Raw genomic sequence first — 71712 nt, 5'->3', positions numbered from 1 at the left:
GTCAAGGGGACAATGAGGAAGCACTGAACAATGGAACCAGGGATGAAGCTTCAGTTAGTTGTCTTCGATAAAGTAGTAACAGCCTTGTACTTTTGGCCATAACCTACTGGGACACTGGGAGGCTTATAGGGACCCTGATCTACAAGGATAAATGCCAGAAGCATGTGACTAGGTGAGGGAAAAGGGAGGAGATGGAAAGAAAGGGGTTAGTTGGGTTCCTGGTGGGGCCCTGACCCTACCATCCGTCTGCCCCAGCTGCAATGGGGAGAACATACATGTTGCATGCACCCTGTGGCCCACACTTCCTTTATGCTCCCAGAGAAACAGAGTCTGCCTGAGACACAGTGCCTCCAAGACTCCTGCTGGGGCAATGTGCCTCTGCTCTGTCCTCGACATTACCACAGCACTGTGCCTCAGAGTGTCTTAATGGACCCTTAATGGACCATTTTAAAAGAAGAGAGAGAAATCATTGACCTTACCCTGTGGTAATCCTAAATAATCTCCATTATAGGTAGAGTTGAACTGTGCTCTGATTGCTTCCCTGACCTCTTGTTTAGAAATAGGCTGTGTCCAGCGTGAAAGGCTGTTGGAGGGCTGCGGTTTTTCTTCTCGAGGCATCTTCCAAATCATGAAACTCTAATAACACAAAGAGTGGGATTTTGTAGATCTGCAGGTCTACAATCAGAGCATCACATGTACAGTAAATTAGATTGTATTCAGCCAGCTCCCACACAGTAAGATATAATTTGAAGTTCAGTAATAATAATGCCTGTTTCTTATATAGCACTTTTCATCAGTAGATCTTGAAATTATTCATAATCTTTAACCTATTTCTCCTCCTTCAAACACCCCTATTAGGGGTTATTCCCATTCTACAGATGGGAAACTGAGGAACAGAAAGGCTAAGTGATTTGCCCAAGGTTACACAGGAAGTCCATGGCAGAGCAGGAAATTGAACCACATCCTAGGCCAATGCCATAGTCACTGGACCAGCCTTTCTCTTTTATTGTATATTAACCACAATAATTCTACTATATGAGGAGTTTCAAGTAGTATTCATAGTAAGCACCAGTTATATGCTGCCAGTTTTGAAAAGGGACGTATCAACTTGAAAGCTAGTCAGCCAATTACAAAATAAAAATGAATTTACAATCGTTTCAGGTACTTCTTCTTCTCCCAAAACCCCTAACCAATTTTTGTGGGCTTATAATCATATTTTCCTATTTTTAGAATGCTTCTCTCTCCCTAGTTGCTGTGTAAGAGAGACACACAAACAGCAGAGGAAACTAACAAAAAAGAGGAAACAGTGAAATTGACTATAAGCTAAGAGCCTGATCCAAAATGTTGTCAAATGCCCAATGTAAACAAGCTGAAAATGGAGAAAAAGAGCCCCTGGCTCTTAACACAAAAGCAGGGATGTTAACCTCAGGCCAAATTCCAGTCTGGCTAATAATTACATTCTGCTCCTCAAATACTCAGCAGCTGAATACTTTGCCCCTTCCTGTCATAAACATTGGGTAATAGCACTGTGCACTGCTGTATATCACAGGTGGATGAAGTGATTAGTGTGGGTATGTGCTTATGGTCTGTAAAATGCTTTGGGATCCTTTGAGATGGGCAGTATTTAAATATGAGTCTTTATTTTTCTTTTCAGACCATTGTGGAAATGGTCTGAAAAAAAGGATGGAAATGATGAAAAGATGTAAATGCTAAGGGCTGAATATTCTGGACATACATGAGGAAATGGAGACCACCTACAGAAGATGGTGATACACAGAAGAGTTTACTGAATGGAAGGAATACTATGGTTAGTCTGCTATGGAGTGGCTGCAGCCCAAAACGGAGCAGAGACTGCACATTTCAGAATGGGAATATTCGTGCATCACCATAGAAGAGCCACCAAACCTCCCAAATAATATCTGCCCAAGATAGTACTTAAAGAAGAGACCTGACATTGTTCTTTTACACTGTAAACATATTAGTGAATGATGTTGTTTTCTTCAACTACCAGATCCCAGAGTCAGAATAATACCCACCGCTTCAAAGTTTCTTGTTGCTAAGTGCTTCTACTGGCACCCCATACAGTGGTGTGCTCCAAAACTACAGCGCCATAAACTTTGTATCGGAAACAAAATATTAAGCCCTACCATAGTACCTTTCCAGCAACCATAAATGAGGGAGAACGCTATAGCATTCCTTACTTGACTGGGATGAGGATTGTTTCTCCTTGTTCCTGATGACGAGCCAGTCATTATAGGTTCTGCCTTGGAATATGGTTTCCAACAGAACTCTTCTCTGTAAGTATTAAAGCCAATAGGATCACTAAGTTGGTATGGATTCACATGTCCTTTTGCTGTTCTGGGACTATAAGAAATAAATTAGAAATTGCAGTTAGAAATAGGGACACAAAGTATAAAAGCACATCTATCATTTACCACCTGTAATACTGCAAATATTGTGGTAAATGTCAGGTTTCAGAGTAGCAGCCGTGTTAGTCTGTATCGACAAAAAGAAAAGGAGTACTTGTGGCACCTTAGAGACTAACCAATTTATTTGAGCATGAGCTTTCGTGAGCTACAGCTCACTTCATCGGATGCATTCAGTGGAAAATACAGTAGGGGGATTTTATATACACAGAGAACATGAAACAATGGGTGTTACCATACACGCTGTAACGAGAGTGATCAGGTAAGGTGAGCTATTACCAGCAGGAGAAGAAAAAAAATCTTTTGTAATGATAATCAAGGTGGGCCATTTCCAGCAGTTGACAAGACCATGTGAGGAACAGTTGGTGGGGGGGGGGAAATAAACATGGGGAAATAGTTTTACTTTGTGTAATGACACATCCACTCCCAGTCTTTATTCAAGCCTAAGTTAATGGTGTCCAGTTTGCAAATTAATTCCAATTCAGCAGTCTTTCATTGGAGTCTGTTTTTGAAGTTTTTTTGTTGTAATATTGTCACTTTTAGGTCTGTAGTCGAGTGACCAGAGAGATTGAAGTGTTCTCCAACTGGTTTTTGAATGTTATAATTCTTGACATCTGATTTGTGTCCATTTATTCTTTTACATAGAGACTGTCCGATTTGGCCAATGTATGTGGCAGAGGGGCATTGCTGGCACATGATGGCATATATCACATTGGTAGATGTGCAGGTGAACGAGCCTCTGATAGCGTGGCTGATGTGACTAGGCCCTGTGATGATGTCCCCGAATAGATATGTGGACACAGTTGGCAATGGGCTTTGTTGCAAGGATAGGTTCCTGGGTTAGTATTTTTGTTGTGTGGTGTGTGGTTGCTGGTGAGTATTTGCTTCAGGTTGGGGGCTGTCTGTAAGCAAGGATTGGCCTGTCTCCCAAGACATTTGAGAGTGATAGGTCGTCCTTCAGGATAGGTTGTAGATCCCTGATGATGCACTGGAGAGGTTTTAGTTGGGGGCTGAAGGTGATGGCTAGTGGCGTTCTGTTATTTTCTTTGTTGGGCCTGTCCTGTAGTAAGTAACTTCTGGGTACTCTTCTGGCTCTGTCAATCTGTTTCTTCATTTCAGCAGGTGGGTATTGTAGTTGTCAGAACGCTTGATAGAGATCTTGTAGGTGTTTGTCTCTGTCTGAGGGGTTGGAGCAAATGCGGTTGTATTGTAGAGCTTGGCTGTAGACAATGGATTGTGTGGTGTGGTCTGGATGAAAGTTGGAGGCACGTAGGTAAGTATAGCAGTCAGCAGGTTTCTGGTATAGGGTAGTGTTTATGTGACCATCGCTTATTAGCTCTGTTGTGTCCAGGAAGTGGATATCTTGTGTGGACTGGTCCAGGCTGAGGTTGATGGTGGGATGGAAATTGTTGAAATCATGGTGGAATTCCTCAAGAGCTTCTTTTCCATGGGTACTGATAATGAAGATGTCATCAATGTAGTGCAAGTAGAGTAGGAACATTAGGGGACGAGAGCTAGCTAGTAAAAAAACTTCAAAAACAGACTCCAGCGAGAGACTGATGAATTGGAATTAATTTGCAAACTGGACACCATTAAATTTGGCTTGAATAAAGACTGGGAGTGGATGTGTCATTACACAAAGTAAAACTATTTCCCCACGTTTATTTTTCCCAGCTACTGTTCCTCACATGTTCTTGTCAACTGCTGGAAGTGGCCCAGCTTGATTATCGCTACAAAAGGTTTTTTTTTTTTCCTCTCCTGCTGGTAATAGCTCATCTTACCTGATCACTCTCGTTACAGTGTGTTTGGTAACAAGCACTGTTTCATGTTCTCTGTGTATATAAAACCCCCTACTGTATTTTCCACTGCATGCATCCGATGAAGTGAACTGTAGCTCATGAAAGCTTATGCTCAAATAAATTTGTTTGTCTCTAAGGCGCCACAAGTACTCCTTTTCTTTTTGTGGTAAATGTATTTCCTATTATAAGTATTGCAAACACTGGGGTAAAGTCACATACTATCATGCATTAAATCTGTTGTTTTTTTTTTTTGCCAAGTGCTACTGTAACTCAACAGTTACTCATCTGGAAATGAACACAGGTTTTCAATACATCACAAAAACAAAACTAACAGAAGTGTTAGCATTAATCTAACCAATATTGTCTTACCGTACTGCTTCAGTCTCTACTGGTGCTCTATGTGGGTATTCATGTTTCATTGTAGTTTCATACGGATCCCACATTATTTTGTCTCCTAAAAACATATTGTACCAGTTATAAATGTGATAAATACACAATGCTGTCTATCCTATCTTTGTGACTATTCAAATAAATCATTCAGATGTAAGAAACTATGGATAAGCAATTTCATAAAGCTATACACACAAAATAACTCAGGACCATTTGTGGCCACAAAGAATTCCCTCTCAGTTGAATCAGCTGGAGTCAACCGCAGCAACTGATGTGCTGTCCTTGCCTTGCCTTTGTATCTGTATGCTATTTCATCTGCCTTTCTAAGCATCATGTTAGTTGGGAGTAGTTAATCCAAACAGGGCTGAGTATATGTTGGCAGAAATAGGTAAATTCTTTACTTAGATTGAAATTCTTTAGAGCAGGAACCATCTTTTTACACATTTGTAAAATCTGTATTTGCACATCATCTAGAACAGGGGTCGGCAACCTTTCAGAAGTGGTGTGCCGAGTCTTCATTTATTCACTCTAATTTAAGGTTTCGCGTGCCACTAGTACATTTTAACGTTTTTAGAAGGTCTCTTTCTATAAGTCCATAATATATAACTAAACTATTGTTGTATGTAAAGTAAATAAGGTTTTTAAAATGTTTAAGAAACTTCATTTAAAATTCAATTAAAATGCAGAGCCCCCCGGACCGGTGAGCAGGACCCGGGCAGCGAGAGTGCCACTGAAAATCAGCTCGCGTGCTGCCTTTGGCACCCGTGCCATAGGTTGACTCCCCCTGCTCTAGTATAATGGTGTTAGGGCCTCTAGCTGCTACCATAAGAAAACAGCATGCTTAAAGTAGGGTCTGGTGACACTGATGGTAAAAAAGCCTGAGCCCTAGCTACAGTACTGCTTCCACTGTTGCTACCATTGGACTGCGCCGGGGAGAATTACAGGTCCCATTTCTGGCATAGTATACATGGCCATGGGAAACAATCAGGAGAAAAGCAGAGGGGTTTGGAGAGGGAAGGCATAAAAATTGAGAACAGTATTAGGAAGAGGGGAGAGCAGAGATTTGAACTAGAGTGTGAATATACAGTGCTATGAGGGTAGTGATATTGACAACATTTTCAAAGAAGAGGGAGACAGATGAGAATGAGGGAAACCAAAAAAGGAGAAGTTGAACAGTTTTGGAAATAATAAAATGTGAATGGATTAGAACTTTCAAGCAATGGTTCTCAAACTGGGGTTGGTGCCCCAAAGTGGGTTGTAACCCCATTTTAATGGGGTTGCTAGGGCTGGCATTAGACTTGCTGGGGCCTGGGGCCAAAGCCGGAGCCCTATCCCCCAGGGCCGAAGCTGAAGCCCAAGTCCCACTGCCTGGGGCCAAAGCTGAAGCCTGAGCCCCTCCACCCAGGGCCAAAGCCCAAGGGCTTCAGCCCCTGGGTGGCAGGGCTCTGGCTTTGGCTCCCCTGCCTGGGGTAGTGGGGCTTAGGTTTTGGTCCCCGACCTGGGGTGGCAGGGCTCAGGCAGACTCAGGCTTTGGTCCCCCGTCCAGAAGTTTTGTGGATCACAGTGGAACCTACTACTGGGGTTTAGGTGCCTACGTACCATAGGCACCGAATTCCCCTCTTTCCCATGGGCACTCGACCCCCGCTCTGCCCCTGGCCCCACCCCCACTCTTCCATGAACCCTGACCCCGCCCCGCCTCTTTCCACCCCTTCTCCAAAGTCCCCGCCCCAACTCCGTCCCCTCCCGGCCAATATTCCAACTACTTTCCCAAATCCCTGCCCTGGCCCCGCCTCTTCCCCGCCTCCTCCCCTGAGTGTACGTTCCTGCTCTTCCTCCTCTTGGAGCGTGCTAACACTGCCAAACAGCTGTTTGGCGGCAGCCAGGCGGGAAACGCTGGGAGGTAGGAGGAGGAGCGGGGACGCAGCGTGCTTGGGGGGAGGTGGGGCGAGGGGGAGGGGGAGCTTGGGTGCCGGTGGGTGCAGAGCACCCATTAATTTTTCCCCATGGGTGCTTCAGCCCCGGAGCACCCACAAAGTCAGCGCCTATGCTAAGTACCATTGTGGATCTGGGTCTTAGATTACTCATATACATAAAGTTAAGCATGTGTAAAGGTGTAAAGGTTTTTGTGGGATTTGGGGTAATAGTCACTTGCTATTTCTGTGCAGAAACCCTAACCAAACTCAGCATTCCATACCTCAAAGGAGTTAATTAAGACCACAGCACTGACAAAAAATAATTTAAACAAGTGAATATGTGGAAGTTCACTTCTATGGAAAGTAAGTTGTAAACACTAAACAAAACTAGTTCTAAAGTGACAGGGCCTTGCAGTGTTCGGTTTGTGTTACAAGATCACCTTATTTTGTATCTGCTCCTTTGATGACACTTGTAGAACTTGATGTGACAATAGAGAATTCTGAATTTGTGGTTAGGGACTGAATTTGTGGTTAGAGACTAAAAGGGGCAGGGCTATTCCTTTTGTAAATGCCAGACATTACATTACATTTCCAAAGCCAGACATTACATTATAGATAATTTAACACTCCCCCTACAAAAAATGCAGCCCGATGAAACTATTCTGTATAAGGGCTTATACCATGCTCATCATCATAGTATCTGAGCACTTTCCAGTAGTGCATTAAGTGATGTGACTAACATTTGCCATGGTTAGTGTAGTGTCTTTGTTTTGGTAGAGTTTTCTTTGTTATGGGAGGATCTATGAATGTGTTGCTATGTGCTTATATTTGAGAAGACAGGTAGAAGGCATGTGCTTGGAAGGGAAGGTGATGCGATGCATGATGGACTTTGGTTCCTGGGGGACTTTGAGCTCTTCCAATTGAGGCAGCAGAAAAGTGCTAATCTGCCCTGTGCGGTGTTACTGTAACTATCTTGGTCCAAATATATGAGAAAGATAAGATGGGGGAGGTAACAGCTTTTATTGAACAAGCTTCTGGTGGCACCAGGTTCAAGCTTTTGAGCCACATAGAACTCTTCCTTAGGTCAGCACAGGGAGGAATTGTGTGGAGGGGCCAGCTGCACCAGCACAGATTGCTACCCACAGCCCAGCCCAACTAACCAGGGCGTATTTGCTGATGGCAGCATTTCCATGGGGCTGCCTCACATTCCTTCTGCCTGGCCCTCAGTTCCCCCACCCCACCACCCTGCAACCTACGCTCCTCTGGTTGCCCCACTGCTAAGGTTGCCAACTTTCTATTTGCAGAAAACCAAACACCCTTGCCCTGCCCCCTGCCCTGCCCACACCATCCCCGCTCCCTCTGTCGCTCACTCTTCTCCACCCTTGCTCACTCACTCGTTTTCACTGTGCTGGGTCCAAGGAATTTGGAGTGTGGAAGGGGGCTCAGGGCAGGGGGTTGGGATGCAGGAGGGGGTGTGGGATGCAGGCTCCAGAGGGAGTTTGGATGTGGGAGAGGGCTCAGGGCTGGGGCAGGATGTTGGGGTCCGGAGGGGGTTTGGGCTCTGGGAGGGAGTTTGGGTGTGGGAGGGGGCTCAGGGCTGGGGCACGGGAAGGAGTTTGGGATGTGGGCTCCAGCCGGGTACCGCGTACCTCAGGCAGCTCCTGGAAGCAGCCAGCATATCTGGCTCCTAGGGAGCAGAGGTGCGGCCAGGCGGCTCTGCGTGCTCCCCCCGGCCACGGGCGCCTCCCCCACAGCTTCCATTGGCCACGCTCGCAGCCAATGGGTGCTGTGGAGGAGGCGCTCGGGGCAGGGGCAGCACGTGGAGCCCTCTGGCCGGCCCTGTGCCTAGGGGCTGCAGGAACATGCCAGCCGCTTCACGGCACCTGCCTGCGCCACAACCAAACTTTTAACGGCCCGGTCAGCAGTACTGATCAGAGCTGCCCAGGGCTCCCACCATAGTACCTTCGGCCCTCTCTGGCCGGCCACGCCCCCTGGCCACGCCCCTTCCCCGTCTCCCTGCTCCCAGCCCCTGCCGGGGACTCTGGCAACCGCCGAGGACCTGCAACAGACGCGTCTTTATTGCTAAGGCGCATGCGCACCTCACTGGCGCCTGGGCTCCGCTCCCAGCGCCCGCGGGGCGGGTCTCACCTGGCGGAGGGGGGGCCGGCGAGCCGGGGCGGGGTCTCCCGCGGGGGTCCTGGGCGGCCGTGGCCCCGTTGATGGGGGGAAGGGCGGGTCTCCGCCGCCCGCCCCGCGGCGCCGTGTGGGGTCGGCAAGAGGCGCTTCCCCCCGGCGGCTCCAGCCCGTTCGGCGGCGGGGGCCGAGGCCCAGAGTCAGCGGGGGCCAGGGGGCGCCGCTCCGTGCCGCGGGCAAGGGCTGGGCCTGCAGGCGGCCGGGCCGCGGGGAGCCGTTGGCGCGGGACGCCGCCCGGTTGCCCCTGGCGCCCGTCTGGTGATTGTGACCGGGGGCGGGGCGGGGCGTCGTGTCCCCCTTGGCGGGCCCGGGTCTAGCCCACAGAGCCCGGCCTGGGGTAGCTACGGCGCGAGCCCCTCGGACGTTTTCCGCTGCCGCTGCCCGGCTGGCGGGGCAGCCTGGCTTTCGCGGGGGGCGGGGAGCCGCGGCCCCTGAGCGGGCTGCGGGGGTGGGAAGGGGCGAGCGGTACCGGGGGAAATGTTCCCACCCACCCGACTCTGCCCCGCCCTTGCCTCGCGCCCCTCCGGTGCCTGGGCTTCCCTGGCCTGAGCCAAAGCTGGCAGCGCAGCTGTAGCAGCCTTTCTGCCGTTCCCATTTTCACCCTGGCTTGACAGTAACGCCCCCATAGGTGCCGGCTCTGTGGGTGCTCCAGCAGTCGTGGTAAAAAATTAGGGGGTGCTTAGCACCCACCGGCAGCCAGCTCCCCCCTTCCCCCCTGTCTCCAGCCTGCCAAAATCAGCTGTTCCACTGCCTGCAGGAGGCGCTGGGAGCGAGGAGCCAGGAGGGGGCTGAACTGTGCAGGAAGAGGCAGGGCTGGGGGCGGGGCAGGGGTGTGAAGAGGGTTTTTGCAGGCGTGGGGGTTTGAGCACCCCCGGGAAGAGGGCACCTGTTAGGTCTACACTTAAGAGCTATAGCAACACTGCTGAAGTGTTTTAAGTGAAGACAGGCCTATGCCAATGGGAGGGTGTCTTCCAGCAGCATAGTTAATCCAGCTCCCCAGAGCAATGCGGAAGCTCTCCCACTGACATAGCACTGTCTCCACCAAGGCTTAGGTCGGTATAACTACATTGCTCAAGGGTGTGGATTTTTTGCACCCCTCAGTGATGTAGTTATACTGATATAAATCTAGTGTAGCCCTGGCCTGAATCACAGTGTTTCCTTATTGGTTCTGCTTTGTTAATATGTCTGATTAAAGTGGCCTTTTCTGTAAATTCTGTAGGAGATGGGTGCCCTGAACTGTTAAGTTTTTTGTAGGATAGTTGTGGAAGAAACATAGGAGAAATTACAATAACATCTGCACTGAATGTGTATTACAGCCAAGTCTCTTTCAGTAGCTTGAACTTTAAAAGGTCAGCTTATGTGAAGCTATTAACTGATATAGTCTAATGGACTCCATTGTGGAGCAGACTTCAGTTGTTTTACTGCCCCATAAGCTTTACTTGTTACTGCCTGCAGTTGTATTACACAGCAAGTAGTTAAGGAAAATGAAATGGAAATAAAATTGTTATATTTAAAAGGAAATGTGGAAAATGAATTGCTGAATAGCATGCTTATCTACTTGTTCTGATTTTGTTCATTGCAGATTTGTTTCTCATTTGTTTAGGTTGACTTGACATATTTAAAAACAAATCAGCAAGATTTGGGGCTGGGGACTTGGGATATTTGCTGGTGTTTCCCTGTGTATAGTTCATAAATGGCTTGCAAAGTATTCATGCAACTTAGCTGGATGTGCCTCTGCATGCTGGTGGCTGAGTGACCATAGCACTGAGACAGGTTTGCTGCTTGTCACTGGCAATATATTGAGATAGTGCAGGCTGGAGATTTAAGGAGATACAGTGTTCTCACAGTTCCAGGTTATACCCCATGAACCCATCACAGAGTGATAATTTGGAATTGTTTAAGAACACTTTACTAGATGTCCAAAAAATTGCAATCCTACAATCAAGGAAGGTCGGAGCTGATTTTAAAAGAAACTGTTTTAGAGAGGAAGGGAACGCAGTTATTATATATAATAAAAATAAACAAATGGAAGAAGGGGGAAGTTGATAGTAAATAATATAAATCAGAAGCTAGGAATTATAGAAAATTGATAAGGGAAGCAAGGAGATACCTATAACCAGCAGAGTTAAGGACAATAAGGAGTTTGTTCCTAATATATTTTTTAAAAAGAACAACAACAATAGTATTGGTCCATTACTAGATGGAAATGGTAGAATGATCAATAATCAGAGTTTAAATTCAACCAGTGCTGTCCAGAGCAGAGCTCTGGTAAATATTTTCAACCCCCCTAGAGATTTTATAACATGTTGAAGGATGGTGGGGGGGCCCCCATCTGAGAAATAAAAATTTAAGACTCATCAATGATAATGCATAAAAGAGGTATTCAATAAATATTTCTGTTCTGTATTTGGGGGAAAACAAATGATGTCATATCACGTGATTAAGCTATTGGACACCAGAGGTTGTACCAAGTAAACTCCTCAAAAGTGGGTGTGCTTGTCCTTGCCTGTTGCTCCAGAACTCTGTAGTAAAAACATTTCACTAGGATAGTGTATGTTGGATGAATTGAATAATAAGACCAAAGTACTGTATAATGGGTTATGTGTATGTGTTAATTCTTGGAAAGAAGTGTTTTGGGAGGATGAAAGTGTTAGCAACCCACCAGTAAACAAATGTAAATATAATGTAAGCACTGATTTAGCTGAGTTTTCTATCAATCTTGGCATTGAATGGCAGAAAGCTACCAATCATCTGTTAAAAGGTAAAGTAGTAACACAGTTCCTAAAACAAACAAAAGGCAATGTGGGAAACTGAACCATTCATATTATACATGCAAACGGGGACATGTTAAGAATTGCCACTGCAGAAGGACAAATAACAGCTTACCATTGGAATGACGTTGTTTCTGGATGGTCTCCCACAACTACTGACATACTATCTGTAATGTTACACCCCCTAATTGTTTTGGTTTTAAATTATATTTGTTTAATTGGGATGTTTGGAGTGTGCTGTAACAAATGTATGCAAAGCTAGAGCCACAGGCCTAAATCACCTCCCAGTATTTTCTATTACGTGGACTAAATAGGAAGTGACATGGGAGATTAATCTTAGTGTCAAAAAGGGGGATATGTAGGAGCAGGATTTTATATTTGTACTATAAGCATTAATGTATGTCTTGATTTCATCCTGCTAGCACTCCCCATTTGAATAGCAGAAGGGAATGACCCTCTAAGACTATGAGATTCTATTTTTCCACATGCATTACAATTAGGACCTGTAATAAAGTTTAGTTAATAGACAGGATCTTGTATTGTGTTTATGTTAATTAGATTAAAGGAATGTTGAAGGCCTGAGCACAATGTAAACTGTTTTCGACCACAAGATTTAGTGAAGTTTAATTTCTGTCTTCTCTGTGAGAGACTGTGTGAATGAGGAATGCATGCATCAGGAAAAGATAAGGTGTGAAGGCCATTGTTATAGCCAGATGGTCAAGGAAGAAGGAGTGAAAAGACGTAATGACACCAGAAAATCATCAATGCACATCCATAATGAAGGAAGGGCAGATTGACGACCCTGAGGGGAAGGACAGCACCCCTAAAGACAATTGATTAAGTCGAAACCAGGACAGGATGACCCTCTCAAAGGTGTTTTGAAATATTAAGGCCAATCAAGGAATAACAAGTCAAGAACTGATACAGCAAAATCCATAGACTTCAACAGAGGAAAAAAAGACCATAAGAACAGGGTGCTTGGCCATGAGACTTTGGGTTTGTCTTGCCACACTCGGATCATGACCAACAGAGCCCTGCTCCCATCTGTGACCAATCTGGCTGGCCACTAGATTGATCCGGACTCTGGACTGGTAACTATAAACATCAACTGGCAGGACTGTGTGCATGGTCTGGGTGTGTGAGATTGAAAAGCATATGCTAACTGTTGTATTTACAATAAACGTGGCATTTTGCCTTATCCCTCTTATAAGATCCTATTGGTATTATTTTATTAGTGTAACAATATCATGTGATAACTCTTGGATAACTTGCATCCAAGAGTTTTAAAAGAGTGGATTGAAGAACTGACTGGACTATTAATGTTGATTTTCAATAAATCAATGGCAGATTTCTAGGTGACTGGCAGAAAACTAATATACCAATTTTTTAAAAAGGGTAAATGGGATTACCTGGGTAATTATAAATCAGTTAGTCTGACTTTGATTTTGGGAAAGGTAATGGAGTGGCTAATTTGGGACTTGATTAATAAAGAATTCAAGGAGGGTTACATAATTAATGCCAATTAACATGAGTTTATGGAAAATAGATCCTGTCAAACTAATTGGATTTTTTTTTTGTATTACATGCTTGGTTTATAAAGGCAATAATGATGTAATAAACATTTGACTTGTTACTGCACAACATTTTGATTAAAACAATGTTATAAAATCAGTATGGCACAAATAAAATAGATTAAAAGATGGCTAACTGATAGGTCTCAATGTATTTGTAAACAGGTAATCATCACTGAGTGTGAGTTTCTAGTGGGGCCCCACAGGGATCAGTTCTTGGCCCTATCCTATTTCATTATTTTATCAATGGACTGGAAGAAAATAGAAAATCATCACTGATATAATTTGCAGATGAGATAAAAATGGGGGGGGGGTATATAATGAAGAGGACAGGTCATTGATGCAGAGTGGTCTGGATTGCTTGGTAAGGTGGTCTTAAGTAAACAATATGAATTTTAGTATGGCTGAAACATCCAGGAACAGAGAAAATAGGCCAAACCTAGAGGATGGGGAACTCTATCCTGGGAAGCAATGACTGAGAAAGATTTTGGGGATCATAGTGGATAATCAGCTGAACATAAGCTCCCAGTGCAGCTCAGTGGACAAACAGGCTGATGTGATTCTTGGATGTGTTAACATAGGAAACTCAAGTAGGAGCAGAGAGGTTATTTCACCTCTGTATTTGGCCCTTATGTAGCGATTGCTATAAAACAGTGACCAGATCTGGTGCCCACATTTCAAGAAGGATGTTGATAAATTGGAGAGGGTTTAGAGAAGAGCTGTATGAATGACTAAAGGATTAGAAAACCTACCTTAAAGTGATAAACAGACTCAAGGAGCTCAATCTTAGGGGTGAGTTGATTACAGTCTACAAGTACCTACATGGGGAACAACTATGGGGCTCTTTGGTCTAGCAGAGCCGGGTGTAACACGATCCAATGGCTAGAAGTTGAAGCTAGACAAATTCAGATTGGAAATAGGGTTTACATATGGGTAAATAACCACTGGAACAATTAACCAAAGGTGTTGGTGGATTGTCTGTCACAAGCAATTTTTAAAGCAAGACTGGGTGTTTTTCTAAAAGAATGCGGTGGGAATTATTTTGGGAAAGTTGTGTGTGTTAGACAGGTCAGACTAGAAGATAACACAGCCCTTCTGGCCTTGGAATCTATTAAAAGATCCTTTGCTCTTATTTTCTAGGCATTAGCATTCTCATGCCTATCATCCTGGCAATCTTTACTACTCACATTCCTGCAGCTCAGTATGTGGGAACTAATGGTATTCTGTTCAGGTTCTTATACTAGTTTCATCACCACAGCGTATGAAGGAGATACTATACAAGAAAAAAAAAAAGGCAGCTTCTGTTTAGTGTCTCTCTACCAGTTACGGTTTCATAACCTACTGCTCTATGCAGTACAATTAAAAATAATATTCTTGCTAATCAGCCTCTCTTGAACAGAAAACACTTTTACACTGTCTACTTTTATGAAAGTGTATGAAAAAATTCACATGAAAATAAAGTTTAAGCAAAGATGGCATTCACGGGGCTGCTGTTGGCAGCAACTTTTCTGATGTATAGTTAAATCTGTGATAAAAGTGGTATGGGAATCTGTCAGATTACAATAATTTCAAATCGGTAGCCGTGTTAGTCTGTATCAGCAAAAAGAATGAGGAGGACTTGTGGCACCTTAGAGATTAACAAATTTATTTGAGCATAAGGTTTCGTGGCTAAAACTACAAAAGTTTTTTTTTTTCCTCCTGCTGATTTTAGCTCACCTTAACTGATTACTCTCGTTATCGTTGGTATGGCAACACCCATTTTTTTATGTTCTGTGTGTGTATATATAACTTCCTACTGTATTTTCCACTGCATGCATCCGATAAAGTGGGTTTTAGCCCATGAAAGCTTATGCTCAAATAAATGTTAGTCTCTAAGGTGCCACAAGTACTCCTTGTTCTTTTTTTTAATAATTTCAATATTTAAGTAGCATATTTTTATAAACATTTTAATTATCTTTTAAGGTAAAGAGTAATACAGAACCAAGGAACCTACCTTATGATCTCTTACATTGGGCTCCAACAATGCCAATGTCACCAATATTACATGACCAAGGCAGTGGGATCTGAAAAATGGCATTTCTGAAAACTGCCCAGAGCAATACAAGTGCAATTTAACACTTAATAATGTGGCTCTGTGAATATGAAGCAGAGGGCTTGTCTTTGGTTGTGTGTATTTTTTCTTAAGTACAGCTCCAGTAAACAACATTTAATTTAGATCTGTTTTAGTGACAGACTAATTACATGTGACATCATTCCATCACAGGTTTCAGAATAGCAGCCATGTTAGTCTGTATCCACAAAAAGAAAAGGAGTACTTGTGGCACCTTAGAGACTAACCAATTTATTTGAGCATAAGCTTTCGTGAGCTACAGCTCACTTCACTGAATGCATGCAGTGGAAAATACAGGAGGGAGATTTTATACACACAGAGAACATGAAACAATGGGTGTTACCATACCCACTGTAACGAGAGTGATTAGGTAAGGTGAGCTATTACCAGCAGGAGAGGAAAAAAAAAACAAAAACAAAAACCTTTTGTAGCGATAATCAAGCTGGGCCACTTCCAGCAGTTGACAAGAACGTGTGAGGAACTGTAGCTGGGAAAAATAAATGTGGGGAAATAGTTTTACTTTGTGTAATGACACATCCACTCCCAGTCTTTATTCAAACCTAAGTTAATGGTGTCCAGTTTGCAAATTAATTCCAATTCAGCAGTCTCTCGCTGGAGTCTGTTTTTGAAGCTTTTTTGTTGTAATATTGAGACGTTTAGGTCTGTAATCGAGTGACCAGAGAGATTGAAGCGTCTCTGACTGGTTTTTGAATGTTATAATTCTTGACGTCTAATTTGTGTCCATTTATTCTTTTACGCAGAGACTGTCCGGTTTGGCCAATGCACATGGCAGAGGGGCATTGCTGGCACAAGATGGCATATATCACATTGGTAGATGTGCAGGTGAACGAGCCTCTGATAGTGTGGCTGATGTCATTAGGCCCTATGATGGTGTCCCCTGAATAGATATGTGGACACAGTTGGCAATAGGCTTTGTTGCAAGGATAGGTTCCTGGATTAATGTTTTTGTTGTGTGGTGTGTGGCTGTTGGTGAGTATTTGCTTCAGGTTGGGGGCTGTCTGTAAGCAAGGACCGGCCTGTCTCCCAAGATCTGTGAGAGTGATGGGTCATCCTTCAGGATAGGTTATAGATCCTTGATGATGCGCTGGAGAGGTTTTAGTTGGGGGCTGAAGGTGATGGCTAGTGGCGTTCTGTTATTTTCTTTGTTGGGCCTGTCCTGTACTAAGTAACTTCTGGGTACTCTTCTGGCTCTGTCAATCTGTTTCTTCACTTCAGCAGGTGGGTATTGTAGTTGTAAGAATGCTTAATAAAGATCTTGTAGGTGGTTGTCTGTCTGAGGGGTTGGAGCAAATGCGGTTGTATCGTAGAGCTTGGCTGTAGACAACGGATTGTGTGGTGTGGTCTGGATGAAAGCTGGAGCCATGTAGGTAGGAATAGCCGTCAGTAGGTTTCCGGTATAGGGTGGTGTTTATGTGACCATTGCTTATTAGCACTGTAGTGTCCAGGAAGTGGATCTCTTGTGTGGACTGGTCCAGGCTGAGGTTGATAGTGGGATGGAAATTGTTGAAATCATGGTGGAATTCTTCAAGGGCTTTTTTTCCAAGGGTGCGGATGATGAAGATGTCATCAATGTAGTGCAAGTAGAGTAGGGGCATTAGGGGACGAGAGCCGAGGAAGCGCTGTTCTAAGTCAGCCATAAAAATGTTGGCATACTGTGGGGCCATGCAGGTACCCATAGCAGTGCCGCTGATTTAAAGGTATATATTATCCCCAAATGTGAAATAGTTATGGGTGAGGATACAGTCACAAAGTTCAGCCACCAGGTTTGCCATGACATTATCGGGGATACTGTTCCTGACGGCTTGTAGTCCATCTTTGTGTGGAATGTTGATGTAGAGGGCTTCTACATCCATAGTGGCTAGGATGGTGTTTTCAGGAAGATCACCAATGGATTGTAGTTTCCTCAAGAAGTCAGTGGTGTCTCGAAGATATCTGGGAGTGCTGGTAGCATAGGGCCTGAGGAGAGAGTCTACATAGCCACACAATCCTGCTGTCTGGGTGCCAATGCCTGAGATGATGGGGCATCCAGGATTTCCAGGTTTATGGATCTTGGGTAGCAGATAGAATACCCCTGGTCGGGGTTCTAGGGGTGTGTCTGTATGGATTTGCTCTTGTGCTTTTTCAGGGAATTTCTTGAGCAGATGGTGTAGTTTCTTTTGGTAACCCTCAGTGGGATCACAGTGTCTTGCACTCTGGTTCTGGCTCTCTGATTTGCATATTCCCAGAATTGTTTTTCAATAGCCATACAGTATCCAAATCTCAGTGCTCTGGCTAATGATGATTGTTATTCAGTGTGTGTGGTTTACATAATCACTGAGGGTTTGATCATGATATTCTTACTCTTGAATACTTTATGCCACTAGTGACCCAGTGCAATTATTGGAACTAGCCAAGCAGTAAGGTACTAAGCATTTTTATCTCCTGTAAATGTAAACAAGCTTGTTTGTCTTAGTGATTGGATGAACAAGTAGGACTGAGTGGACTTGCAGGCTCTAAAAAACTTTAGTTTTATTTTTGAATGCAGTTTTATTTGTACATAATTCTACATTTGTAAGTTCAACTTTCAGGATAAAGAGATTGCACTGCAGTGCTTGTGTTAGGGGGCAAAGGCCTATACTTTAAGAATGTAGGTGTATTCTTACCACTTAGCTAGTTATAGAGGTATAAAAGAAAGAATTAGAATCACAGTCTGCCTGTTTATAGGGCCTTTTCTTACTGTGATAGTCTGAGGCCCTGTTCTTAAGCTAAGGCCTTTGGCTAAGCAGTGAGAGCAGCCATAAGCTGAGAAGCGTACGGTCACATCCTCACATTCCAAACTAGTCATAATAATTTTACACAAGGTGTAGCTGCCTCCCCCATGCACCCCCACCAAAGCAACAGTCCGATCCCCCAAAGGCACCCCAAGGCTCATTGCTCCCCTTTTCCTTTCCTTTTCCCCATGCGCGCGCACACAATTTTCTTTTGCCTAACATCCCTTGCACTGCGATTACTTTTACACACCTGTACCCCTATTACACTCCCATCTCATACAACCGGAGAGAGGCAGGGGCAGCCAAGTTAAGTTCCAATAGAAACCCTGTCAAGGTTCCTCCCCCACTCTGAACTCTAGGGTACAGATGTGGGGACCTGCATGAAAAACCTCCTAAGCTTATCTTTACCAGCTTAGGTCAAAACTTCCCCAAGGTACAAAATATTCCCCCCGTTGTCCTTGGACTGGCCGCTACCACCACCAAACTAATACTAGTTACTGGGGAAGAGCTGTTTGGATGCGTCTTTCCCCCCAAAATACTTCCCAAAACCCTACACCCCACTTCCTGGACAAGGTTTGGTAAAAAGCCTCACCAATTTGCATAGGTGACCACAGACCCAAACCCTTGGATCTGAGAACAATGAAAAAGCATTCAGTTTTTTACAAGAAGACTTTTAATAAAAAATAGAAGTAAATAGAAATAAAGAAATCCCCCCTGTAAAATCAGGATGGTAGATATCTTACAGGGTAATTAGATTCAAAAACATAGAGAACCCCTCTAGGCAAAACCTTAAGTTACAAAAAAGATACACAGACAGAAATAGTTATTCTATTCAGCACAATTCTTTTCTCAGCCATTTAAAGAAATCATAATCTAACACATACCTAGCTAGATTACTTACTAAAAGTTCTAAGACTCCATTCCTGGTCTATCCCTGGCCAAGACCCAGCATACAGACTGACACAGACCCTTTGTTTCTCTCCCTCCTCCCAGCTTTTGAAAGTATCTTGTCTCCTCATTGGTCATTTTGGTCAGGTGCCAGCGAGGTTACCTTTAGCTTCTTAACCCTTTACAGGTGAGAGGAGCTTTCCCCTGGCCAGGAGGGATTTCAAAGGGGTTTACCCTTCCCTTTATATTTATGACAAACCCCTTACATTCCTTTAGTGATTTTGATTACATTACCCAACAGTTAAATAATTTTGATCCGATTATTTCTCCGCCTGCTGCCAGCAGCAGTCCCTTATAGACCATTTCTGTGGGAAAAGGGCCCATTTTCCCTCAGAATAGCTGTAAAGGCTTCTGGGGACAAAAACATAGTGGTGGTAGTAGCCACTCTACCTGACCCCCTTGCATAATTTAATTATCAAGCTTCCATCCAATGTGACTGCACAGAGTTGCACATACAGTTACATTTATATAACTGGGTTTTATTATTAAACCAAAAGCTTTCTTTTTGTAACACCACAACGGTTACCTTTTACCATTTCCGTAACTTCCAAATGTTTACTTTCCTCCAAACTCTGTATTATTAATTTCTGCAAAAGCTATTTGTAACTTTTCACTTACTTCTTTAAATCACTTACTCCTACATTTAGTTCTTTAAGGTAGTGCAGTTTGTAACAACTTAGCCACCAAGTACAATTATTGCCACACAGCTGTCTTAACCTGTGCTGTCTTTACCTTGAGACTCTTCAAAAAGGCAGTAAAACATTTGTCTTCATGGTTGCCCATGGATCTTTTACTCCAAAAACTTCCAGTGGAATACGGAAGATCTCCATCATACTTTGTCCAAAATAACCATAACATTTCACATAAGTATCCAAAGTACCCTCCATTAAAACTTCAGAAAAACAAAAGCGTGGAAAGGCAGGGGCAGAGGAGGGGGAAGAGGTAGAAAGAAACCAATTAAGCCTGTTAGGTCAGTTTAACATACAGGCTACCTGCAGCAAATTAAGTAAACTGAGAAGAAGAAAAGGATATAGTTAGCTCTGAACCAAGAGTAGGCTCTCTGGGTTGAAACAGTTGGGAACCCTGACCCCCAGGCCCCAGATTTTCATCCTGGCTCTGAGAGAAGAGTGCAGGTTGTTACCGGCTCCTGCAAACCCTGCCATTTTCACTTTGAAACCTTCCTCCCCGCCTCCCCTAGGACCAAGTCCCAGCTCAGGTCTCTAAAGGTAGTCTGTTAACTCTGCTTTTGACTCTAAATTCTGTTGTGCCAAATCACCCTGACTAATTTACACTCCTTCAGCAGCCCTTGCTGAAGCAGCACCAAACTAAAAGATTACTGGCAGTTTCCCCATAATACTGCCCATATGTCAAACCTCTCACAAATGGACTGAAGTGCCTCCTTTCCCTGAAAGGCATTCAGTCCCAACAGACAGGGACCTTCTTCCACTACCCATATACCAAAGGAGGGTGGGCTCCTCAGCCACCCCCCATCCCTCTGGGTCCTCTAACACTGCCTCCATTTCCTTTTTAATCTCATCCCAGGTTGACCCCTGCACCTGGTATGGGCCCTGGTTCTTCCTTATCCATTTATCCAAAAAATCCTTTACCCTGGCTTGCCAGAACCAGCAACTACCACCACGAGAGTTTGCTATACACCCTCCAAGCAGCTGTGCGGACTGTTGGGGAGGGGGACTTAGAGGCTGCCACTCACCTATCTGATGGGATGCAGCCGAGTCATGGCACCAAGATATTAGGGGGCTTATTTCTTCACCTGCTTACTTCCCTGGTCCTTCTCACATGAACAGAAAGCAACAATACCCGAAGTCCAAAGGTGCAAACAATTCAATGTTTGGGGGGGTGAATTTCCAGCAAGCAATAATTTAAATTTTCTTTCTTAAAGTCCCTTCCCAGCTGACAACACAGAGCCTTGCCTGTGTCCCTGTTCCCATTCCCGTTCCCATTCCCCTCCCCTTAGCAAAACATGATTCCAATTTCCCCACCCCCATTACTTCCTGATTGACTGAAGACTGTATAGTAAAACTTGAGTTCTGCTTAGCTATACATTAACCAATTATTTTACTGAAATTTAACTAACCAATCCGCACATATTGTAACATGATTATCTAACCAATTATATCCCACCACCTTAATTAGTTTGCACCCAGCAAAATTAATTATACAGCAAACAAAAACAATCACAAAACCAGACAGAAATTATGCAAATAAACAATAACAAAGTGGGAACTATAATGACAAAATACAGAAATGAAAATTTTACAACTACAACTATAAAGACATAAGGGTTTCCCAGCTGTGTCTATTAATAAGTGAGTTCTTACCAAACAGAAAACTATCAAACTAAATTTCTTTTTACATCTTTTAGGCCAGAGGTGGGCAAACTACAGCCTGCGGACCACATCTGGCCTGTGGGACCGTCCTGCCCGGCCCCTGAGCTCCTGGTCCGGGGGGCTGTCTGTCCCCCTCCCCTGCAGCCATGCCACTGCATGGTGCAATGCTCTGCGTGGCGGGGCTGCACAGCCCGGCCTGACCCGGTGCTCCGTGGTGCGCAGTATGGCTGCCTGTCCTGGTGCAGCTGCGCTGCCCACCACTGGTGCTCCAGGCAGCGTGGTAAGGGGGCAGGGAGCAGGGTTGGATAGAGGGCAGGGGAGTTCGGGGAGTGGTCAGTGGCATGGATAGGGGTCGGGGTGGTCAGAGGTTGAATGGGGGCAGGGAGCCTGGGAGGCACTCAGGAAGGAGAGGAGGGGTTGAATGGGGTGGTGGGGGGCAGCTGGGGGCAAGGGGTCCAGGGTTGGTCAGGGAGAAGGGGTGGTTGGATGGGGCAGGGGTCCCAAGGGGCAGTCAGGGGCAGGGGGTCCGGGCATGGTCAGGTGACTGAGAGCGAGGGGGGGGGTGCATGGGTCCCCAGGGGGCCATCAGGGAACAGCGGGGATTGGATGGGGCAGGAGTCAATAAGTTTATGGAGGAGATGGTATGATGGGATAACATCATTTTGGTAATTAAATATTCATAGTTAATAGGCCCAATGGCCTGTGATGGGATATTAGATGGGGTGGGATCCGAGTTACCCAGGGAAGAATTTTCTGTAGTATCTGGCTGATGAATCTTGCCCATATGCTCAGGGTTTAGCTGATTGCCATATTTGGGGTCAGGAAGGAATTTTCCTCCAGGGCAGATTGGAAGAGGCCCTGGAGGTTTTTTGCCTTCCGCTGTAGCATGGGGCACTTTCTGGAGGATTCTCTGCTCCTTGAAATCTTTAAACCACGATTTGAGGATTTCAATAGCACAGATATAGGTGTGAGGTTTTTTGCAGGAGTGGTGGGTGAAATTCTGTGGCCTGCGTTGTGCAGGTCAGACTAGATGATCATAATGGTCCCTTCTGACCTAAATATCTATGAGTCCCCGGGGGGCCATCAGGGGGTGAGAAGTGGGGCGTAGGATAAGGGGTAGGGGCAAGGGCAGGGGCCGGGCCATGTCTGGCTGTTTGGAGAGACACAGCCTCCCCTAACCGATCCTCCATACAATTCAGAAACCCGATGTGGCCCTCAGGCCAAAAGGTTTGCCCACCCCTGTTCTAGGCTCTTCCCTTTTTCTGGAGGTGATAGATCTGATCACCTTCCTAACAGCCCCATATTGCCTTATTTCAATATGACTAGTTTGGAATGTAAAGATGTGACCGTTCACTTCCCAGCTTATGGCTGCTCCCACTGCTTAGCCAAAGGCCTTAGCTTAAGAACAGGGCCTCAGATGGTCACAGTGAGAAAAGGCCCTATAAACAGGCAAACTGTGATTCTTTCTTTCTTTCATAACTAGTTAAGTGGTAAAAATACACCTAAATTCTTAAAGTATAGGCCTTTGCAAACAGACCTGAATATCTATATCCTAACAGCTTGTATTGGGTGAATTGAAAAATATTTTGTTTTTTTACAGTGCAAGTTATTGTAATCAAAAATATAGAGTGAGCACTGTAGGCGTGCTGTGATTCAAAATCTTTGAAAATGTAGAAAACATCAAAAATATTGAACAATAGAATACCATTTATTTAAACAGTGCGATTAATTTTTTTTAATCACTTGAAAGCCCTAATTTTGGCACATGCCTACACAGGTAGAATCATACATTAAAAACAAATCTTTAGAACTGGAAATAACATTTTAAACAGAAGTACAAAAAATGTACAAAATATTTGTGTTCTATACAATACAATAGTAGAAAATGTCTAAAATTAGTTTAAAAGATATTTAAAATTTGTTGACTAGTCCCTTTATATGAGGAGTCCAGCAACATTTAATGCTGTATTCTAACAATGTGAGTATTATTCCACTCCACCTAGAATATTTTTCTGAACAAGCAAAATGAAGGTATTTGAGCAAGTATATACAGTACTAGACAGCTTCAAACAGAATAAAAAGACTACTGTACAGTATGCATGAGCTTAATAAAATTACACAAAGGCCAGCAGTAAAATACAGAACTTCATGACAATGTTGATTATAAAGGATATGGTATATTAGGTTTATTACTAAAGTCAGTTTTATTACGACACCATACATATAGAAAAAAATTAGTCACCAGGGCCAGCTGTCACCATGTCAAATTGCATAATTGAAAACACTTATTAAAATTCAGAATCCCATTTTTCATATTGTTATTCAGTCTAAACTTTGCAAGATGTAAGATTGCTATTAATACAGTTTCCAAGGCCTGCTTTACAGGTATCCTGGAAAGAAAGAATTTTGTGGCAGAGAGACAAGTTCTCAGCTATCATAAGTCTTTCTTTGATTCATAATGTAATTACCAGGGTGCTCCCAGTGTCTATGGCAATGTGGATTCTCACCAATATCTGGAAGTGTCTACAAAATACTCCGAAATTTAGTCTTCCACCAAGTCATCAAGAATGTCAGTCATTTTAACCTCAGGAGCCATGTGTACTGTATGCAGCTGTTTCTCAAGAAGTTCTTCCATGATCAATCATTCAACGGGGAGATGATGTATGGCTCAACCATTGTTAACAGTGGCTGATTTTAAAAAGCTTTTAAAGTCATGACCCATCTGACACTTTAAATATTACCAGTAAAACGCACAAGATAAATGAAGACATCAAACTAACAAATTACAGATAATAAAAAAAATAAATCTCAAACTATGAGAGCTAAAGTGAATGTACAGCCTTGTTTTGTGTTAAAGCCTCCTTTGGAAAGAGATTTATTACTACTGATGGGTTTTATACTGAAATTTTTTTACCTGTAAAAGAACAGCAATAAGTCGAAAACATTTTAAGTAACAAAACAGACTGTGATTTAAGTAACAATATTCAAGTTTAGGATTTTTACTAACTGGTTTACTGTACCAGAAGATAGTGTACTTGCTTCAAGGCATAACTTGTAGTGTCAGATTTCAGTCATCTCCAAGTGAGATAGCAGCATACCCAGACCACTTTAAAAAAAGTACAAGTATAGCAACATTGGACTCATTTAGCACTTCCCACGGGAGGCTCTGAAAGGGCTTTACAAACATCAGTGAAGCTTCAACACTCCTGAGAGAGAGATTAAATGTTATTCCCATTTTACATATTTTTGGAAATAGAAGCACAGAGAGCTTAAGCAGCATGTGGCTGAGGTGGGAACAGAATTTTGATCTTCTGATTCCCTGTCCTCTGCCTTAACCACAAGATTCTATTCCCCCATCCTCAAATTTCTAGATCAACAGTTGGACCTCAGGTTCCCAGGACTCGGAAAACAATCTTTGATACTATACCCAGCTTCTAGATTCACAACAACCTTGTCAGTCCTCAAGTCTTGACCAGCCTCAGAAACATGTTTAAAAATACACTTAAACATAGATCAAAACAGATTGCAGCAAAACTAGTTTGTAACCCTGCTAGGCTTACTTGTGTGGACAGGGATCAAAGAACAGTTTTAAACATTTTTTAATGAAGATTGTTTGGCTTAACATAGTTGGCCAGAATTGTAAGAAAGTTCAGAAGTTGCAGCAAAAAGGTGTTTAAACATGATTCCACAGCCAGCGATAACAGGGCCGAACTTGGATCTTTACTGGAACACTGATAAGTTTCCTAACCAACAATTTGAGACCTATTCTCACATTGCCAAGTCTTCAGGAGAACCATGCTAATCACCTCGTCATCCGGGTTTAGGCAAAGCAAGCAAAGTAGCAATCACAGAAGAGTTCTGTACTCAGTGTGTGTTGCAGTAGTAAGCAAACAGACTTGGTGTTATGGAAAGAGGAAAGGAGGAGCCACACAATACCCACTGACAACTCTGCTTCCCATGGAGATGCCCTTTTCAAAAGAAAGAGGATCATGCTGGGGGATGGAAGAGTAAAGAACAGAGCAGAATCCCCTCCTGGTATCCTAGAAGACACAAACAACGAAGAGTTCCCTCACTCCTCCCTTCTCAAACTTCTCGCTCCTGCAATGCATTGATGTGCATTTGCATTCTCAGTTGAAAGTCTTATGATTTTTATACCAATTTCATGAATAGTTTTGGTCTTCCTTCTGATTCTTGAACTTGTGGGGTTCAACATATTCTCACAGAAGGATTTGTTAAAGATGGTTGTGGTGTCAGACTGCAGTTAAAAGCATCTACCGAATCTGAAAAATAGTAAGAAGAGCATGGTTTACAACAAGCCTACTAAGAAATAAACAAACCAGTAAGGCTCACCACCAAAGCATGAGCAAGAAGTGATTTAGTTACAAGTTTGAAGAGTAAAGAAGCTGAGTGCTCTAGAGCACCAAAAAGGAGATTAAGGGAGATTTTCAGAAGCACACAGGGCAGCTAGACACCCAACTCCCACTGAAAGTTAAGAGGAGGGGAAAAATTTTCCCTTCTTGGGATAAAAAGCCTTTGCTGGACAATTAGTAGTATTTCACATATTTAAAGACTCATCTCCTCTATAAAGAAAGGTTGCTTACCAGTAATTGTTCTTCAAGAGTAGCCTCTGGTATTCACAGCTTGTGGGATTTGACACCACTGAATTGCTGAGCTGCAGAACTGCCTTGAAAAGCCATGTCTGTTGGGGATTCCACAAGTGTTCCTGTGAGATGGTGACGCAGTCACCCTACTCTATATACAAGAGCATGCAGCTATCACCAGCAGGAGAGTGAATTTGTGTGGGGGGGTGGAGGGTGAGAAAACCTGAATTTGTGCTGGAAATGGCCTAACCTGATGATCACTTTAGATAAGCTATTACCAGCAGGACAGTGGGGTGGGAGGAGGTATTGTTTCATATTCTCTGTGTATATATAAAGTCTGCTGCAGTTTCCACGGTATGCATCCGATGAAGTGAGCTGTAGCTCACGAAAGCTCATGCTCAAATAAATTGGTTAGTCTCTAAGGTGCCACAAGTACTCCTTTTCTTTCAGCTTTTCAAGGTAGTTCAGTGCCAGAGGTGCCAGATCCCACAAGCGGGAATATCTAGAGGTCCTCAAAAAAAACCCAAAAACCACACAAGTTTGACAATTGTTGTTAAGCTCTGTTGCATCTCAGCCCACATTCTAATAGATCAGGCTGAACTGCGTGGCTATATCTGGGCCATGTTCTAGCCAGATTCAAAAACTGTGGAGGGAATTAGGCTAAATTCTCTAGATAGAATAATTTTAGCCTGATTAGAACATAGTTCAGCACAATATTCACAGGCCAAGCTCCAAAATATATATGAAAAGACAAGTCAAAAGGCTAAAGAATTTAATTATAACTGTCAAAACTGTTTCTCTGTCATAAATGGGGCCTTTGACTTAGTACAGTTTAGGGGTATGGTTAAGTTCCCAGGTATGCCACAAAATGGAATATGTTTTAACTGTGCTGTGGGGATAATGCAGAGGAGACTTTAGGCCCTGTTCACTTTTCAGCTGTAACCAAGCTCAGGACACATTTACAACAAGGTTAGAAGGTTTAGCATAGTTGGGATGTAGCCAAGTTTAAAGCATTGGACAATCCAGAAAGATGAGGGCTTAGTTTTATTTGTGAATTATGAGCAGGAGCATTAGTTTGTCACTGTGTTAGTTACAAATTGGCAAAAAAGTGAAGCTGTTTCTTGCTTCTCTCCCATCTCCTTTTCCTTATCCTCCTGTTGGTTTTTGATACAGTGGTTATAGTTCTAATGTGTCAAGAGTTAAAGAGCTTCTTTTTAAAGAAAAGTGGGGGAGGCTGAGAAGAGTATAAAGAAAGGGAAGAGAAGAGGAGGGAAAGATGAAATTGGGAAAAGTAGTATGGAACAGATGAGAGGAAAGGGAGGTACAAGACAAAAAAGAAAAAAGGTTGAGGAGATAAAGGAAGCAAGAGGAGAGGAGATGGGGACAGCCAGTCCCTCAAAATAACCTAAGGCAGAAACTCCCATCCATTTCTATTTTTCTTTTAAAAAACCACAAAAATATCATGTTTTAAAAATCTTAATCATAATAAACCTACAAAAAACACAGGAAAGCACTATTAAAGCTCACAGACAGCTCAAGTTTCTGTAATTAACCAAAACAAAGTTTTATTTCAGCTGTCTACAGCTGACATTGTGGGTTGCAGGTATGTGTGCACAAGTCATGCCATCCTGTAAAAAAGCAGGACATTTTGAAAAGATTGCAGAGGAGACACAAAGAACCTGCCAATAGCATGGACAATTACCTACTGTATGCACTCAACTTGGGTGAACATTTTTACAAATTTAGTCTTATAACAATGAAATATTTTTTTACAAACTAGTTGACAATTGGTTATGGGGCATTAGATTATTGGATTTAGAGAATTATTTATGCAACACCAAAAAATGTGCAAATTCCTTTGCAGCCCAAATAAATCATGCCATGATTTCCCTCCTCTCTGCCAAAGAACTTGCACTCTAATTATGGCTGTGATACAAGTGATTTTAATGATATGTGCATGGGTTAGAGCAGGAAAAGTGTTAAGAGTAAATATTACCTGAGCTTGGTTTTTCAAAGCCCTGTGTTGTATATAACAAAATCATTCTCTATGTCACAAAGATATGCTAAATGATGTTGGTTTTACATTGCTCACTGCACAGCTTCACCTTTAACTGAAGGTACACACTAATTACTGAAATGATGTAGGAGACATTTGAAATTGCTGGTTTAAAAAATGGAATTGCAGACATCCAGAATTTGTTTCAGGGGACATTTCTGAATTTTGTATAATCCTGATTTTAGATAATCAGAGTTCAAATAATTGGGGTTGAGTTACAGTATATTAAAAAGCAGTAACAGTAGGATTTTGTCTTGTATGATATCAACCTACCTCGAGGGAACACTGAATTTTCTGTCTGAAAAACTGTTCAAACGGACATAAGGTTCACTCATTTTTTCTAGAAACATAGTGATTATTTCCTTCTTTTCCGGACTGGTATTGGACAAATTCAAAACTTTCCCAGTCACTGCAACTGTGTTTTTGCTGATCCCAAACCAATAGAAGAAATCAAACAGGGCATCAGATTTGAACTCATAGGAAAAGCTCAAGTCTTCTGCGGTAACTAAATGGCTTTCTGGAGGGAAAAAACTCTTGACAACTTCTTGGAAATCAAACTGGAGGGGAAAAAAAAAAATTAAATGTTTAAAACCACGTAAGGCATGATCTCTGCCGCAAAGAGCTTACAACTTATACTTTAGATGTGACATCCTATTTTAAAAAACCCAAAACTTACCCATAGAATTTGAATCTGCAGTTGCAGATATGGAGACCCTGCAGCATTCTAATCCCCTATACCACACAGCTGTCTATCACTAGCGTCACTGCTTTGACATTTGACTCACTTTCCCCTTGCTTTCCTTGTGATTGGGGCGAGAGGGGGACACAGCGACGGTTCAGAAAGAGTGTTAAAGCAGTGACCCTAGCGATACTAGCAGGTGCAGTGATGCTTTCAAATAAACTTAATATAATGGGCAAGGGAGTTACATGAAGAGATATTTGAATACTGAACTCCTATGATTATAGTTCCTTTTTGCCCCTAGAGATGGCCTATATCTGTATCGTCAGAATTTCCTCATCCTTAAAACGTTAACCTGACAAACTTCACTTGTCCTAGATTTTTTGCGCCACGAAGACAAGACTGAAGGGTGAAAACTACATTAGCCTGACAAGCGTCTAATCTTACAGCAGCAAAAAAATTCAAGTTAAAGCTCAAATTCCATGCTCATGACTATACCATGGTCTTCTCAGTAAAAAATGTACTGAAACCACACATTTTAGCAGACTTCTGTAGAACATGAAGACTGCCTACTACCAACCAGATCTTACCCGTTTATAAATATGTACTTCATGGTGCAGATGGCCATGGGAGAGATTTTCAGATCTGCACTTCAGAAACACAGGATCAACTAGCTAATTGCTAATAAAATAGCTAATCCTATTTTGGGTGATAGACTATTTCCTAGTGCCTCATTCTGGCTTCACAGCACAAAATATACTTCTTAGAAGTTCTCTTGCCTGAAAGGATATTAATTGTCTTCCTAGCAAGGGACAGCATTATCAAAAGTATATTTGAGTGCAAACCTAATTATCAGAGCCTACATTTTCTGAATTGCATATACAGATGTGTGCATGAAAAACGTGCACATGCAATTACAGTGATTGTACAGGCAACTGCAAAAATGACATGCACAAATGGCTATTAGACATCTAAATAGTCATTTGTACACATAATTTATTCATGCACGCAGAGCACATATTTCTGAAATTCTAGGAATAATGTCTAAGGCCAGGTCTACATTAGAAACTTTTACCAGTATAGCAACGCTGGTTGGGTATGGGATTTTTTTGTGACATTTCTATACTGGCAAAAGCCCTAGCGTAGATACAATTATACCAGCACAAAAGTGTTTTGCCAGTATAGGTTATTTAGTTTGCCAAGCCAGTCTAAGTTGCACTGGCAAAAGCATTTTTTTGCCAGTATAAACTGCATCTTTCATAGAGGAGTTTGCCGTTGTAACTATAGCAACAAATCTTTTTTTAATGTAAACCTAGCCTAAGTATCAGATATGCATGACCTAGCATCACACATTTTGCATACACAATTTGCTTTGTGAAGTGCTGCTCATACATGATGGTATAAAACACTTAGTTGAACACGATGCCAATGTTTTCATCCCAGAGGAAGTTTTAAAAAGATATATACTTTTCAGTTCATTCATCATTAGATATGATTTTTTCCTTTTGAAAATTCAGAATGTTGGTCTGAACAAAATGAATACTGATTTCCTTTACAGAACGTTAAGCAATACTGGAGTAACATTCAACAAGTCTCAGATTAAAATGCTACAGTCAGGTTTCAATGTAATTCATTTATTGCTTTATGACCTTTAAGTCCTCTTGAGACTGTTGCAATCCACATAACACCCCCTATAATATTTTGCATCTCTGATTTTTCTTACAGATATGAAGAAACATGTAACCTGATATATAGTTAGCTAGGCCCAGATCCTCAAAAGAATTTAGGCACTTAACTCCCTTTATTAGCAATTAGCTAATTGATCATGTGTTTCTGAAGTGCAGATCTGAAAATCTCTCCCAGGGCCATCTGCAAAGTGAAGTACATTTAAATAAAAGCCATTAGGCATGTACATACCTTAGGATCTGGGCTTTAGTGACTACACATCTGGAGGTGAAAGACTTAAATAATTCCAACTAAGTTGAATTCCAAAGTTGACATGTAATTTACACAAATTGTATTCCTTTGAGTCATCTTTTTCTGTTACACTGTAATGGACTAGTGCTACTTTATGTTTCCACCCACTTTTAGTCAGACCGTATTCCTTTTTTGGGATGGAGGGGGCCTGGTGGGGATGGAAATGCCTAACACAACCAGCTTCATCTGCAGATCTGGTAATCCACGCTTTGCAAAAGATCATGATGTAGCTGAAATATAGTACTAAATGGAGTAGGCTACCTATGATTCTATGATTCTAAATGCTCACATATTGTTTGCAGTGTTGTTGTAGCCATGTTGGTCCCAGGATATCAGAGAGGCAAGATGGGTGAGGTAATATCTTTTATTGGACCACCTTCTGTTGATGAAAGAGGCAAGCTTCTGAGCTACACAGAGCTGTTCCTCTGTGTTTGGAAAAGGTACTCAAGAGAGTCACCGCTAAATACAAGGTGGAACAGATTGTTTAGCATAATTCGTTAACACAAGTTATAAGAGCCCATTCAAGGTAAAATGGCCAGTTAGCATCTCTGCAGTCATAGCACAAAAAAGGGGAGGTTAGTGGATTACAGACTATCACAATCAGTGGTAATAAGATACTGGATTTGTGGTTTATTACAACAAGCCGTAACCCACTAACCACCCCTTTCTTGTCCTTTCACTGCGGAGGTGATAACTGGCCACATCATCTTGAATGGTCTCTTACAATGCACATTATGTACAACATTAAAATACACTGGTATAATGTTGTTATGGTTCACAGTATTTTATAGATTAGCTTCATTTGCAGGAATGAATTTGGTTACCCTTTTGGGTACTCTCACAAGAACAACAATATTTTATGTCCTCTGCTCAATAGGATCCATTGAATGCTTTTAACTTCATCAGATTAAAAATAAATGAGGGCAAAATTTGACACTTACTTGCTAGGAATGTAAAACAAAACAAAAAAACCACTCCAAAACACAGAACTTTGAGTTTGGCAACTAAAGAACATCTGTTTATTTGCAAGTTTCCTCCAGAAACCATTTTGGTTTGTGCCTCACACAAGCCAAAAGGAAAGTTAATGTTCAGCACAAACAGCTTTGAGTATCTTATTAACAGCACATATCCAGGACTCACCCGCAGTTTGTAACTTTCTCCGAACACTGAGGATATTATTGTGTTCATTCCATGCTCTATCTGTCTTCTTATCTTAGGATGTCGTGTGTTCACGATAAATGCGTATGTTTTTTCTGAAACTGATACAGTTAAAATGTTACTAATTCCTACATCTGACATCAGCAATATTCATTAACATGCACTGAAGTCTTTAGACCAGTGGCTCTCAACCTTTCCAGACTATTGTACCCCTTTCAAGTGTCCGATTTGTCTGCATACCCCAAGTTTCACCTCACTTAAAAGCTACTGGCTTACAAAAATCAGACCTAAAATAGTGAAGTGCCACAGCCACGCTATTACTGAAAAATTGCTTACTTTCTAATCTTTACCATATAATTATAAATTAGAATATGAATATTGTACTTACCTTTCAGTGTATAGTATATAGAGCAGTATAAACAAGTCATTGTATGAAATTTTAGTTTGTACTGACTTCGCTAGTACTTATTATGTAGCCTGTTGTAAAACTAGGCAAATATTTAAATGAGTTGATGTAGCCCCTGGAAGACCTCTACATACCCCCAGGAGTATCCCTGGTTGAGAACCACTGATTTAGACCATTCTCTACCCATATCCCAAATATTACTGGCTGAATTTTCTTCTAATAAAGTTCAGGCAGGCCTTGTGCAAGAATCCCCACATAGGTCTGTTAATGCACATAAAACAACTGGATAAATGGTGTGATCACATCTCCCTGTAGTAGCAAGCCCCAGCAACTGGTAAAGCCTGAACAGCTATTTGGAGCAGATACTGGAGAACTCCTTTAGCTCCATGTTAGAAGCCTGTGGTTTTGGTGTCAAAGGTAACAGATTTGATCCTCTCCGATGACCCTGATATATGTATGTCTGCACCGCTCTTTAGGGAGCCATGCTGCCATTGGATCCACACCTATATAATAACTACTCCTGAGGGAATTCCATCCCAAAAAATTAAAAATTCTGAAAATTTTATTGGTCAGTAAATAAAAGTGAAGGCTCCAACATGGCAGTGGGGAGCACAGGTCACTGGCTGCACAGAGGTGGGAAATCACCCTGCCTCCATCCCACACACAGACTAGGAGGTGAGGTTGTACCCAACCCTGCCCCAGAAGCACCCCAGGGCCCTGCCCCTCTATGCCAAGTGCACCAGGTGTGGGCAGGCAGGGTCAGCCCAGCAGGATCCAAGTGTGCTGGGGATCCAGGTGTGGTGTGAGACGCAATCTGGGTGTGGGCAGCTCAGTGGGGGAGTCCAGCTTCGGTGGGGTGGTGGGGGGCAGATCTGAATGCACAGGGGCTCATGGGGAGCTTCTGGGTGCAGGAGGTGAGGCTTCTTGGGGTGGGCGGGGTGGGGGGGTGTCTGGATGCATGGGGGAGCAGCTCCCCATACAGTGACCCCTACCCCTACAGCTGAAGATTGAAGGTGCAGGAAATGGTGGGGAGAGGGATGAGGAGCTTCCTGCAGATGGGGGGAGATTTCTGGGGGTGGGTCTGACCCAGCCCCAACTGCTCTGTGCAGAGAAAGAGGAAGACCCCCTTCCGCCGCCTCCAACCCAGCCAGGACTAGCAGTTGAGCCCAGCGCTGATAGGAGCCACCAGCTGGGGCATCCCCATAGGCATAGTTTGATGGCCATCTTGGGGGATGGGGGTGACGCAAGATCCTTTGACTCACTGGCTCCCTTCCCCATACCTCGAGTGGTACCTAGGCTGCCAGTGCAGGGGATGGACCTGCTTAACAGGGGAGCCCCAGCGGCTGCCACCGAGGGGATGCCACATGCCAGGCTCCGGCTTCCCCTGCGCCCCGCCCCCATTCCTCTATCCACTTCTCTTCCCCATCCCATGCCCCTTCCTCCCCCACTTCCCTCTATGCGTATGCACAATGTGCCCCACTGTCGAAGTCAGTCAGTGGGCACCCATCAAGGATATGTGACAGTCTGAAGTTGACCGCAGCTGCATTGTAGGTCATTAGAAAAATCTCATTTAAAGAGATTGGCCACACAGTTGCCCTGTCCTGTTTGAAACCGGTTCAGAGATGACCACAGGTGCCTTGGCCGATCAAAACCTGGTGGACAAGTGGTTGGGTCAGTGACGAGGAGTGATTAATGACTGCTGTCACTGACCACACGTTGTGCCAAGCAGATTCCACAGTCTTGTCCTGCGGTGGCATAAATCACCATAAAGGACATCTAGAAGACAGGCCAGGAGGCGGGTGGTTGAAGAAGTCAGATTACAAAGGCAGGTTGCTATTCTCACAGATCTTGGCCACCAGCATGACAGAGACCTTCTCGCAGCGAATACGGGGTGGTGCTAAATTACCAAGTATTGGTAGCTGTGGCAACGGATTAGCCCATAAAGTCCTGGCAACAATATGCTTTGTTAAGCTCTAGGTCGATCAGCCTCATGTGAGACGAGTGATACCAGACGGGAGCACAGTACTCTGCTGTTGAATAGCAGAGGGCAAGGGCTGATGTTTTAAGCATCCAGGTGCTCACACCCCAGGTTGAGCTAGCCAATTTTCAGAACAACCTGCTCAGAGCACAGACTTTGGCTGCCATCTTCCTCAAATGGTTGCGGTATGTTAGTGACCTATCCAATGTCACACAAAGGTAAACCGGGTTTGGCTCATGCTGAAGTGTTGGCCACTGAGGAACACATTTAACTCGTGGCTTGTGCTTGCATTATGCAGATGAAATACACTAGAAATGGTCTTGGAAAAGCTCGGTTGCAGGCACCGTCGACTACAATAGTCTGGCATGAGCTTCATATCATCATTCAAAGCCGTGTCAATTCCTGAGCTTGGGAGCGGCTGCAGATGTCATTGGCAGAGATAAACTTGCACGAGAGTGTAGCTGGCAGGTTGTTGATGTACACGTTGAACAGCATCGGTGAAAGAACTGAGTCTTGAGGAAGGCTGTTGATCTGACACTTCCAAGAAGTACAGCAGCTGCCCTCTACCTCATCCCCTCCCCCTTTCTCTCCCCATTGTCCCCTGCCCCATCCCCCATCCCTTCTCTTCACCCGGCCCTCTCCCACCCCCTTGCCCGATTTCCCCCACCAGAGGCACTCACCCTTGTACCTAAAACAGGACGATGGTCACGCAGGGCACATACGTAGGAGGGGAAGATGACTGGCACTAGGACCCAGGGGGTTGTATCCAGCTGCAATCAGTGAGCCAGAGTGCCCACCCTCCCTCACCAGGGAGGAGAGAAACTGCCCTGTCCCATGTCCTCCGCTTCCTGCCCGGGCCCAGATTGTGGGGAGAAGGGCTGAATGAGCCGGAAGTGTGCCAGGGGATATGGAGGGTGGGGGTGGGGGGGAAAAGAGGCACAGCATGGGAATTATGGAGCCCCTGACACCCGCTCCTGGCAGGCTGAGCAGAGCAAGCCCTGGGCAGTTCGGCACTTTCAGAATTTGGGTGGGGGACAGTGGCATGTGACCCCCCCCCCCATGTCCTGCCTCTGTCTGGAGGGCAATGCCCCCTCTGCCTTCCAAACTACGCCCATGGATGTCCCCAAATCCTCCCCCAACACGGTGATTTACCTCTCCACTAGCTACCATGGGAGCCTAAAACAATGCGCACAGGCTTCTGGGAAAGGTGCATGACCACTCTTGCAGCTTCCCTTTACTTCCCTGTTGGAAAGTAATTTTTGTTGTGGGGAAGCAAAGAAATCTGTGGGGTGGCATGAATTCTGTGCACGCATAGTGGCGCACAATTCTAACCCACTACCATAGGGGGTAAAAGTATTAAAACCCAAACTGTCAAAATTAAATACTGCTGCATATTTTGTGGATTTTCTGGGAAACAATGCCTTGTAAGAAGGGTGTAAAACATTTTAGCCCAACTGAAAATTATAAGCAATTGAAAATGGTATTAGAATGGAAGCTGTCACTGTATCCCAAAAGAACAACACAATGGGCCAGATCCTATGCCAATCTACACCAACTGGAGGATCTGTCTCACCCTTTATTTTTAATCAAGCGAGTCTAAACACGAATAATGAAAAGGAACTATATAACATACATACCTTTTGAGGAATAATAATAGTTTGTTCTGACATTTGTGAAGAATACTAGTGGTCTGCTTAGTATAGTTTCTCGGAAGTCTTTATAATCCTGATGGCTGGTGAGTTCTACATCCCTGTTAAAAATCAATTACAACATTAGCAGCTACTCTCTTTGTAGAGTACATTCTTATTAAGCATAATTTTATTTTAAAAAAATCCAATTTGATTTCTACTATTCAAGTTTCCTTTCACATAAAACCATGGAGAAATGCAGGGGCTTGAACAAGATTCAGTTAGTTCATTGAGGATGTAGACCAACATTTTCAAACTCTAGTGGCTAAAGCTAGGCATCTAAGGGTATGTCTACACTACAAAATTAGGTCAAATTTATAGAAGTCAATTTTTTAGAAAGCAATTTTATACAGCCGATTGTGTGTGTCCCCACACTAATGCACTAAGCGCATTAAGTCGGCGGAATGCGTCCACAGTACCAAGGCTAGCATCGACTTTTGGAGCGTTGCACTGTGGGTAGCTATCCCACAGTTCCCACAGTCTCCACCGCCCATTGGAATTCTGGGTTAAGCTCCCAATGCCTGATGGGGCAAAAACATTGTCACGGGTGGTTTTGGGTACATGTTGTCAGTCGCCCCTCCCTCTGTGAAAGCAATGGCAGACAATTGTTTCACGCCTTTTTTCCGTGTGGGCGCCATACTGCTTTCAGCAGACGGTACAGTGGGACTGCTAACCATCATCGTCATCCACTGCTTCCGCTGCCCCTCGGCTCTCCTGATGCTATGAATCCACCTCGCAGGTCCTCTATATGACCGTCATCATCCACCACTTCCGTTGGCACTCTGCTCTCCTAGTGGTCTTGCAGGGCCACTTCTACTGCAACTCTGCTTGGCTGCTCTTGTCTCGCCATCCCACAGCAAGTGTGCAGCCCGCTCAGCTGTTGTGTCCTGGCAGCAGACAGTGCAGTAGGACTGCAAAACTGGTCATCCAACCACTGCTTTCCCTGCAACTCTGCTCTCCTGCAGACGCCATACCATGGCAAGCATGGAGCCCGCTCAGATCACCGCGGAAGTTATGAGCATTGTAAACCCCTTGCGCATTATCATGCAGTATATGCAGAACCAGAACCTGCAAAAGCAGGCAAGAAGGCAACGGCAGCATGGTGACGAGAGCGATGAAGACATAGACACAGACTTCTCTCAAAGCACAGACCCCGGCAATTTGGCCATCCTGGAACCCAGGAAACAAGCACAGACTGGTGGAAGCGCACAGTGTTGCGGGTCTGGGATGATTCCCAATGGCTGTAAAACTTTAGCATGCGTAAGGGCACTTTCATGGAACTTTGTGACTTGCTTTCCCCTGTCCTGAAGCGCAAGAATACCAAGATGAGAGCAGCCCTCACAATTCACAAGTGAGTGGCAATAGCCCTCTGGAAGCTTGCAATGCCAGACAGCTACCGGGTCAGTCAGGAATCAATTTGGAGTGGGCAAATCTACTGTGGGGGCTGCTCTGATGCAAGTAGCCAACGCAATCAAAGATCCGCTGATATCAAGGGTAGTGACCCTAGGAAATCTGCAGGTCATAGTGGATGGCTTTGCTGCAATGGGATTCCCTAACTGGTGGGGCCATAGATGGAACCTATATCCCTATCTTAGGACCGGTTTACCAAGGCAGTCAGTACATAAACTGAAAGGGGTAGTTTGCAATGGTGTTGAAAGCACTGGTGGATCACAAGGGACGTTTCACCAACATCAATGTGGGATGGCCAGGAAAGGTACACGACACTCACATCTTCAGGAACTCTGGTCTGTACAAACAGCTGCAGCAAGGGACTTACTTTCCAGACCAGAAAATAACCGTTGGGGATGTTGAAATGCCTATAGTTATCCTTGGGGACCCAGCCTACCCCTTAATGCCATGGCTCATGAAGCCATACACAGGCACCCTGGACAGTCATCAGGAGCTGTTCAACTATAGGCTGAGCAAGTGCAGAATGGTGGCAGAATGTGCATTTAGAGTTTAAAAGCGCACTGGCGCAGTTTACTGACTTGGTTAGACCTCAGTGAAACCAATATTCCCATTGTTATTACTGCTTGCTGTGTGCCTCAATATCTGAGAGAGTAAGGGGGAGACGTTTATGGCGGGGTGGGAAGTTGAGGCAAATCTCCTGGCCACTGATTACGCGCAGCCAGACACCAGGGTTGTTTGAAGAGCACAGCAGGGCGCGCTGCGCATCAGAGAAGCTTTAAAAACCAGTTTCATGGCTGACCAGCCTACAGTGTGAAAGTTCTGTTTGTTTCTCCTCGATGAAAACCCGCCCCCTTGGTTCACTCTACTTCCCTGTAAGCCAACCGTCCTCCTCTCCCCCCTTCGATCATCGCTTGCAGAGGCAATAAGTCATTGTTGTTTCAAATTCATGCATTCTTTATTAATTCATCACACAAATAGGGGGATAACTGCCAAGGTAGCCGGGGAGGGGTGGGGGAGGAGGGAAGCACGGGGTGGGGTGGGGTGGTGGATGAGGGGAGGAGGGAAGGACAAGGCCACACTGCACTTCAAAACTTATTGAATGCCAACCTTCTGTTGCTTGGGCAGTCCTCTGGGATGGAGTGGTTGGGTGCCCGGAGGGCCCCCGCCGCATTCTTGGGCATCTAGGTGAGGATGCTATGGAACTTGGGGAGGAGGGTGGTTGGTTACACAGGGGCCGCAGTGGTGGTCTGTGCCTTTCCTGCACTTCAACCATACACTGGAGCATATCAGTTTGATCCTCCAGTAGCCTCAGCATTGCATCCTGCCTCCTTTCATCATGCTGCCGCCACCTTTCCTCTTGATCCTGCCACCTCTCCTGTTGCTCCAGCCATCTATCCTCTTGCGCGTCCCTCCTGTCCTCGCATTCATTTTGTGCTTTCCTGGACTCTGCCATTGTCTGCCTCCACGCATTCTGCTGGGCTCTTTCAGTTTGGGTGGACTGCATGAGCTCAGAGAACATTTCATCGCTAGTGTGTTTTTTTCACCTTCTTATCTCGCTAGCCTCTGGGACGGAGATGCTAGTCACCGCACTGAAACATTTGCAGATGCAGGAGGAAAAAAAGGGAGATTAAAATTGAAAAAAGACACATTGGCCATTTAAAAGGAGGGGCTGATGTTTTTGAGTTAACGTGCAGCACAAACCCAACTAAACCCCTCCTACACCCAATTCTCTGGGATGATTGCTTCACTCCTCCCCCCACCACGTGGCTAACAGCGGGGATGATTTCTTTTCAGCCACAGGCAAACAGCCCAGCAGGAACGGCCAACTCTGATGTCCCCTTAATAAAATTCCCCTAGTTCAACCAGGTAACCATGAATGATATCACTCTCCTGAGGATAACACAGAGAGATAAAGAATGGATGTTGCTTGAATGCCAGCAAACACCGGGACCACGCGTTGCCATGCTTTCTTATGCAATGATTCCCAACTACGTGCAACTGGCCTACCATGGTAAAGTGTCCTACCATGGAGGATGCAATAAGGCTGCTCTCCCCAGAATCCTTTTGCAAAGGCTTTGGGAGTACCTCCAGGACAGCTTCATTGAGATGTCCCTGGAGGATTTCCGCCCCATCCCCAGACACGTTAACAGACTTTTCCAGTAGCTGTACTGGCCATGAATGCATCCAAAGTCTTCAGGGCAAATCAATCATTAAACACGCTTGCTTTTAAACTATGTATTATATTTACAAAGGTGCACTCACCAGAGGTGCCTTCTCTGCCTTCAAGATCCAGGAGCCTGGGTTGGAGGGTTGGGAGGGTATTGGCTCCGGGGTGATAAACAGTTCCTGGCTGTTGGAGAGAACGGTTTCTCCGCTTGCCTGGTGTGCGCTATCTTCCTCGTTCCCAAAATCCTCATCCCTGTTGCATGAGACTCTCTTGCAGGAGTCTACATACAGGTGTGGGGTAGTTGTAGGGGCACCCCCTGGAATCGCATGCAGCTCATCATAGAAGTGACATGTCTGGGGCTCTGACTCCAAGTGAGCGTTTGCCTCTTGGATTTTTTGGTAGGCTTGCCTGAGCTCCTTAAGTTCCACGCGGCACTGCTGCGGGTCCCTGTGATAGCCTTTGTCCTTCATGCCCTTGGAGATTTTTTCAAATATTTTGGCATTTCGTCTTTTGCAATGGAGTTTTCTGATAGCATGGATTCGTCTCCCCATACAGCGATCAGATCCAGTACTTCCCGTTCGGTCCCTCATGGAGCTCTTTTGCGATTCTGGGACTCCATGGTCATCTCTGCTGATGAACTCTGCGTGGTCATGCCACGGTGGCCAAACAGGAAATGAAACTCAAAAGTTTGTGGGGCTTTTCCTGTGTACCTGGCCAGTGCATCCGAGTTGAGTGTGCTGTCCAGAGCGGTCACAATGGAGCACTGTGGGATTGCTCCCGGAGGCTAGTACCGTTGAATTGCGTCCACACTAACCCAAATTCGAACCAGCAATGTCGATTTCAGCGCTAATCCCCTAGTCAGGGAGGAGTACAGAAATCGATTTTAAGAGCCCATTGAGTCGACAAAAATGGCTTCGTTGTGTGGACGGGTGCAGGGTTAAACCAATCTAAAGCTGCTAAATTTGACCTAAACTTGTAGTGTAGACCAGGGCTAAGTAAAACATCTGCTGAGAACTGCTGCAATTTTAATTTAGATGCACACCTATAGGCATCACCTTTTGAAAATGTTGCCAATACTGTAGATTTGCTTGAAAAACTCATGGTATTAGCTGTTTTCCTTAATGTCTCTGCTTCTGGAATTATGAGATTATGAATGATTCTCAACTTTCATTAAAATAAGTAAGTTTCTAGCCTTCATAGTTAGAGAAAGATTGGAAAACAACCCCAAAGACTCAATAACCAGAGGGTAAATAATAAAACCCCTCACATTTGGCTTTAAAATCATGTGATTAAAAAAAAAAAAAAACCCAAACAACTAATCTCATGCTTTTGGGGAGATTGACTCATGGGTTGTCTTTTTTGTTTTTCAAATAATTAAGTTGGGCCTTATCAAAGGCGCTGGAACTAAGGGCGCTGCTGCATCCCCTGGCTTGAAGTGGTTTCCATCATATACAGGGCTCACAGTTTGGTTCAATGGGTCTCAGTACCCCCACTAGACAAACTGTTCCAGCATCTATGGGTCTTATCTATACTTAACAGCCACACTGGGACAGCAAAAGCACCTTTTTTATAGGTGGTATAAGATTATTCCTGTTCAGTGAACAAAAAGCTGTAACAGCAAAAGTACTCTTTGACCAGTGTAACTGCATCTACACTAGGATTTTTGCCAGCATAGCTATGTCATACAATAAGTTACCTCTCCCAACCAAAATAATTATGCCAGCAAAACTTTGAAGTGTAAACCTGGTCTTGCTAGTTTTAGGAGATTGTAGTTTTCTTCCCCCGCCCTTTCTTTTTCCTACCAGAACTAAATAAGTCACTTTTTGGAACATGCAGGGATACACTGCAGGATGCGGGACAGATACAGGAAAGCTGGGCTGGGAGGCAACAGAACAGGCTGCACACTCACATGAGTCACAGTTCTGGCTTAGATCCCTCTTGTGGAGAGTTGGGTATTACAGTGGAGTTGGGATAGTTATTTTTCTCTTATGAGTTTGTAATCTATTACCAGTTACTTGCTAGCATGCTCAGCACCATACAAGATACAAATAAAGAGCCTCTACTAGACATTTATACCATTGTGAGTACACACAAAACCATCAACTCCAAATCAAAACTACAAACAGTTCAAGTAACTCACAACACATTAAGGTAAGAAATTTGGGTGCCAAAATTTGGGATCCTAAGTCCAAGTGTAGACAGTGGCCTGATTTTCCATGGGTACTGAGCACTGACAAATCCCACTGAAGTTAGAACACAAGGTGCTCAACACCTTTGAAAATTAAGTCACTAGTATTTAAGCGCCTGAATATGGATTTGAGACTAACTTTAGGCACTCAGCTTTCCCAATTTTGGCCCCAGTTAATTTCCAAAGGCAAGTGCAACCTACATTTTGAGAAGAGACAAACCAATTTAACAAATCACTGAGCAGGTGCTTCTCCCTCTGTACTTGAAAGAATCATCTAATTTTTGCACTAATTATTTTTAACTAATTTTGGGTTAGTTTCCTCCCCCAGAAAAAGGATCATAGAGGCACCTACATGCAAGGTGCAGAAAATTTGGGAGCAGATTCAAATTGGGAGGCCACCAGGACATAGGAAGGGAGGGAGAAGTGTTAGACTCTAGGAATGAGGAACTCAAAGTACCATTCAAATTCCGCTGCAATCCATAACTGCCCTGCTTATCTTTGTATGCAGTGTTAGACACTAACATTCATGGACTGCACAGAGACACTGGATTTATTATTTATTACAACAATCTGTAACCCACTAATCCCTTATTCTTTGTTCTATGACTGCAGAGATGTTAACGGACCCCTCCACCTTGAATGGCCCTTTTAGAATATGAGCTAACTACCTATGCTAAACAATTTGTTCCACCTTGTATTTAGCTGTGACCCTCAGAGTACCTTTCCCAGACCCAAAGAGCTGTGTGTGGCTCAAAAGCCTCTCTCTCTAACCAACAGAAGTTGGTCCAATAAGAGATATTAGCTCCCCCACCTTGTCCCTCTGTATCTTTGAACACTCAAGAACAAGGGTTCTGTTTGTTTTGGTTTCTACTTTGTAGACCTTTAATTATTTTTTTTTACCTTTATGCTAAGAATTTGCTTTGGACTTGACACACCTAACTGCAATTTTTCTGTTTCCAAACTTTCCAAGTCCTGCTCATTTAGAGGTCCCTCATTTCAGCCTCATTGTAAAGGCAGTTTTGTTTTGTTTAAGTATCGTGTTCTTTTGGTGAAAAAAGTTTGTTTTGTTTCAATGGGCCTGTAGTGAGGCAGTGTGGCTCCCCTCCATCCCGGAGAGGGACGAGCCCTTCCGGGTATCAGAGTGGGCGGAGCTAGGGAGCTCCGAGCCCACCCCTCAGAGGGTCAGGCGGCGCCCCGGAAGTATAAAGGCTCGACCTCCGAACTCACTGGGAAGACAGCTGCCGGGGAGGCTAGATGCCTCCAACCTGCCCCACACCCGGAGGACACCACCGTGACCCAGGTAACACCCGAGCGGGAGTTTGGAAGTAGCCCGGGGGCAGATGACCCTGGTCTGGCTGCAGCACTGCCAGAGTCTATACCAGTGTGTTGCAGCCAGGATCCCCACTGACATAGCAGCAGGTCTTCTGCCACTGCTAGGGTCCCAGGCTGGGACACAGTGGAGTGGGAGGGCCTGTGTCCCCCTGCCACAGAACTCGTGGGTGGCAGTCTCCCCCTCTCTCAGGTTCTTTGGGGGCCTGGGCTTATTGCTACTCGTGCACTGCTACTGCCCAGCCCCTGCTTGAGGGCCTGATCACTTGACTCACTGTTGCCCCGCCCTGACCTAGGGCCCGGGTTTACGGTGCTTATTTCCCTTGGTGGCCCTTGCGGCAACTGAGACGCCCGTGGCCGGATTAAGTCCCCCTAGACATCACCAGTGTGTAGTGAGGTGTTGTGGCTCCCTGCTGCCCTGGAGAGGGACAAGCCCCGGCTAACCTCTTTACAGGGCCATTTGACAGATCTGCTGGCCCCATCCAAAACCACTGCTCTTATTTGTACACTCAAACCCCAATAACTTTCTATTACCATTTTACAGAGATTTCCATAGAACTACATGGCTACCTTCTTCCACTCCTCCCAGTGCCAGAGATCATGGTGCTCTCATTTGGTTTCAATGTGCCCTTTACCCAGGGTTTAGAGGTAGTACCACCTTTCCCCCCTGGGCTGCAGCTCTTTGAATTTTACTCCAGAGGGAATTCTGCATCAAAATGTTAAAAATTCTGTGCCAAAAATAATAATAATTCTGCACCTAGTATTTTAAAATTCTGCAAAATGCTGCATATTTTATTCATCAATAAATAAATGTGAAGGTTCCAGCCAGGGCTGGATTATGACATTTTGAGGCCTTAAGATAGGTCAAGTGTAAAGAGGCCCCATACCATAAAAAAAAAAAATATATCATCATAGAAAGGACATCGACTATATAAAGATGAAAGCTTTATATCTGCATACATACAAAGGTAAAGTTGTAAAAATAGAATAATCTATCTAAAACAAATGTCTTGCAATATGCCTGTTTGCATTATAAAATAGTTTCAAATTAACATTTTCATCTGATTTCTTAATGAATAGATATGAAAACTTTATACCTATAGCAACACAAAAGCAGTTAAAGTTACACAGACCAGCTTACTTAATGGAAGCCATACAACCTGCAGTAGGTCTGTTTGCACATCATAAAAGAATGTTTTAAATTTCAGTGTTAAAATGAATGTGATTTTTGGAGAGCAAAGTCATTGATTATGTCCTCAAATGATAAGCTACCGAGTTTGTCACTTTCAATTGCCAAGAAAAGCGGACCTCTCTTCCCGTTTGCGTCTCTTATCCTCCGTCTCCCTCACGATGACTAATCTCAAGTAAACACCTTGGGCACACAGAGTGACAACAAGCTACATGCACAAAAGAGATGGAAAAAATTAACCAGGAAAAAAAAAAAAAGACTGGTAATCTCTAGACAGGCAGTGAGAAAACCTAGCTTATATTTAAGCAAATATAATATTATAGGCTTTAATAGCCTATAAATCAGGGGTTCTCAAACTGGGGGGGGGGGTCAGAACCCCTCAGGGGGTCACAAGGTTCTTACATGGGGAGTTGCGAGCTGTCAGCCTCTGCCCCAAACCCGCTTTGCTTCCAGCATTTATAATGGTGTTAAATATACTAAAAAGTGTTTTTAATTTATGGGGGGAGGAGTCGCACTCAGGCTTGCTATGTGAAAGGGGTCACCAGTAAAAAAGTTTGAGAACCACCGCTATAAATCATACAGTAACTCCTCACTTAACATCCTCCCGGTTAATGTTGTTTCACTATTAGGTCGTGGACCTATTAGAGAACATACTCCTTTAAAGTTCTGCAATGTTCCCTTATAACATTGTTTGTTTGGCTCTGCCCATCCGGTGCTCCTGTCAGGGACTGGGTTGGGGCACACCACCACACCCCTACCCCAATCCCCAGCAGGAGCCCTGGGCAGGCAGAATGGGGCAAGCCCCCGTGCCCCAACACCGATCCCTGGCTGGAATGCTCAGCAGGCAGAGCAGGGCAAGCCCCCACATCCTGACCCCGCTACACGCCTGCTTCAACCAAGCTTCACAATCATCATTGGTGAGTACAGTATTAAATTGTTTGTTTGCTGTATATGTATAGAATGTCTTTTGTCTGGCAAAATTTTTCCCTGGAACCTAACCCCCCATTTACATTCATTCTTATGGGGAAATTGGATTTGCTTCACATTGTTTCGCTTAAAGTTGCATTTTTCAAGATAAGTAGGATGTTAAGTGAGGAGTTACTGTATATGTACATAGTTTGAAATAACTTGCTCACCAAGTACACATATCAAAATATTCTGAGTATCTTCCTTCACTTCACTTCTCTCAAAACCCTCTCTATCTATCCTTTCATCAGCACTCTCGGTATTTATTGTGAAGGTTCTGAAAACGGAAGAAGGGAAGCCAACACAAATGTATCCTCAAGATCCACTTGACCCAAGTCCATAAAACGATCACCTGCAGACTCAATCACGTGAAGCATGGGTAGCGCATGAAGCAGAAAATGGCACGCGCACTAAAATACACAATTGTACATATGTACAGATCGAAAGAAGAAAACACATTAACACCTAAGAAAACGAAGGAAAACAGGAGCGAAGGCACTATATGGCTGTGCATGCTGGACTGTAAACAAAAGATGGGGGGCCTTCTGGCTATTACTAGCCAAGGGGGACGCTAAACAGGACATCACTCCTAGGACAAATCCAATACGAGTATGAGCTTGGCAGGACTGCTTCACGACACTGCCATCTCTGGCCTCACATTTTCCCCAATTTTATCAGCAGTGAGATTATTTATCTAAATAAGTTATGAAGGCACAGTCAGAATTTTACCTGCAGCACCTGGCCAACAAAACGCTGCCCTAGAAGGCTGATAGCAGACTTACACCTAGAATTACTAATTTTACAAATGCAATTAGCAGGGGGGGGTTTTCAGCCCTGGCTGCCCGTCTATCAATAATGAACAATTAGTGAAGGGTAAGGGTATGTGTGTAGCCAGATGTGTATATTTGTCATATTTGAACAAATGTGTCTATATTTAAAGAGAATCTTTTCCCCATATCGCTTTTATTTAGCCTTTATCTTTGATAAAATTTGAAATGGAGTCAAATTTTTTAGAGCCCCCTCATGTTGTGAGGCCCTGAGCTGTAACTTAGTTTATGCCTTAAACCGGCCCTGGCTCCAGCAGGGAGCAAAAGCCACTGGCTGTACAGAGGTGGGAGATCACCCTGCAGCACCCCGGGACACAGACTCGGAGATGAGGCTACACCTGACCCTGACACAGCGCAAGGGTTGGGACTGCCCCAGAAACACCCTGAGGCCCTACCTCTCTATGCCAGGTGTACCAAAATAGTGAGCGAGAGGGACAGAGTCTCGCACGTCCAGCCCTGATCCATGTGCGGAACAAGCAGGCTCAGTCTGGCAGGATCAGAGTGTGGAGGGGCTTAACGTGGGGGGATGCAGGTGTGAGGTGAGAGGGTTCTGTGAGGGATGATCTGGATGTAGACAGCTTGGTGAGGGGCCCAGGTGTATGAGAGAGCGGGATGCAGATGGGCTCGTTGAGGGGTTCCATATGCAGGGGAATGGGATTCTGCAGGGGGGTCCAGGTGAAGTTGGTTAGGGCTCAGTGCAGGAGGGGGGGTCTGGATGTGGGGGATGAGGCTTGGTGGGGAGTTGGTGGGGTGGGGGTCTGCGTGCAGCTGGTTGGGGCTCAGTGGGGTGGGGGTCAGGGTGTTCCAGCACTTGTGCCCCAACGAGCCCTTCACCTGGAACTAGGGATGCTGCCACAGCCCCTGGCTTGAAGGGGTTTCCATTATATACAGGGTTTACAGTTAGGTTCAATGGCTCTCAGCACCCCCACTATATAAACTATTCCAGCACCCCTGCATTTGAGTGGGGGGTTGAGTGTGGGGGAGCTCAGTTGGGGATGGTCTGGGTGCAGGGGGCTCTGGATGCGGGGGGGGGGTTCTGCAGGATGGGGGCTTGGGTGCAGTGGCAGGGTTCAGCATGCATAGGGGTTGGGCAGATGGATGAGCAACTCCCCATACAGTGATCACTTCTCCATGGGGGCAGGAGGAGATGCAGAGCTTCCTGTAGCTGGGTGAGGTTTTGGGGGGGTCTAACCCAGCTACTCCTTGCAAGAGAAGAGGAAGTCCTGTTCTTCCCCCACTTCTCCAGGACTAGCAGCTGAGCCCAGCAGATGGTAGGTGCTAGTGGCTGGGACGTTCCTAGCCCCATGCTCATTTACCTCTCCGCCGGCCAGGCCCCGAAGCTATGCACCTGTGTTGCTGGGGAGAGGCATGACTGCTCTTGTAGCTTCCCTTTGCTTCCCCGTCATTTGTCTGCAAGGGACATGAATTCTGCATGTATGCAGTGGGGCAGAATTCCCACAAGAGCATAACTTACACTCGCCTTAGGCCCTTTGTCCCCTGTCCTCCCTGCACCGTGAAGCTGCAGTGCTGGACATGCGCTACATGCCCAGACAGTATGAAGAGAGATTAAAAAGGCTGTGACTGTTTAACTTGGAACAGAGACAACATGATAGAGGTCTATAAAATCTACACTGGTGCGGCCAAGGTAAATAAGGAAATGCAATTTATTCCCTCACATACACAAGAACCAGAGGTCACCTGATGAAATTAATAGGCATCAGCTTTAAAAACAAACAAAGGAAAGGCAGTATTTCTGCACACACCACAGTCAACCTGTGGAACTCATTCCCGGGGGATGTTGTGAAGGTCAAAATTATAACTGGATTCACAAAAGAATTAGATAAGTTCAGGGAAGTAGATCCATCAATGGCTATTAGCCAAGATAGTCAGGCACGCAACCCCATGCTCGGGATAGCCCCTAGCCTCTGCCTGCCAGAGCCTGGGACTAGAGACAGGGGAGGGATCACTGGCTGGTGTCCTGCTCCCTTCATTCCCTTTGAAGCACCTGACACTGGCCGCTGTCAGAAGACAGGATACCGGGCTACATGGACCATTGGTTTGCCCCGGTGTGGCCGTTCTTGGAGTCCAGACAGCACCCACATCGGTCCCCTAATGTCCCACCATTGCACAGGGCAGGGGAAGGGCCCCTGGGAGGTGAAGTCTGGGGCAGGGAGCCTCCTTGTTAGCGTCCCCAGCCCGGCGAGGGAAGGGGGGCGGGACCCCAGCAGGCGATGTCGGGGCGCTGCAGAGGGAGGATCCGGGACGGGGCTCCCAGGGGAGAGGCCCCCGGAGCGGGCGGGGCTCGGTACCTCTGGAAGTGGCCGGTGAGGCGGCAGCGGCGCTGCCCGTCGTGGTGCAGGGCGCCGTCGCTGAGCACGGTGAAGCCGCCGGCGGGCCCGTGGCGCGGCGGGCGGAGCACGGCCAGCCGGTCCCCGCGCAGCTGGAAGCAGTCGGGCTGCAGCAGCAGCAGCTGGCGCAGCGGCAGCAGGGCCAGCTCGCAGTCGCAGGTCCGCGGGCCGCGCAGCTGCCCCGCGGAGATGGGGCTCGGGCTGGGCTTGGCCATGGAGAGGACGCGGCAGCAGCCGGGGCGGGAAATCGGCCGGGGCTCGATGCGGACGGCGGGGCTGGGGGGCCGGGCTGAGGCTGCGGCTCGCAGGGGCGAACCTAGGGCCCAGGGTGCTGCCGCCCCGCGCTGCTCCCGTTGTATATATCCCCCAGCAGGCTCCGCCTCTGGCCGGAAAAACAGCCAGCAACCTGGCGCAAGCCGCCGCCGGCGAGTGCCGCTCTCCCCTGCAGCGCCCCGCCTGGCTCCACAGCCTGCCCTGGCTGCGCCAGCGTGACCGACAGCCCCGCGGGCTGCCTCGGCCCGGCCCGCCCAAGGCACGTCCCCATCGGCCCCAACACTCTCCATTGCCCTCTGCTGTGCCCTGCTCCCCACACGCTCCTCACCAGCTGGGCTCCTCCCCTCACAGGCTCGCCAGCGGGGCATAGCCAGGCCCAGAGGGCCCTGGTGCAGGAATAGGTTCGCCCCTCGCCCATGAGTCTGAAATCTAGCATTTTGCTTCCCTTTCCCATCGTGGAAAATCAGAACATGTACCCCTGTTATCTGAACAAGACGTAGCTCATCTACACACACACACGTTCTGTTTACACATTTATACAGAATGCTCACTGGCAGTGATGTAGTGCTAAATTTTACAGTGCAGGAGCCTTGCAGAAGTTACCTCAAATTGGTAATTCTGTCCCAAGTGAGATAATCTTCAAAATTTTGTCTGTGATATCATAAGGTAAAGCTCCCCTATTGAAAACCTAACAGTTTTCCAGCTAAATTGTATCTGATTGAAAGTGTGCACAAGAGGAATTATGAGACTTCAAACATTAGTAATAAATACATATATTGTATCAACATAAAACATCTGTAAGTCAGCTTTTGGATGCCAAACTTTAAGTAGCAGGGCACATCAAAAGGTTTTCAGTCACCAGTGTATGGTTCTTGTTTCAAGTTGGTACAACACTACTGGAACTAAATTAATGCAATGAAGTGAGCTGTAGCTCACGAAAGCTTATGCTCAAATAAATTGGTTAGTCTCTAAGGTGCCACAAGTACTCCTTTTCTTTTTACAAAAGGGGAGTGATTCAATGGGGTTCAAGAACCCACAGTTTTGCCCATGAAAAAACTTGCAATCTGAGCACAAAGAGCATTTGCTTTGCATTCACCAATCATGTGGCCGGGCACCAAATGCAAACAAGTGTCACAAACATTCAGACCACTTTTGAAAATGTGGTCTCTGTGTCACAGAAACCAAACAAAAGATCCATACCGCCATGCAATTAAAACCAAAGTACATCCTCAGTGCTTTTTGGAGATCTTGATAACTAGCCCATTTTGCATTACTAAGACAGGACCTTATGATATGTCTGCTTCCATAGCATAGAAATGTTACTTGATCTAGATAAAAAGCCAACCCTGGGAATTGTGGGGGACCAGACAGGAGTGCAGCTGGGGGTGTGGAGTGCGGGAAGGTTTCACAGAGGGTGCACAGGTCCCATTATGGTTCAGCTAAGCCATTCCAGAGGAAGGGTTGCAGGAGGCAGGGGTGCCCAGCGCCAAGGCAGGAGGGAGAGTTGCCAGAAGCAGATGGGAAGCAGCCCCTGATGAGGTGCTGGGCCCAGGGTACTATTTTTGTTGTTAGCGACAAAGGGAAAATAGAATGTTTGAAGTAAAATGTTTCAGGTATTCCATACGTGGATTAACTTTTCACTAACCTCCTAGAATGTTCTGGACCTTTGTAAAATCTTGTGGAACCTTCCAGATTTTCTGAGAACTATATTTTCCTCAAACCTCGTATAATAAAGGAGCACTCAAGGATGATAAGGCTATCTCAGAGAAACTTAATGAATTCTTTGCATCAGTTTTCACGGCTGAGGATGTGAGGGAGATTCCCAAACCTGAGCCATTCTTTTTAGGTGACAAATCTGAGGAACTGTCCCAGATTGAGGTGTCAGTAGAGGAGGTTTGGGAACAAATTGATAAACTAAACAATAATTAGTCACCAGGACCAGATGGTATTCACCCAAGATGCATAGTCATTTGTTTGAACATACAGTGTACAGTAATATTTAAAACAAATGTGTTGTGAACCCTGCTCACGTCTTCCTTGTTTTTCCATATTCACACATCTACTCAATCACTTTTGTTTGGCTCTAGGCCAGTCTTCTTTCATATAGTCACCCTGTTGTAATGCTATTGATTTAGAGAAATTACATCAAGAGTATTCTGGATTATTAAAATAAATGTTTTGGTCAGTTGTGTGTTCCTAAAGAAGCTTTACTTGTAACTTCTCCTCATGAAAGCAATGCTACATCATTTCTAGGTAGTCTAATTCCTTTTTAAGGCCTTGCTGGTTTTGTTCAGTTCAGGAACCAACAAAGGCTTTCTGTTGGGGAGGCGAGAGAAGAAGCTTTTATGTAGTAGCAACCTATTGTAATTGTTTACATTGTAACTAAGGGCTTGTCTACACTACCCCGCGGGGTCGATCTAAGATACGCAACTTCAGCTACGTGAAAAGCGTTGCTGAAATCAACGTACTTAGATCTACTTACTGCGGTGTCTTCACTGTGGTAAGTCAACAGCTGACACTCTCCTGTCGACTCCTCTTGCGCTTCTTGTTCTGGTGGAGTACCGGAGTCGACGGAAGAGCGCTCAGTGGTCGATTTATCGCATCTTAAATTGACCCCTACTGGTTCGATAGCTGCCTGCCGATCTGGTGGGTAGTGTAGACAAACCCGATGTATATAATCTCATGTACAGTAGAACCTCAGAGTTACGAACACTAGAGTTACAAAATGACCAGTCAACCACACACCTCGTTTGGAACCAGAAGTACACAATCAGGCAGCAGCAGAAACAAACAAACAAACAAAAGTAAATACAGTACAGTGCTGTGTGAAACATAATCTTTTAAAAAAATAAAGGGAAAGCAGGATTTTTCTTCTGCATAGTAAAGTTTCAAAGCTGTATTAAGTCAAAGTTCAGTTGTCAACTTTTGAAAGAACCACCATAATATTTTGTTCAGAGATACGGATATTTCTGAGTTATGAACAACCTCCATTCCCGAGGTGTTTGTAACTCTGAGGTTCTACTGTAGGTTGACCATATTTCCCTATGCTGAATACAGGTAAAATTACTCATATTCAAGAGAGTTCAACGGTAATCAATCAGAACTATGCAGTACAAATGTTCAAATTAACATCAAGTTGACTGCGCCCCTGTTAAAAAGAAATACTGTCTAGTTGGATTCTTTTTATTTACCTTCTTATCTTTAAGCCTTTAGGGTTCACACGGGGAGAGGTGATACACACACACTCCCATACACCTCTCTCACACACTGGGGGTGACTGATCAACCTGACCCTTCCTGCCTGGCGCTTTCTGTCCTCCATGCCTGGCTGGGCCCCCAGGACGGACCTGCCTCTTCTGGTACCTGGCGCCGCATCTTCTTGAGGCAACACGTGGGGGAACATGAAGTGTCACATCCCCTACCCCCAGATTTCTACCAGGGTTCACACCAGAACATGACCAGCAGCAGCCTTTCCACACTGTGTGGGAAGGAAGGGACAGGAGCTGCTTCCTGCCCCAAGGGAGAGGTGGGGAAGGGATGACCTGGCCCCTGTCTTTGCAGAGCTCATCTCTTACCCCCCGCCCCACTGCCCTGGTGGCTGGAAGCAGCTTGTCCCTTCCTGCCCATACAGTGTCAAAGGCAGCTAACACTTCCGGGCTGCTGCTGGACACCAACATAACCCAGCCACCTCCTGTCCCCGCTGGCTACAGCGTGGGCAGGAAGAGGTTAACTAAAGATGCATTGTGCACCAGGGCCCAGGGAGAACCTGCCTCCAGGGGCTTCAGCGAACCTGCCAGAGAGGTGGCTCAGCAGTGGAGGGTGTTTAGGGGACAGAGCAGCCTTGCATGTCCTGGGGGCAAGACCCAGGTTGGAGGGTGGGTAAGTGAAGAGGATGCTAAGCCCCTGCCCATGGGGCTGCTGTGGAGCCTGCAGGGTTGGGATGTGAACAGACTGGAAATCGATTTCCCCCTTCCAGAGCTTAGCTGAGGGGCGGAGAGGGTTCCCCATACCAGTGCTGTGTGGGGCTTTGGCACATGCAGGGCTTGGCTTCTCCTGTCCAGCACCCCGAGCTGGAGGGTCTTGGGCTTTCCCAGGATGCCGGCCCAGCCAGAAGTAGTAGGGAAAGGAAGGAGCCTGCTGGCCAGATTGTTGGTGAGCTGAGCACTCTGACCAGGGGCTGGTTCTCTGCACAGCAGTGGGAATGGGATGCGGCCTGCCGGGATGGATATGGGGGAGCAGTGGGGTGTGAAGTGGCAAAGCAGGGAGAGGACAGGAAGAGGGGGTAAACGTAAAGGGCCAATGGGTGGGCAGCAGAGGCGACACATAACCAGCCACTGCCTGGCCCTGCCCGCACTCACTGGCCACCACAGCTTGCAGTGCGCAGCCAGTGCTGGCCGGAAACAGGACAGGGGGTGAGACACTGCTGACTGAGAGCTGGCATGCAGCGGGGGCTATGCTGAAGGACCAGCAGGGGAGCGCTGCAGCTTTCCCCCTCACTAGCCTTGCACATCCACCCCCATCTTTGGCCACTGGACCCTCCCACTCACCGCTGGTGGGCGGGCGGCTGGTGAGCAGGGATCTGGCCAGCAGCAGGACCTGGGGGCACCTGCAAGAGGGCTTAAATACGGGACTGTCCCTTAAAAATGGGACATCTGGTCCCCCTATTCTATTGTATTTTCTAATCTGAGTTAGATTACATGGGACACAGACTGCCCTAATAACACTAATGATGATCTCCTCCATTCATGCTCATATCTCTCTGTGGCATTTGACGCTATGCAAAGTTGAATCAGGAGAGGTTCTCTGGCTCCCATGAAGAAGAGGAGCATGCTACAGAGCCACTGTTTTCACAACATCCATACTTCTGCTTTTTGGACATTTCCTTTATTCCTGGTTTGCTCCCTTCCGTGCCATATTGTACATAGGAACTCTTGTGCTTACCTTGACAATCTGAATGAGACGCTTGTCTGCTCGCCTGAGATTTGTTTTTAATCTCAGAAAGTTTCTCTGTGTTTTCATATGTAATAAAAACAACTGGAGATTTTTAGCTCCAAGAAAATTAAGCTGTGATTACATTTATTCAGGTATGGTGGCTCCAGTTGTTATTGGAATTACAAATTAATCATGCTCAGCCACTTCAACTTTTACAGTCTGATAAACTAATTGAGCTATTAGACATGGCTGGGCGTGAAGTATGGTGTAACCAACTTCAAAACAGCCTTTGGGAAAATGACAGCTGTATGAGTGTAACCAGAGAGAAAAATGAAATCTCCTGCAGCAGAGACTCTGCAGGGTCCTAGAGCAAGTATGCCTTCAAATTAATTTAAGATAAAAGAAAATTGCAGGGGGTGGGTGGGGAATCAGTTATTTTGTTCCAAATTCTCTCCTCAGATACATGCACATTCAACTCCAACTGACTTTAATGGGATTTGAGCACGTGTTTTACAGCAGAATTCAACTTTGTTCCTGCTCCTTTTGTAATGTTCATGGGTATACAGAAATGACAAAAAGTGGCCATGACCTATGGTTCTCTATCAATCAGGTCCCTTTAGTTTTCAGATCAGTTTGTAACTACTTTTGTTTTCCCTTTTAATTGGAAAGTACGCTCTTGAAATAAAGTTCATAAGCTTGGCTGAGAAGCCACTCAAGAAAAGGGGAAAACTGAGTGAAGATCAGTGTATTCTCCCTTTCCCATTGAGTGCAGTTTGCTAAAAAAAAGATAAAAGTATGGCTGACAGAGAAGATTCTCAAAATCATTCATTGTAGTTTTTCTACTGTTTTAAAAGCCAAGATAGATTGTTTATATAAAGGAGAATGGAAATTGTGAAGAATTCGCACCAGAAGGCCATAATAAAATGAAAAGGAGTAATGCTCAATTCAATGCACTTGCCCCAGAAAAACAGAAGTTTGCAAAAGGAAAAAGTAGGAAATGTTACTAAAAGAAGAAAATTAAGGGCCACATCATCCCCACCACTGCATGGCATGAATGAGATGAAAGGAGTGGAAAATACACCGATATGGCATAATAATGTCAAAGGGAGGAGAGACAACATGGTGTTGTGCTCTCCTCCTTCTGAGACTGGACAGTTCTATCCACTTTAACAGCCATGTGGTCAGGGCTCTGTGGTTTTGGAATGGAGTGTTTCAAGGCACAGGGTATGGACCCAAAGAACCATAGAATCATAGAATATCAGGGTTGGAAGGGACCTCAGGAGATCATCTAGTCCAACCCCCTGCTGAAAGCAGGACCAATCCCCAATTTTTGCCCCAGATCCCTAAATGCCCCCCTCAAGGATTGAACTCACAACCCTGGGTTTAGCAGGCCAATGCTCAAACCACTGAGCTATCCCACCATGTTCTTCCATAGCATGCTCCCCTGGCATCTGATGGATATCTTTGCCCCTATCCAGCCATCTTACTCTTTATTCACAATAGGTATTTTTTTAAAATAATCTTTGGATCACACCTTCAATTAAAATTTCCTGGGATGTCTGCTTTGCATTCCAGAATGCACTGAAGCTTCCAATGACCATGAAATAGATACATGATCAGAAAGTTGCTCCCCAAACTATTCCCTGCCTGAGAAGCGGCTCACCAAGCACCCCTTAAGGTACCACTGCATCTGGGTCTTTACTAAGTGTACACTCCTTGTGTGACGGGTGCCTGGATGGGCCACACTGAGAATGCTATACTCAGGGCAAACTGCAAGGAAGAGGGCAGACAATCTCCAAACTGTTGGTTTATTCTAAATTTAGATTCACTAAGCCAGTAACAAAACAGCTTCTGTAATACCACAGTGGTTACCAAGAAGCCGAATACAGTCCCCAGAGAGCCAAGACTAATACAGTGAGAGGTTATTGAATACCTGATTCACTATATGTGGGGTTGACCAGTCCCAAAGGGCCTGATACAATATGAGTCTCAGATCTTACCTGATACTTAGATGCCAATCCTTTAGTAACTAAAAGAGTAAAGGTTTAATAAGAAAAAGAAAAAGAAAGAAGAGAGTTGCTGTGGTTAAAAGATCAATATACATACAGATATATGAAAAGTCTTTAGGTCAGTTTCATAGCAGAGACGATGAGGCTGCTGATTTGTAAAACTCTTTCTGGAATCAATTTAAAAGGCAGCTCAGGTGTAGAGTTTGTTCAAGTTCTTCCATGAGAATTCCAGGGTAATCCATAGTAAATCTGGAGATCTCAGTCTTCTGTCTTAGACCTTCCCTGTTAAAGTTTAAGCAGACCTGGGGAAAAAAGGATCAGGCCTGAAGCTTTCTTTATAGTTTTCTAGCCAGCTGATAAGCCTCTCGACAGCAGTTGTCACATCAGGACCTTCCCCTGACAAAGAATAGGCAGTGCAGATTTTTGCCTTGAAGCTAAACTTCTATTTCCTATGCATACACAGGTAAACTAGTTGCATTCATTTACATAAGGCAATTAGCCATTCAAACTATCACGACAGTTCACAAGTGATTTACCATGTGGAATTACAAGTTTTGAGGAGCTAACAGGAAAATAATATTATTACACCTGTAATAAATATAAAGGGAAGGGTAACCACCTTTCTGTATACAGTGCTATAAAATCCCTCCTGGCCAGAGGCAACATCCTGTTACCTGTAAAGGGTTAAGAAGCTCAGCTAACCTGCCTGGCACCTGACCCAAAGGACCAATAAGGGAACAAGATACTTTCAAATCTTGGGGGGAGGAGGGGAAGGTTTTTGTTTGTGCTCTTTGTTTATGTGTTTGTTCTCTCTTGGGACTGAGAGAGGCCAGACAGAAATCCATCTTCTCCAACCCATCCTAATCCAAGTCTCCAATATTGCAACCAGTATAGGTAAGCCAGGCAAGGCAGATTAGTTTATCTTTTGTTTTATGTGAATTTTCCCTGTGTTAAGAAGGAGGTTTATTCCTGTTTTCTGTAACTTTAAGGTTTTGCCCAGAGGGGGATCCTCTGTGATTTGAATCTGAATACCCTGTAAAGTATTTTCCATCCTGATTTTACAGAGGTGATTCTTTTACCTTTTCTTTAATTAAAATTCTTCTTTTAAGAACCTGATTGATTTTTCATTGTTCTTAAGATCCAAGGGTTTGGGTCTGTGCTCACGTGTACAAATTGGTGAGGATTATTATCAAGCCTTCCCCAGGAAAGGGAGTATAGGGCTTGGGGGGATGTTTTGGGGGAAGACGTCTCCAAGTGGGCTCTTTCCCTGTTCTTTGTTTAAAACGCTTGGTGGTGGCAGCATACTGTTCAAGGCCAAGGCAAAGTTTGTACCTTGGGGAAGTTTTTAACCTAAGATGGTAAGAATAAGCTTAGGGGGTCTTTCATGCGGGTCCCCACATCTGTACTCTAGAGTTCAGAGTGGGGAAGGAATTCTGACAACACCACAAGTCCCATCTAAATGATAATGTCCCCTTTTGATCTCTGAATCAATAGAATACATTAATGAAGCATTATGAGACAGAAACAGGATTAGCATTGACAAGCTTATTAGATAATTTTGTTAAACTTCTAACAAGATACAAGTAAACACAGACAAATTCACTGAGCATCTACCCTTGATTTCTATTCCTACAAATAAATGAGTTAGGTTTGCTGGTCTAGGACATCTCTCTGAAATTCACATACAAGTAGATTGTATGATTACATTTCAGTGCCTCTTGTTAGGTTGTTAGGGGTCATGCCCAAGTTGACCAGTCTGTCAGTATCACACTTTGTAACTTATATCTTGAGTATTCATGGTATAGATAAAAAAGTGTGTACTTCACAGGGGCACCATAGGCAGGCAGGCAATGTTTATTCATCCATCTCTATCTTTCCATTAAAAAAACCATGGGAAATTAAATGAATAAAACACTGAGCCAAATCCTCAACTAATGTAATTTGTTATAATTCCATTGTTTTTAGCGGAGTTATACAGTGGAGATACAATGTTTTACACTAGGTGAGGACCTGACTATGTTCATGTAATGTTAAGGATGCAAACAATTAAAAATAAAAAAGTCAACAACTTCCAAAGTTTAGGATTGCACAACAACATTAACTCTGTCAGATGGCATAAGTGGAGTGTTCTCTATTTTCTGTTCATCTTATTAATTATAGAAATCAAAGAAACATAGGGTGGGAAGGGACCTCAAGAGGTCATCCAGTCCGTGCCCATGTGCAGATACAGGAATAAGTATACCTAGACCATCCCTGACAGATTGGTCTAACCTTCTCTTAAAGACCACCAGTGATGGGGAGTCCACAATCTTTCAAGGTAATATGTTCCAGTTCCTAGTTAGAAAGTTTTTCCTAATATTTAAATTAAATCTTCCTTGTTGCAAACTATACAAATTATTTCTTGTCCTACTCTCAGTGGATATGAAGAACAATTGATCATTATCTTCTTTATAACAACCTTTTACATACTTGAAGACTTATGTCCTGCCTCAGTCTTCTCTTTGCTATACTAAAAATGTCCAGTTCTTTCAACCTTTCCTCACAGATCATGTTTAATGGCTAAAACCTTTTCCCACTGGACAGCCCAAGTAACTAGGAATAGGCTTGAGTCAGGTATGTCTACACTATGAAATTAGGTCAAATTTATAGAAGTCCGGTTTTTTAGAAATTGTTTTTATATAGTCGATTGTGTGTGTCCCCACACAAAATGCTCTAAGTGCATTAAATGCATTAACTTGGCGGAGTGCTTCCACAGTACCGAGGCTAGCGTCGACTTCCGGAGTGCTACACTGTGGGTAGCTATCCCACAGTTCCCGCAGACTCTGCTGCCCATTGGAATTCTGGGTTGAGATCCGAATGCCTGATGGGGCAAAAAACATTGTCGCGGGTGGTTCTGGGTACATGTCATCCGGCCCTCCTTCCCTCCCTCCCTCTGTGAAAGCAACGGCAGACAATCGTTTCATGCCTTTTTTCCTGAGTTACCTGTGCAGACGCCATACCACGGCAAGCATGGAGCCCGCTCAGCTCACTGTCACCGTATGTCTCCTGGTGCTGGCAGATGAGGTACTGCATTGCTACACAGCAGTAGCAACCCATTGCCTTGTGGAAGAAGACAGTGCAATAGGCCTGAAAACCATCCTCATCGTGTCCGAGGTGCTCCTGGCCACCGCGGTAAGGTCGATCAGGAGCACGTAGGCAGATATGGGTGTAGGGACTAAATTAGAAGTGACTCGACCAGGTCATTCTCTTCAGTCCTACAGGCAGTCCTATTGTACCATCTTATGGTGAGCAAGCAGGAGATGAGGGTGGCTAGCAGTCCTATTGCACCATCTGCTGCCAGCCAAAGATGTAAAAGATAGATGGAGTGGATCAAAACAAGAAATAGACCAGATTTGTTTTGTATTCATTTGCTCTCCCCTCCTTCCCTCCGTGAAATCAACGGCCGACAATCGTTTTGGTGAGGTCTGTCAGGGGCACCTTGAAAACTTTAATGGAGATTCAGTCCTGTCTGAAATAGCAGAAGGAGGGATAGCTTAGTGGGTTGAGCATTCGCCTGCTAAACCTAGGGTTTTGAGTTCAATCCTTGAGGGAGCCATTCTGTGTAGCAGTTGTTTTTGTTTCTCCTTGATGTAAAGCCACCCCCTTTGTTGATTTTAATTCCCTGTAAGCCAAACCTGTAAGCCATGTCATCAGTCACCTCTCCCTCCATCAGAGCAACGGCAGACAATCGTTCTGCGCCTTTTTTCTGTGCAGATGCCATACCATGGCAAGCATGGAGCCTGCTCAGATCACTTTGGCAATTAGGAGCACATTAAACACCATGCGCATTATCCAGCAGTATATGCAGCACCAGAACCTGGCAAAGCGAAACCGGGCGAGTAGGCGACGTCAGCACGGTGACGAGAGTGATGACAACATGGACACAGACTTCTCTCAAAGCACGGGCCCTGGCAATGCAGGCATCATGGTGCTAATGGGGCAGGTTCATGCGGTAGAACGCTGATTCTGGGCCCGGGAAACAAGCACAGACTGGTGGGACTGCATAGTGTTGCAGGTCTGGGACGATTCCCAGTGGCTGCAAAACTTTCGCATGCGTAAGGGCACTTTCATGGAACTTTGTGACTTGCTTTCCCCTGCCCTGAAGCGCATGAATACCAAGATGAGAGCAGCCCTCACAGTTCACAAGTGAGTGGCAATAGCCCTCTGGAAGCTTGCAACGCCAGACAGCTACCAGTCAGTTGGGAATCCATTTGGAGTGGGCAAATCTACTGTGGGGGCTGCTGTGATGCAAGTAGCCAACGCAATCGAAGATCTGCTGATATCAAGGGTAGTGACCCTGGGAAATGTGCAGGTCATAGTGGATGGCTTTGCTGCAATGGGATTCCCTAACTGTGGTGGGGCCATAGACGGAACCCATATCCCTATCTTGGCACCGCAGCACCAAGCCGGCGAGTACATAAACCGCAAGGGGTACTTTTCAATAGTGCTGCAAGCTCTGGTGGATCACAAGGGATGTTTCACCAACATCAACATGGGATGGCCGGGAAAGGTACGTGACGCTCTCATCTTCAGGAACTCTGGTCTGTTTCAAAAGCTGCAGGAAGGGACTTTATTCCCAGACCAGAAAATAACCGTTGGGGATGTTGAAATGCCTATAGTTATCCTTGGGGACCCAGCCTACCCCTTAATGCCATGGCTCATGAAGCCGTACACAGGCAGCCTGGACAGTAGTCAGGAGCTGTTCAACTACAGGCTGAGCAAGTGCAGAATGGTGGTAGAATGTGCATATGGACGTTTAAAAGCGCACTGGTGCAGTTTACTGACTCAGTTATTCCCACTGTTATTACTGCTTGCTGTGCGCTCCATAATATCTGTGAGAGTAAGGGGGAGACGTTTATGGCGGGGTGGGAGGTTGAGGCAAATCGCCTGGCCACTGGTTACGTGCAGCCAGACACCAGGGCGGTTAGAAGAGCACAGGAGGGCACAGTGCGCATCAGAGAAGCTTTGAAAACCAGTTTCATGACTGGCCAGGCTACGGTGTGAATGTTCTGTTTGTTTCTCCTTGATGAAACTCCCCGCCCCTTGGTTCACTCTACTTCCCTGTAAGCTAACCACCCTCCCCTCCTCCCTTCGATTACCACTTGCAGAGGCAATAAAGTCATTGTTGCTTCACATTCATGCATTCTTTATTAATTCATCACACAACTAGGGGGATAACTGCCAAGGTAGTCTGGGAGGGGTGGTGGAGGAGAGAAGCACCAGGAGGGGTGGTGGAGGAGGGAAGGACAAGGCCACACAGCACTTTAAAAGTTTAAAACTTTAAAACTTATTGAATGCCAGCCTTCTATTGCTTGGGCAATCCTCTGGGTTGGAGTGGCTGGGTGGCTGGAGGCCCCCCCCCCACGTTCTTGGGCGTCTGGGTGAGAAGGCTATGGAACTTGGGGAGGAGGGCGGTTGGTTACACAGAGGCTGTAGCAGTGGTCTGTGCTCCAGCTGCCTTTCCTGCAGCTCAACCATATGCTGGAGGATATTAGTTTGATCCTCCAGCAGTCTCAGCACTGAATCCTGCCTCCTCTCATCACGCTGCTGCCACCTTTCAGCTTCAGCCCTCTCTTTAGCCTGCCACTTACTCTCTTCAGCCCGCCACCTCTCCTCCCAGTCATTTTGTGCTTTCCTGCACTCTAACATTGTCTGCCTCCACGCATTCGTTTGTGCTCTGTCAGTGTGGGAGGACAGCATGAGCCCAGAGAACATTTAATCGTGAGTGTGTTTTTTTCACCTTCTAAACTTCACGAGCCTCTGGGAAGGAGAAGATCCTGTGATCCTTGAAACACATGCAGCTGGTGGAGGGGAAAAAAGGGACAGTGGTATTTAAAAAGACACATTTTATAGAACAATGGGTACACTCATTTTGCCTCCCCCCTCCCCGTGGCTAACAGTGGGGAACATTTCTGTTTAGCTACAGGCAAACAGCCCAGCAGGAATGGGCACCTCTGAATGTCCCCTTAAGAAAAGCACCCTATTTCAACCAGGTGACCATGAATGATATCACTCTCCTGAGGATAACACAGAGAGATAAAGAACGGATGTTGTTTGAATGACAGCAAACACACACTGCAATGCTTTATTCTACAATGATTCCCGAGTATGTGCTACTGGCCTGGAGTGGTAAAGTGTCCTACCATGGTGGATGGAATAAGGCTGCCCTCCCCAGAAACCTTTTGCAAAGGCTTTGGGAGTACATCCAGGAGAGCCGCAAATGCCAGGGCTATTTAATCATTAAACATGTTTGCTTTTAAACTATGTATAGTATTTTAAAAGGTACACATACCAGAGGTCCCTTCTCCACCTGGCGGGTCTGGGAGGCAACCTTGGGTGGGTTCGGGGGGGTACTGGCTCCAGGGCCAGGGTGAGAAACAGTTCCTGGCTGTTGGGAAAGCTGGTTTCTCCGCTTGCTTGCTGTGAGCTATCTAAAACCTCAACATCATCATTTTTCTCGTCCCCAAAACCTGCTTCTGTGTTGCCTCCATCTCCATTGAAGGAGTCAAAGAACACGGCTGGGGTAGTGGTGGCTGAACCCCCTAAAATGGCATGCAGCTCATCATAGAAGCGGCATGTTTTGGGCTCTGACCCGGAGCGGCCGTTTGCCTCTCTGGTTTTCTGGTAGGCTTGCCTCAGCTCCTTAAGTTTCATGCGGCACTGTTTTGGGTCTCTGTTATGGCCTCTGTCCTTCATGCCCTTGGAGATTTTGACAAATGTTTTGGCATTTCGAAAACTGGAACGGAGTTCTGATAGCACGGATTCCTCTCCCCACACAGCGATCAGATCCCATACCTCCCGTTCGGTCCATGCTGGAGCTCTTTTGCGATTCTGGGACTCCATCATGGTCACCTCTGCCGAGGAGCTCTGCACTCACCTGCAGCTTGGCACACTGGCCAAACAGGAAATTGAAATTCAAAAGTTCGCGGGCCTTTTCCTGTCTACCTGGCCAGTGCATCTGAGTTGAGAGTGCTGTCCAGAGCGGTCACAATGGAGCACTCTGGGATAGCTCCCAGAGGCCAATATCGTCTAATTGCGTCCACAGTACCCTAAATTCGACCCGGCAAGGCCGATATCAGTGCTAATCCCTTTGTTGGGGGTGGAGTAAGGAAATCGATTTTAAGAGCCGTTTAAGACGAAAAAAAAGGCTTTGTCGTGTGGACGGGTGCAGGGTTAAATAAATCTAAAGCTGCTAAATTTGACCTAAACTCGTAGTGTAGACCAGGGCTCAGTCAGTGAGTAATAATCCTGTACTATAGTGGCATGATTATGAAACAAAACTAAATTATTTTACATTTATAGGGAAATGCACTGTAGTGGAATGCTAAACAGATGTCACTCAGTTAGAGAACTGCCGGGTGTAGACTGGTGACTGTTCATGTCAAACTGGATGGAGAAAAAGGATGGAAAACTCCAGCTGTTGTAAAGAAAAGGAATTCAGTGCCCAGGTCATATATGATCGAAACCACCAGTGGAGAGATCAGCAGAAACTGTCGACATCTGTACTTTGTTCCTCAGTAAGAGCAATCAACATGGCAAATGCTACGGATGGTAGGTGCAGAACAAGAAGAAGGGAACTCTGAGATTTAGAAATGACCACAGCCAGTCATTGTAACTAATGGACAGCCAGATGACCAAGTTGTTATGTGTCTGGGTCATGTAATTAGTAAAACAGTTCAATTCAGAGACATTTAATAGACTGATATGTACCGAACGTCAAAAATAGCACAATAGCTTATATTTTGTAAATGGTAGAAATGTAAAACTTAAAGGGGGAGATATAATGGAAAACTAAACTGTATTATAGTGTTCAGCCACTAGGTGGAGCTCTTTAAGATAATTTATTTAAGCTAACCTTAGCCATACCTGGCAGAGCATTAATGTAGGCTGCCCAGACGTCCCGGTTTTAAAGGGACAGTCCCGTATTTAAGCCCTCCTGCAGGTGTCCCGACTTTTTCTTAAAAATTGGCAAATTGTCCCATATTTTTTGTCTCCCCCCATCAGTACTGACAGGTCCTGCTGCTGGCCAGATCCCTGCTTGCCAGGGAGAGTCCAGTTGCTGATGATGGGGGTGAGTGTGCAAGGCTGGTGGCGGGTCAAAGCTGTAGAGTGCAGGGCCGGTCACTCCCCCTGCTGGTCTGTCAGTGCAGCAGCAGGGCCAGCAGGGCCTCGCCCCCAACCCGTTTCCAGCCAGCACTGGCTGTGTGCTGCGTGCTGCAGCGGCCAGTGAGTGTGGGCAGGTGCCAGGCAGTGGCCGATTCCGTGTTGCCTCTGCTGCCCACCCACCGGCCCTTTATGTGCTCCCCCTCTTGCTGTCCTCTCCCTGCTTTGCCCCTTCACTCCCCCAGCCCCACTGCTCCCCCATATTCTGCCCTCCCACCCCCCAGCAGGCTGCATCCCATTCCCAGCACTGTGCGGAGAACCAGCCCCTGGTCGGAGCGCTCAGCTCACCAAGAGTCTGGCCAGCCCGCTCCTTCCTTCCCCCCACTGCCTCTGGCTGGGCTGGCACCCTGGGAAAGCCCAAGACCCTCCAGCCCAGGGCGCTGGCCAGGAGAATCAAAGCCCTGCGTATGCCAACGCCCATGCAGCGCTGGCATGGGGAAGCTCTTCGCCCCCCAGCTAAGCTCTGGAGTGGTGGGCGGGGGGAGTGATTTACAGCTTCTTCATGTCCTGACCCTGCAGGCTCCATAGCAGCCCCCCGGACAGGGTCTTAGCACCCTCTTCACCTGCCTCCCCCCGCTCTGGGTCCTGTCCCCAGGGAACACGGGGCTGCTCCGTCCCCTAGGCACCCTCTGCTGCTGAGTCACCTTTCTGGCTGCGTTCACTGAAGCCCCTGCAGTCTGCTTCCCTGAGCCCTGGTGCACAATGCATCCTTAGGGCTTAACCCCTTCCTGCCCGCGCTGTAGCCAGAGGCAGCTGGGTTATGTCAGTGGCCAGCAGCAGCCTGGAGGTGTTAGCTGCCTTTCAACACTGTGCGGTCAGGAAGGGACAAGCTGCTTCCAGCCATGGGGCGGGGTTGCGGGGAAAAGATGAGCTCTGCAAAGACACTGGCCAGATCATCCCTCCTGCCCCCTCCCTCCCCGCCCGCTGCATCTGGAATCAGCTCCCGTCCCTTCCCTCCCACACTGTGTGGAAAGGTTTCTGCTGGCAACATTCTGGTGTGAACCCTGCCAGAAATCTGGGGAGGGGGGCATGTGACCCTGCATGCCCCCCCACGTGTTGCCTTGGGAAGACATGGCGCCAGGTACCAGGAGAGGCGGGTCTGTCTTGGGGGCCCAGCCACGCATGGAGGGTGGAGAGCACTGGGTAGGGAGGGTTGGGTTGGTCGGTCATCCCCCCGCCCCAGCCATGTAAGAGAGGTGTACAGGAGTGTGCGTGCATCACCTTTCCCCGTATGAACCCTAAAGCCTTAAAGATAAGAAGGTAAATAAAAAGAATCCAACTACACAGTATTTATTTTTAACAGGGGCTCAATCAACTTGATGTTAATTTGAATGTTTGTAATGCATAGGGTTGTGTTGCTTTTTAATTGCAATTAGTTCTGCAGAACCAATACATAAGAAAGAGAGGAAGTTGGTTCTGCATCATCGTCATCAGAATTATTTATGAAGTTCCAGTCAGCTTCACTTATGGAACTGTACTGAAGATCATGAGTCTGCACAGATGGTGCTATGACCATAATTGGAAGACAGTGGGGTTGCTCAGGTGTAACTGGATGTACTTTGGTTTGCAGAACTTTTTGTTCTGAACAGTTTGTTCAGAACTGGTGATGATATGGGAGAAGGACAGAACCCGACTGGTCTCTCAGATCTCAGGTTTAATTTGTAGGGCCAGCAGTTAGAAAAAACAATCATTTTACTCGTACACTGAGCACAACTGATATCGAAGTCATTGGGAAACAATAAACATGAAACCCCCAATGCTATTTTTGCAGAGTCACTTTTCAGATTAGAACAGCACTATAAGTAAACAACACAATTTAGAAATTCTCTGTGGGGTACAGTGTAGGAGAGAGGGCTCTTTTATTTTAGCGAGGTCTCAGTAAGTTGTGTAAAGATGGGAAATTTTCAGATGGGAATGAGGTGGCTTGATTGTACAGCTTCATATATTCTGTGATTTATAATGTAATGCCCCACTTTGAACTTCTCAGTATTCTCCATTATATTTTGATTGGCTGGCAGCCTACATTTGTGCACTCTTCTCCTGCCATTCTCTTTAATGAGCATGAATGCTTTAAGGATGACAGCAGTACTGGCCTCTTCTTGTCTGACTCTGTTCCATTTGTGGATCAAACATTTACAAAATATTATCTAATTGCATGCAAAGAACGGGGGAAGGGCTGTTCAAGGAAGTACTATAAAATTTTCCACTTAAGATAACGCGATCCAAACGTTTTTAGAGTAAAGTATCTGACTATGAGAAGACCTAAAAAGTAGGGCAGGTTTGTAACAGTATTTTTAATCAGTAAGCAGTAGGTTAATAATTCTGTTCTTTCTGCAACGTATCACTTAATTTCCCTTGATTTGTAGCACATAGAATTTTAGTGCAAATGCTGTAGAATTTAAAGTCAGAGCAAGAACATTTAATTTGCAATTTTAAAAAGCCCACAAGTCTGTATGGGCAGTAACATGATTTACTGCACAGAGAGTCAGATGACCAGATTTTTCTTTCCAGTTCTGCACTGGCTTGCAGTGTGACCTTGGGCAAGTCACTTCACCTCTCTGTGCCTCAATTTCTGCATCTGGAAAACGGAAATGACACTCATCCTCCTTTTTAAAGTGCTTGGAAATCTAGGATGAAAAGCACTATAAGAAGAGGTAATTATAATCTATAAATCACAGTGGGACCCCAAAACTAACATAATGTAAATAATTCTCACTGTCAGTGATACTCGTACATACTGCTGGTAACCAAAGTATGCATGTATCGCTGGTGCCCTCCCATGCTGCCTCACAAACTTATCTGCCATCAACCATAGCTGTTCCTGGGATGGGGGAAGACATCATCTGCCTCACCCCACTCAAACATCTGGTTCCCCAGAACTGGTTATGTGCATGATGGGCAAGCAAATTAACCCAGGTCAAACCAAAGGCAGTTCTGACTGAAGTGAGAACTAATTTTATTTTAACATTCTTTTTTTTTTAATTACTGATGTAAAATATGTGTAGATCAAACGATATGATCTTGCTCTCTTTTTGATTTCAGTAGGACTACTTACGGAGTAAGGAGTCACTCAATACGAGAATTGAACCCCAGGGATCTGATCCCATTGGAGTCAAAGGCAAAGCTACTGGCTTCAATGGCTGGAGAGTGGACCTGTAGGGCTGTGTAGTGCCTTAACCAGCTCTCACTGAAGTCAATGGGAGTCCCAAAACCTGAAAGGAGCTGAGCACCATAACTCCCATGAAAGTCAATGACAGTTGCAGTGCTCAGCACCTCCAGGATTTGACCCTAGTTCCTTGTGCCATTGCTTAGGGACAGAGAGGAATTAGTGTAACCAGCCCTCACCGCTGACAATAGCAGCACGTAGGATAGGATCCTCTCATAACCAGTAAGAATCAGGAGTAACTCCAATGAATCAGTGGAATTACTCTAGCATGACACTGGAGCAAGGGAGTGAAGATTCAGTCCCACTATCTCTGAGAACTAGTTTCACAGGCATGTTATAATTATAGCTACTTAAAAAAATCCAGATCAGAAACAGTTTAATCATTAAAACATTATCCGGAATGGGTGACAAGCTGTATTATAAACGGTTAGCTGGTTAAATGATCAAGTTGAATTAGAAAAAATAATAATGTTCACTTGACTTCCTTCCTAGTGATCAAATCAAACATAAGGGTTTTAAAAATTCAAAAAGTGTTTGACTTGTTTACACCAAGGTCAATGTGAGGGCAAAATGCAAAGCTAATCAGAGCTACTTGACTGTGTCTGTGTGTTTTGCTTCTTTTCCCTCACCCTCATCCTCCCCCAAGTAAGGCAGAATAATTTCCACATTTTTATTCTAAATTTCTCCAACCGCGCACCTATTTAAAATTATCTCGTTCATAGGACGTTAGAGCAACTAGGTCTGTGCAAAATAATAGTTTCAGTTACAGGTGCATAGTATTTTCAGTGCAACATCCATTTCCGTCCTGCATACAGTAACGGTAATGCTCTTTTTCTAACTTGTTTTGAGTTATTACTCCCATTCAAAATGGTACTGAAATGGCTCGCTTTGTACTCCTGAGAATATAAACTCGTCTGGGGAAAGGCCTCTTTCTGTGTATTTGTACAGAACTTAGCACAACAGGACTGCCATCTTTTTATTTTATGGTAAAATAAATAAGTAAAAAAGCACTAGGGGCTAGAGCATTGGGACCTCTGAAGCAGCTTTGTTCTACGGTGACCGTGCTAAGCAGCCTTAAAGGCAGTGTGACAGGTGTACAATGGCTTGGAGGCAAGTGCTGATGGCTTTTGTAGGTGCTAGCCCTCATGGGTCCCACCCAGTAACACTCAGACACATGAAAGGATATTTGACTAGGGCTGGCAAGAGAGGGAAGGTTGCAGATATCCTAGGTGTAAAGGCTTAAACAGATACAGTTCTTGCTTTGGCCTTTGGGAGCAGTCCAATTGAGGGTTAGGATTCTTCAGGCCTAGTGCCTGGGGTGCCCTATCCAACCCAGTCTCTATTACCAGCAAATAGGAGTTTGTAGGTTTCAAGGACAGGGTCAGTTAGTGGTGTCTCCCTCCTTGGGCCCCCTCTGCATCAGCTCCCTGCCCAGCCTCTGCTCTTCCCCGTAAGTCAGTCCCAGCTGCATGTCCAACAATCACACCCTGCTCCACAGTGGTTCCCTGGTTTCTGCTGCATACGACTCCTTTCATTGGTTTCTCTCCGCATCTATCTTCCCTGCAGCTCCTGCCTAGCCATGCTGCTGCTGCTGCTTCCCAAATGTGCCCGGTCACTTCCAATTGCAAGTTCATTGAGTTTCTGTCCCCTCCTCCTACCTGGCTAGGAGGAAGGGGATGTGTGTGGCGGGGTGGGTGGGGGTGATTGGGAATCATAGTCTCCTGGTTAGCAGATCCATTACAGTAGGTCCATCCTATTGGCTCCAAAGCCACCTTCCCTCCTGATCCTTTACATAGGGTACGTGCCTGGGGAAAGGTGCCTTGGCTTTGGTGATTTACACCTACCAGAATGGCCCTTTGGGGCCATGAGCAGCTGAACATGAAGTAGAGTAGCCCTGAGTCTGTGTTTCTGTGCTCTGGGGACCAGACCAACAGTCAGGCTGCCCCAGGATCAGGGGTCACAAAGGTGACAACTTTGCACCTGTACCTCTCCTGAGTTACATTGAACTTGGATGCAGCCCAGGCCCTTACTGCAGATTTGCAGAGAAAATAAGATTATGTAAACATATGCAACATTGTCAAATTGAATTTGGCAGGATATAAGAAAGTTGATTCTGTGCAGATTCTTCATGAAGGAAATCTAAGCTGAGATTCATGTTTAGAAATTCTTGTAAGGGTGTGTCTGCTTCAGATTATGTCAATTTATCCTTCTTGGAGAGTTTTCATTAAATGAGAACATGCTGAGCAGCTTATTGCAGATGTACCGTGGAGCAGAAAGTCTCTTTCCACAGTCAGGAGGATTCTGTTTACACTGAAGAGTAAAAAAAAGAGTGGGGCATTGTGGGGACATTCCCATATGTTTACTATCATCCTAAACTCAACTCTGCCAGAAATCACAGAAGAAAAATGTTTGGAAGTGGAGAAAATGTTGGCATTACTCGTTTATTTTCATCCCACAGGAATTAGTCACCATGGAGACTCCTGTTTTCAAGGATGACTCACAAGCTTCACTGGTGGGAAATATGCAATGGAAGCAAAACAACATCATGAGGAATTCACAGAAAAACATTTTAAAAATAAGTGTTTGAGCACTGACCAACACACAGAGAAAGGAAATTTTACACGAGTCTTGCAACTAGGATCCTTTCTTCTCTGAAGAGCTTTTATTTTCTGATGTAAGGCCAATGACATTTTCATTTCTATGTTAGACTGTACTGTAAAGTGGATTTTAAGAAACACAGATACAGCACTGTAGCTAAAGTTTTTGTGCCTTCAGTTGACTGGATCTATATACACTGAAGTATAGCTTCGAAGTGTTTTATGAAGCTGGAGCTGCATGTCTCTGACTTTCAGGAAGTCATACAGCTGAAACCCTCTGAAACTTAAGAGTCTAATAAAATTGTGCAGATAACACAAATTACATGTGTTAGTTTCAATCTGGAGAAAACCAAAGTGAGTGTGGGACTGAGCCAACAGCAAAGAAACAGAAAACTATATGTGCTCCGTGCATATAAGAATGAGCTTAAGTGTGAAAATTCCTCCACCGACTTCACAGGAGACTGAAGTCCTCTCTCCAGACTGACAAAGCATGGGCAATTGCTATCAGTGATCGGGACATGGACCGTCACACCCTGTGGTTAGAACAGGAATCAGGAATCAGAGCCAGAGGCCAGATACCAGAGACAAGAATCAGAGCCAAAGGTCAGGACCAGGTTATCTGGAGTGAGGCTAGACAGAGGCCAAACTGGGTACAAGCAAGCAGAGTCAAGAATGAATGCTTCAAGTAGCCACTGAAAGGCTGCTGCTGCTAGGCTTAAGAGCCACTCTGCTGACTTTGGCAACCAGTCAGGCAGGGAGGCAATTAGGCAGCTTTCTATAGGCCAGCTGCACTCGTTAGGTTGCTTGGAGACTCTTTCTGCTGCGGGCCCTGATTCCTGACACCTATTGAATCGCCAGGGATGGGCAGGTGCAAGCCAGCCCACATCTAAACCTCCCCCCTCAAGCCTAAGGGGAGAAGCCACTGGAATGAGGAGTCAAAAGAATTTGGGGGGCAACAAATGAGAAAATGGTTAGGAGTGAGGTCATAGGGTTAAAATCAGGGAACCAGAGAGTATGTTACCTGTACAATTTAAGGCTCCCCCCCACTCTTTCTCATTGGCACTCAGAAAGTAAGGGACCCAACTCTACTCCCTCCGTGGGCTCAGGCTAACACCCATTCCCGGTGGACTCAGGGCTCTATGGGTCTGTGGGACCATTTCCCAGCGAAAGAGCCTTATACAGTAATATCGTGTGACATTCTATACCTTGGGGGAGCGTACTGTAACACCCATATTTCTTATTTTCATATAATCATGATCTTACATATAAAGCATGCCTTGTAAGGTATCAGGGGAAAGGTTATGATCTGCTGAAAGTCATTTCTCTATCCATACACGTGTATCATTAATGCATATGAAGTTATGAGAATTGTGTTGTATGGTGGTCACTAAAGCATGCTGTAAATGGGGAATCAGCCAGATATAGCTCCCCAAAGGCAACAGCAAGGAAAGTAACCAACGTCTGGGTGGGGTGTCAAACAACCCATCAACAGCCATTGTCCAGCAAGGGAGCTACATTGCAATGACTCACCTGCATGAGACCACACCAGGGGAATTGCTCAACCTTGCTTGGAGAGACTCAGCAATGCCCCACAAACATGTCTGGACTTGTGTTTTACAAGCACATGGACTGAGGGTATGAAACAGACAGCGTGAACACATACTGGGCCCTTCTCCTGACCCCACCTATGCTGCAAGCAACCAAGACACTGAGAAGAAGACAAGACTCCAACACAGGAGATTGGCCCAGGTTTAAAGGACAAACCTGTATATTAAGGACTGCAATATCTAGTGGGGTGAGAAAAACTGCTTAATCTAGTTGCTGCCCAATCTAATAGGGTTGAGAGTTTAGACTGCGTGCTTATATTTTATTTTATTTTGGTAACCCCTCTGACTTGTTATGCTTTGACTTATAATCACTTAAAATCTACCTTTATAGTTAATAAGTTTGTTTGTTTAATCTACCTGAAGCAGTGCATTTGGTTTGAAGTGTGTCAGAGGCTCGCCTTGGAATAACAAGCCTGGTACATATCAATTTATTTGTTAAATTGATGAACTCATATAAGCTTGCAGTGTCCAGCGGGCATAACTGAACACTGCAAGACGGAGGTTCCTAGGGTTGTGTCTGGGACTGGAAATATTGGCTAGTGTCATTCGCTTGCAAGTAGCTGGGAGCAGTTTACATGCCAGAGGCTGTGTGTGATCAGCCCAGGAGTGGGGGTTCTCACAGCAGAACAGGGTAAGGCTGGCTCCCAAAGTCAAGGATTGGAGTGGCCTACCAGACCACCGATGTCCAGATAACACCAGAGGGGACCGTCACATATCCTT

The 71712-nt window shown here is 45.3% G+C and overlaps 2 protein-coding genes across 3 annotated transcripts in view; both read right to left on the bottom strand.

Moving 5' to 3' along the window:
* Nucleotides 1-4668, bottom strand: part of TEX26 (testis expressed 26) — an 8675-nt gene extending 4007 nt beyond the window's left edge. The window contains exons 1-4 of the mRNA XM_077806342.1: nucleotides 4595-4668; nucleotides 2202-2364; nucleotides 475-636; nucleotide 433 (exon numbers count right to left, since the gene is read on the bottom strand). Of these exons, the coding sequence (XP_077662468.1) occupies nucleotide 433; nucleotides 475-636; nucleotides 2202-2364; nucleotides 4595-4668 (400 nt within the window). The remainder of the gene's footprint in view (nucleotides 1-432; nucleotides 434-474; nucleotides 637-2201; nucleotides 2365-4594) is intronic.
* An 18288-nt stretch (nucleotides 4669-22956) lies between these two features.
* On the bottom strand, nucleotides 22957-48554 carry MEDAG (mesenteric estrogen dependent adipogenesis). 2 transcript variants are annotated; one of them, XR_013345106.1, is made up of 6 exons: nucleotides 48169-48554; nucleotides 35733-35845; nucleotides 31694-31812; nucleotides 28171-28454; nucleotides 25181-25520; nucleotides 22957-24446 (listed from the first exon to the last, which is right to left on the bottom strand). XR_013345106.1 is itself a non-coding variant. In XM_077810017.1 (5 exons), exons 1-5 carry the CDS (start codon nucleotides 48420-48422, stop codon nucleotides 25502-25504), a joined length of 789 nt encoding a protein of 262 aa, XP_077666143.1. In that variant the 5' UTR covers nucleotides 48423-48554; the 3' UTR covers nucleotides 22957-25501. The 2 variants fall into 2 exon arrangements, 1 of the variants encoding a protein (XP_077666143.1); XM_077810017.1 differs by having other exon boundaries at nucleotides 22957-25520.
* Between the last annotated feature and the right edge of the window lie 23158 nt (nucleotides 48555-71712).

This window comes from Eretmochelys imbricata, chromosome 1 (genome assembly GCF_965152235.1).
Source record: "Eretmochelys imbricata isolate rEreImb1 chromosome 1, rEreImb1.hap1, whole genome shotgun sequence".
Classification (NCBI taxonomy): Eukaryota; Metazoa; Chordata; order Testudines; family Cheloniidae; genus Eretmochelys; species Eretmochelys imbricata.
The sequence above is the reverse complement of the archived record's forward strand: the minus strand, read 5'-3'. Positions and strand labels throughout refer to the sequence as shown.

What these genes read in the sequence shown, in the direction of transcription:
- MEDAG (XM_077810017.1), bottom strand. Translation starts at nt 48,422, where the DNA reads ATGGCCAAGCCCAGCCCGAGCCCCATCTCCGCGGGGCAGCTGCGCGGC. An exon ending in CTCACCGGCCACTTCCAGAG is followed by an intron (nt 35,846 to 48,168) that starts GTACCGAGCCCC and finishes GATTTTTAACAG; the next exon opens with GGATGTAGAACTCACCAGCC. An exon ending in CTATTATTATTCCTCAAAAG is followed by an intron (nt 31,813 to 35,732) that starts GTATGTATGTTA and finishes TAACTGTATCAG; the next exon opens with TTTCAGAAAAAACATACGCA.